Raw genomic sequence first — 72,089 nt, 5'->3', positions numbered from 1 at the left:
AGAGGCTCTTCTCTGCCCTTCCCTGCTGCTCTGGGGGCTCCCTGCTCCTGCCCCTCCCCTCCTCCCTCACGCTGTCCGCTTCCCATGGGGACTAGAGGGAGGGGCTGGAGCAGCAAGCAGGGCACTTTCCAATAGAGTCCAGGCCTGGGCTCAGGGGGAGGATCGTGCTGAGGCTGCCAGCCAGCACTGCCTCACAGGAACAACTTTCCAAAGGCACATCTATTGAGAAGAAGTACTGATTTAGACTGCCACTTTTGACAGTTTCCCCCGTCCCCAAAAGCTGTTGTCTAAAAATGAAATTCTTTAGATTTTTCAATGGTGACCCAGTTTTTAGTCCTGATCCACAGTCTGTAACCACAGCTCTGTTTAATTAAGGATCTGGTGCATAAATACCTGACTTTATGATTATGAACTGTAATTGTTTCTGAAATATGGATTCCATAATGTAAGTTTGACAGATATAGATTGCATACTGTAGACTATCACACAGATTCTACACTGTATGTATAGCCATAGTATACAGATGCTAAACTGTAGGTTTATCTGAAACATATAGATCCTACATTGCAAGAATAGATATAATGTATCATTTTTTTTAATACACTATTATTTTATTTGGAGTAGCCTAGTAAGAGCAGCAGGCAGTGAACCAGAGAAGTCAGAGCTCAACTCCTGCTGCCAGTGCCCCTTGTGCTATAAGCAAGTCATTTAACTCTCCATTGTCTCAAGTACAAACTTAGGAGCCGATGTAATGAGGCATGCAGTAAAACTGTGCGTTGAAATTCAGCACAGTTTTTTAACCCAAACGATAAAAAAAAAAAAATGTGACTTCCAATGCACTAAGCCAAAGTTATGCTAATGCATCAGAATTTAAAAATAGTATGCAAACCCAAGATAAAATGTGTGCTCGGCCTTTTGCTGAGGGGAAAGGTTAGGAAGGAGTTATATGCAGAAACACAAATCATGCTTTGTATGCAGTCTTTTATGCGCACAAAACATGTGATTCATGCTCGTTGGTGCGCATAAATCATGAGGCAGAGAAGGAAGAGCTGAGCCCGGGGTAGCCAGTGAGAGATGTGGCTTTAACAACTGAGGGACATGACCATGGTGGAGTTCCCCAGACCCCCCCCCCCCCCCCCCAAGCCCTCGGACCTGCATGACTGGGGCAAGGTTGACTCCTCACTGTCACCAGAATCCCCTGCCCAGGGAGGCAGCAAGGTAAAGCCTTACAGAATGCAATTAATCAGACAGAAGCGTGCACAATATTAATCATTTGAAGAGATAGAAAAAAAAACAAAGGGTGCCTTCAGAGGCTAGGTTTCTGCATCAGTACCGGGAGTCACTGGTTTAAATCTCACTGAATTTTTAACATGTACACCTTAGAGGAAAGGCAGCATAAGAGAGCAGGGCCTGTGCGAGGCAATAGGCGGACTAGGTGGTGCCTAGGCGCCGGAAGTGGGCAGAGTGCTGTCGCTGGACGTGAGGGCGGTATTCTTTTTTTAACGTGAAGGAGTTGGGCGGCAGGTTTGAAATTGTAGGACTCTCACGTTGAGATGCATCAGTCGGCAAGGTGACTCGGGGGGGGGGGGAATATGACATCATCATGATGTAACCACCTAGGGTAGTTGGACACCCTCTCACTGTCACCTCCAAAGTATTAATGTACAGTAGGCGGCCTTCTTCCAAGGGAAAGCAAGCTCTGAAAGGAGGGGTCATGGGATGAAGGTGAAAGGGTGTAGACTCGGGAGAAAGGTAAGGGTGGTGGATGCATGCAACAACTTCCTCACAGAGATGGTAGAAAGAAAGACAATATCTGAATTCAAGAAAGCATGGGAGAAGAACAAAGGATCTCTGAGGGAGTGATAGGTCTTGTAGAGTTGAGTAGTTGTTTTGGATGCGCAGACAAGATAGAAACGTGATCCATACAGCCTATATTTCTATGAGAAATATAAGGGGAAAAAAAAGTGTCACTTCAAAGAATAAGGTTTCCATTAACAATTCATTTTATGTTTGCTCAGGCATTCTGGTGCAACAGTTAAAAGGGTTTGTTCACTTATTTGTGACTGCTAATGGACTTATAACTGGATCAAACAGCAGTTAATATATGGGCAAAGGCAGCAGTGGTGTGACTTGCAGTCATTAAAGCACGTGATTGGCTCCTCATTAGAATGTAAAATATGACCTGCAGCGTGGCTCCTACCAGGATGTGGTCAGCACCAGGTCATTTTCAGCTGTCAACGAGCTTTTTTTTTTTTTTTTTTTTTTTTTTTAATGAAACACTGTTTCCCGGCTCAGCCTAGATCATGGATTGATCGAAGTGCAACCTGTACACCTTAAAATAATGAATTATTAATCCTAAGAAATTTTCCTTCCTGATATTAGAAGCCTAATAGATAATTACAGCACTCTAAAAAAAAAAAAAGGACTTTTTCTTGTAATAATTTTTGGTTTAATTTATTTTATTATTTTAGTCTAGAAATGAAAGAAGCAGGTTTACAGGTTGAATAGCTGTAAAAAAAATTAAAAAGAAAGAAAGAAAAAATAGTAATAGGACAAATGGGGTGAAAATCAAGTATCCTGGAATCCCAATTTGACAAAAAGTGAACAGTATAAGACAAATAAAAAAAAAACTGGATTGCCCCTGTCTTGTTTATCAAAAAATTAAAATATCTGTATAATCAGTTAAGCCTATTACACATTTATTACAGTTCTGACACCTGAATTACATAACTATTTTCTGTGCAACACTAAATTACTTACATTAAGAAAACATTTTCAAAGATACAGTAAAATTTATATACAAGATTTTTATACAAACAAGTTTTAAATAAAAATACACACTTTTAAAAATAATCTCACAAATGTAAACAAAGGAAATAGCAAAAATATGTATATTATTTGACTGTGAATGTCCAACGGAACAGTGACAAAGGGTCTTATTTACTAAGCATTTTCCCCATAGACACTCAATGAGCGAAATCCTTTAGCAAATAAGCCCCAAAGCTTTCTAAGAAATGGCCAATTTATTATGGAAGATACTTGATACAAACTTTGTTGATAAGAAGTGCCATGTTGGCTCAGACCAAGCTCCATCAGGTACAGCATCCTGCTTCTGACAGTGGCCAGTCCGGGTCACAAGTACCCAGCAGATCCCCAATGGTTGATCTATTTCTTGTATTTCACTCCCAGGGATAAGTGCTGGCTTTCCCAAGTCCACACGGATAATTACTGTTTATTGTGATGCCACCTCATAACAATTCAAACTAGGATCCCTTATTGAGCATTTATAAAACATTTTTTCCTTCTTACATATTAATTGGGACAAGCTCATGTGGGGAAACACATCTACTGCCGATGGATACATCTGTTTTTTTGTTTTTTTTATTTGCCTTTCTACTGATGTGTTCAAGGCAAGGAACAACATGATCAGCAGCATCACCAAAATGCAATACAACAATCAAACAATAAACAAAACACTAAAACACAGTAAAGTATTTTTTAAAAACCCAAATAAAATAAAACATGCCAGAAGTCTACCTGACAGGATCAGCACTCCAACCTCCAACTTTTCTGGGCTTCTGAACCCCTTCTAATTCTGGCAGCCCTTGTGGTTTCATGGAAGGATTTCAATTTCCAGCCCTGTCATCCTGGAACGTTTTAGAAAAGTACTATTTATTTATAGTAAGTTGATTCTCTTTTAAAAAAAAGTTTGAAGACAGAGAAAAGGCTAGTGGAGCAGGATAGCAGAATGTCAGCTGACCCAAAGAACAATAAACCTATGAAGGTCCATTGCTTTTTTTCTGATTTATGATTCACTCCTAGCAGAAAGTGACACTGATTCTCAAAAAGATTGACTCTTAAATACAAGGAGATAAGACAGATGAGAAAGAGAAAAAGAGAGTAGCAAAGAGGAAAGAAACCTGGCCTAGAAAAATATGCCTTTTGGGTCCAGCAGCAAGTGTAATATTTCTCTTGGGACTTACTTGATCTACTACTTATACATCCTTATTTTTTCACATCTCTCATCCTATCCCCATCTCAATATCTATGTGAACAACAACTCACTCAACCCAGAGATAGGTAATTTTGATCCTCAAAGGCCACAAATTGTTAAGTTTTTCAGGATATCCCTAATGAATATGTATGAAATAGATTTGCATACAACTGGTAATGTACATGCAAATCTCTATCATGAATATTCATTAGGGATATCCTGGAAGCACAGATGGTTTGTGGCCCTTGGGGACTGGAGTTACCCACCACTGCTCTATATGGAACTAAATTAAATACAGCCAATAGGGAGGGCAGATGATGAGCGGTATATGCTAGTGGTGAATAACCATAAACAGAAATGGTATAGCGCTGGGAATTCATGGATCCTTGTGTTAAATTGATCAAAAAAGTGAAGACTTAAAGCAAGTGTTTCCACCTTTTATTCATGAATTCTTAGAGAGAGATAACAGTCCCCCGACACGGACTGTGTTTCGCCACATGGGCTGCGTCGGGAGGGACAGAGGCCCAGAAGAACTGATATTAGTGTCAATTGTGTCTGACGCATAAATCAAAAAACTTTTAACCAAATATTCTATCAGGTGAGAACACCAAAGTTGGAAACAGGCGCTTTGCGGAGAGTTATCCAAAGAGTGAGAACTTCTGAATGCAACAAAAAATAGCTCACAAGGGTTCCCAATCAATTTCAAAATATGCACGGCTTTCTCTACTAGCCCTATGCAGTGTTCATCTCCATGTACCATGCTTATGTTTTCCTGCTGCAATTCAACTGCTGTTCCACTTCACAGTATAATGGAATGCTGTTGATGCTGCTTCTCCATTTGTAGTTTGATTTTAATTAAGTATAGTATAACTCACTATAACAAAGACTACATGTTATGTTAATAAGTGTTCATTTTCAAGAGACTTCAATCTTCTTTCCCTATGCCATCAGCATGAGCTGTTCAGATTTGGCAGCATGCACACAGATTGGTTTGTCTGCAGGAATATAAAAAACAACCCTAAATATTGCAAATGTAACTATATTTTAGAAAATGATGGTTAGCTTCTAACACTAGGGCATGCGATAACAGACAAATATTTTAAACTAGTTCTATATAATGAGTGGACAATTTTGGTTATAGTATGAAATGTGTACAACCTGTCCCTTTAGCCCAGGGATGGCAAACTCCGGTCCTCGAGGGCCACAAACAGGCCTAGTTTTCAGGATAACCACAATGAATATGCATGAGATAGTTTTGCATGCTCTGCCTCCAATGTATGCAAAACTACCTCAAGCATATACATTGTGGTTATCCTGAAAACCTGGCCTATTTGTGGCCCTCGAGGATGAGTTTGCCACCTCTGCTTTAGTCGGTCCCATAGCAAGTCCCATGAGACTGATAACCTCTATAGGTCCCTATGTTTAGATTTCTTTGTCTCATGTCTAAACTCTAGGTCTGGCCGGTGATCGTCTCCTTTCATCTGTGGGTATCAATCATATATATCCTCTATTCGCCCATAACTCCAATGCTCAGCATCACAGCCCTTAGCATCACAATTATTCTGAAGCCTCTCTTTTTGATCCTCCACACTGAACTATGGATCATGAGATTTACCTTGTCTTTCCAAGTAGCTTGCCAAAGGACACAAGGTGCTTCAGTGGGAGAAGCAAAATTTGAACCCTGCTTCCCTGGTTCTTAGCTCACTACTCTAATCAGTAGGCTAGTCCTCCATATACCAGACTTTCTCACTGCATGACAATTCATCTGGAAACATTCTGTCATTACTACATCACCCTTTGAGTTCTCTTGCCACCCAAGGACTAGGCCCTGTACACAATGATCCATCCCCAGAGCCTGCACTCCCATCCTGGAGTTCAGCACTGGTCCATGCAAGAGTCTCATCCCTACTGCTAGCTGGTGCTGTCACAAACTTCCTAATCCTCTGCTCAAACCAGCATCTTAGTCCCCATGTTTAGCCTTATGTGCTACACCAGCCACTACTGTTTTCCCAGGCTGTGTTCATGCTAAACCTCCTCATGTCCTCGCTGGGACTACTGTGGTTTAAATCTGTTGCTACTGAGGCATTCAAATGGCCCATCAATTCACCAATCCCAGTGCCTACAGCAGAGAGCTTCTTTGGTCTATTCAAAAGTGTTCAGTCTCAAGAGCACAATTTCTTCCATCGGGGCCGGTAATGAGTAGCCCACTACCTACTATGGTTCACTGGATTAAAAGCTGACTGCCAATCAGCCTTCAACAACCACACACTTCCTGCTGGAATCTATAGGAAGCAGGTAGTAAGCATTATGAAGTTTACAGAGAAATGTATTTTCTTGCCTGATAGTTTTCTTTCCCCGATTCCTGCTAGATCAGTGTTTGCTTGTGGGATATCTCTTCCCCTTGGCTGATGAAGACACTCTGGGCTTTAAGGGAGGTGCGGTCCTAGGCAGTTGCCAGTAGCCTTCTTTCAAAGTACTGTAATCAAGTAAAGAACCCCCTCCCCCCCCCCTAAAATAGACTGTCCTGACAAAAAAAAACAAAACATGGTCCACATGGGAACCTGCTGCAGATAGGAGTGAAGATCCATATTGGCCCTGTATTCCTGGGCAGGCTCTAGCAGGAGACAAAGAAAGAAAATTACCAAGCAAGAACAAATTTCTTCTTCCATTTCTTCCTGCTAGACCAGTCCTTACTTGTGGGAGTTACCTAAGCTATCGCTCATCAGGGCTGTTCTACAGATATCTGCCCCAAAGGAAGCCTTGGATTAAATGAAGACCAAGTGGCTGCCCTACACACTTCTTCCAGGGAGGCTGACGACACATCTGCCCATGAAAACGCTTATTCCCTTGTGGAACGTACACATAGTGCAGTTGGCATTTGCCAGAGAGAAGCTAAGCTGAAGCAATCATTTCTCTAATTCATCTAGCTATGATCTTAGAGGCTGCTTTCCTTTTCCAGGGGCCCATAAAAATATAAATAGCTTGTCTGTTCTTCTAAAGGCATTTTTCACCTTTAAGTATCTCAAGAGTATATATGCTGTACATCTAGCAGATGTAGACTCTTGTCATTCTCTTTGTAATCACTGCTGTTGAACACTAGAAGTGATACCAACTGATTTACATTGAACGGAGATACTACTTTTAATAAGGATGGCACCGGTCAAAAGGTGATCGAATCCAGGGAGAAAACCAGGTAAGATTCCATGCACGATAGAGCCTGTAATTCTGAGATGTGCCTAGCAGAACAAATAGCTACCAAGAAGACGATTTTCAAGGACAGATCCTTCAGGGATACCTGCCTCATTGGTTCGAAGGAAGGCTTCTGGCAACAGATTCACTACACTGAGCGACTACTGGACTGAAGGGTGGCTACATTAGTTTAAATTTATCTAAAACCAAAATAATGATTCTGAGTAACCACCCCTTTGATAACACACCAAATCATATCTCTTTAGATAATATAACATAAACATCTCTAATAATGTCTGTAATTTAGGAATCTACTGTGATTCTAAACTAAACTTGCATTCTCACATTCAATCTGTAGTCAAATCATCATTGCTTCTCAGGGTGCACCCACTATTTCAACTCCAGTGCCTGCATCCACTCCGAAGGCTATAGAGAAGGAATTACAAAAGAAATCTGTGATCTGAAGCCACTTTAAAGTGATGGAGGACCGGCGTTTTGCTCAGTGTAATTACTGTGCCAGGGCTATTAGCAGAGGCAAGCAAATGGGACAACTATCTAATTTTGGCATGATGCATCATATGAAGAAGCAACACCCAACAGTACTGCCATCTGGGGATGGTGGCAGTACCAGTCAGGGGACCCCTTTTTCCAGGCAGCATAAAGTGATTGAAAAGGAGCAGAGTCACCCCACGCCCTCAGCCCCTTCTAGCAGTCAGGTGGCAGGCCAGCAGCCCCCTGCCATGTGTGAGAAGTGATAACCCACCATGGAGGAAATGAGGTGGTTTCGGTAACACTATCCTGGGGAAGGAGGCAGGCAGCCTTAAAAATTGTAACCAGGAGCATTGGGGAAATGATTGCCCTTGGTGACCAGCCCTTGCAGGTAGTGAAGAATGTGGATTTCAAGCATTTGCTGAAGGTCTTAGTTCCAAATTACAAAGTCCCCTCCAGAACCACATTTAGCAGAAAGGTCATCACCAGCCTGTACAACCAGTGTTGCAGTCACATCCAAGCTCTGCTAGCTAAGGCACAGGGGAGTTTGCATTTCACCTGCAATATCTGGACCTCCATGAATGCTGCACACTCTTACCTCTTCCTGACAGCACACTGGTGGGACCTGGCTGAGGCAGGGGCAGGCAGCAGCTCTATTAGTGAACAAGTATCAGGGTGGAGGTGGGCTTTACTGCTCACCCACCTGATGGACGAGGCTCATACCTCAGCCAATATTCTATCATGCATCAGACAGATGCTACTGGGCTGGCAGCTACACCAGCAAGATAGGAATCTTCAGGCAGGGTTCTTTGTCACAGACAATGGTGCAAACATGGTAAAGGCAATATGCGACGGGCGCTTTCAGAACATCTGATGTTTTGCACACACTCTGCACCTTGTAGTGAAGTCAGCTCTGGGGTTGGAGTCCAATCACCAAGAGAATGAACACCTGCATACATTAATACACAAGTGCAGGAACATAGCAGTGCACTTCCACATAAGTGTGAAGGCGGGGCAGGTTCTCCGACAAAAGCAAACTGATTTGGAGATGCCTCACAAGCGTCTCATTCAAGACATTGCCACCCGGTGGAATTCCACCTATATGATGCTGCAGAGGTTAGTGGAACAGCAGACACATGAACTTTCTGCGGCAATGGACATAGGTGTGCAGAGTCCTCTAGGGCATCATGATTGGTTAGTCATGAGTCAGCTAGTAAAATTCCTGCAGCCCTTCAAGCATGCCAAGGAGGAGCTGAGTTCCAGAAGTGCCACCTTGGCTGACATCATCCCTATAGTTAATTTTCTGGAGGAAAATTTGGAGGGCTTTGAACAGGAAGAGGGAATGACAGCAGAGGTTCTGCATTGTCTCTACTTTTTGCAGAAGTAGGTGCAAGAGAGATTAAAACCTTTTACAAATGACCACACACATGCTCGCCACAGTCTGTGATCCCCGTGTGAAAGGGAAACTCGCCCTACAGTCCAATTGTCTCACATTTGTGAAGGACCTCCTGTTAGTAAAAGTCCGTGAACAGGAGCACCATAGGCAGAGACAGATTAGGCATGAAGCAGAGGAGGAAACAGCGGGCACTTCAGAGAGTAGTGCAAGCCCAAGCAGGAGCAGCGCTCTGTCAGTGACAGCTAGTACTTCCTCCTCCACTTCAGTACACCAAAGCCATGTTTCCTCTAAAAAAGCATCTGTTCTGGAACGGGCTAGAGCAAAAGCAGTTGGCAAGAAGGACTCTCAGCCCACCCAAGCAAAGGAGACGCCACCACAAATATCAGTAACACGGTATCTCACAGAGCCCATAGAGGACATGAGGACAGATCTGCTGGCATATTGGGCACACAAGTCCACTGTCTGGCCACACCTAGCCAAAGTGGCTCAGCGATATCTGTTATGTCCACCAACCAGTGTGCCCAGAGAGCATGTATTTTCAATGACAGGGGATATCATGAGCCCTTACCGCTCAAGGCTGGCACCAGAGTTGATGGAAATGCTAGTGTTTTTGAAAATAAACATACCTTTGCTTGGGTTTCCAAGTTTTCTTTGTGAATGGCAAGATAAATAAAAGCAATTTAAAGCCTTGCAGCAACTCCAACTGCCTCATATGCTCCAGATAATATCAGCACATGTACCTGACCTCAACCGCTGTGCCTGTCTGTCCACTGTCCAGCCCTTACATCACTACAAGGGCCTGACCTCAAACGCTGTGCCTGCCGTCCAGCCCTTACATAACTATAAGGGCCTGATCTGAAATGCTGTGCCTGTCTGTTCACTGTCCAACCCTTACGTCACTACAAGGGCCTGATCTCAAATGCTGTGCCTGCCCGTCCAGCCCTTATATCACTACAAAGGCCTGATCTCAAATACTGTGCCTGCCCATCCAGCCCTTACAACACTACAAGGGCCTGATCTCAAACGCTGTGCCTGCCCGTCCAACCCTTACGTCACTACAATGGCCTGATCTCAAACGCTGTGCCTGTCTGTCCAGCCCTTATATCACTACAAGGGCCTGAACTCAAATGCTGTGCCTGTCTGTCCACTGTCCAGCCCTTACGACACTACAAGGGCCTGCCCTCAATTGCTGTGCCTGCCCATCCAGCCCTTATGACACTACAAGGGCCTGACCTCAAACGCTGTGCCTGTCCATCCAGCTCTTACGTCACTGCAAGGGTCTGACCTCAAACGCTGTGCCTATCTGTCCACTGTCCAGCCCTTACGTCACTATAAGGGCCTTACCTCAACCGCTGTGCCTGCCCATCCTGCCCTTACGACACTACAAGGGCCTGACCTCAAACGCTGTGCCTGCCCATCCAGCCCTTATATCACTACAAGGGCCTGACCTCAAACGCTGTGCCTGTCTGAGTTTAGTTCTAGTATTTCTAATTTCAGTTTCATGTATTTGTGCATCACTTCTTTACAGAATATTATTTTTCCTGTTTTGCAACATTTGGAATGTAAGAACATAAAAAGCTGTCTTAAGATGTTTTTTGGAGCTTGCATATTTCATATGCTCAATAGTTTTCATGACCTTCATAATATGGGTCATTTTCCCTAAATCTTTTTTAGGTGCCAACATTAATGTTTCTAGTACTATAGAAAACTGGTAGTAGTTGCACTCTAGTTCATCCTCTGTGTTCCCATAGTTTACAGAGGCACTGTTAAGGGTACAAAGTCAACATAGGTTGATATTGTAGATTTGGACTTGAGTAGCAGTTTTCTTTCTGAGAGCTCTTCAAGTTCCTTTGTCATCAGCTGAAGTGCATAAGCAGTTAATAGCTTCTGGGTATTCACTAGACACCAATGAAACCACCACACTTTTGGGGCCAACCCATTTCAGGGAGCCCTTTCCTGCACAAAGAAAAGGGAACTCTCCCTGGGTGTAGCCAGCCTCTCTCTTAATACCCGTTAACCTATTTTGAACCAGAACTGCTATTCACATGGAAACCTCCTCCACGTCGACTCACCATACTTTGAAGGCTCGTGCTCCACTCTAGGGGCCAACCCATTCTAGGGAGCCCTTTCCTGTGCAAAGGAAAGGGAACTCTCCCCGGGTGTAGGCAGCCTATCTCTTAACACCCGCCGACTCATGTTAAACCGCTGTTCACATGGAAACCTCCTCCATGTCGACTTGCCACACTCTGAAGGCTCGTGCTCCACTCTAGGGGGCAAACCCATTCTAGGGAGCCCTTTCCTACACAAAGGATAGAGAACTCTCCCCCGAGCCAGCCTATTTTGCCCCTATCAAAACCACAGGAACCTGACTACCTCAGCTCTGCCAGCCTGTCTTGCCCCTATCAACGTTCTGCCACTCTAACTTGCTGCCATACACCAGATGACTCACTCTACTCCTTGTGGTGTTCTTGCCACTATCATGGTTCCTCAGTGTGTTGGTGCTAGTTTTTCTGCTGCTTTGTCCCTTTATCGGTGCCTCTTTCTTTTTTTTTTTTTATTTATCAGCTTTTAAATGAATATACAACAAAATATATTGTATCAGAATATACAGAAATTATAATCTTAATATTGGGCAATTCTGCCCTTAACATTGAAACAAAAACAATAGATTCTTATTACAAACATCGTTTTCTTATTACATAGGAAACACGGGGGGGGGGGGGGGGAGATGAAACTAGGTGGTCTCCTACCAGATAAAAAATCCTTCAATTGGGCCGGTAGAAAGAAAACATATGTATTCCTGGCCAGTTGTATTATACATTTACAGGGGTAGCGTAATTTAAAACTACCCCCTGCTGCTATGGTCTCAGGTCTCATTGATAAAAACTCTTTCCTACGCTGCTGCGTAGATTTAGCTAAATCGGGGTATACCCGAACAAGACCTCCACAAAAAGAAACATTTATATTTTTGAAGTAATTCTTCATAATCAAAGATACAGCCGTTTCTTCAAAAAAGGTCACAAAGAGCACTGCATGGTCTAATATTTCAACGTTAGAATTTTCTAGGTAATCAGTCAGATTATGAGATTCTGACATTTGAGGGGAAAAAGTGATCGTGTGCTACTTTTCTTTGGAAGAAAAAAAAGCTTTTTAGTAGCTGGTATCTCAATTTGAGGGATCTTCAAAACCTCCATTGCAAATTTTTAAAAAATTAACAAGGGTATTTCCCCTGCAATTATAGGAAAGTTCAAAAGTCTCAGGTTTAAATGTCTCATATAATTCTCTATCGATTCTATTCTTCTCAAAGATGAGATCCTTTCTGAGACCATTGTAGCATTAATGCTTTGGAGGTTTTTTATATCACCACTTATTTTCTTTATAGAATTATCTTGCTCCAAAAACTTTTGATTTGTGTCCTGTTCAAGTACACCAACCTTTACCGCAATCTCGTCCAATTTCAGGGTTTGAGTATCTAGTTTGGTAGACATTTTCACCATTAATTCCCAGATGTTATCCAGGGTAACAACCGCCGGTTTATTCAATTGCTGAGAGAGGGTTCTTACTAGGGATGTGCAGATAAAAAGTTTGTGTTGATAAGTTGAAGGTGAGGGTCGATTTCGTTCAATATGGACATATGGAGAATCCCATAAGTTGAGGGTCTGTCCATACGTTCACCGGTTCCCTAAATAAAAATTTAAACCCCCTCACCCTCCTTAATCCCCCCCCCCCCAAGACTTACCAAAACTCCCTGGTGGTTCAGCGGGGAGTCAGGAAGCCATCGCTGTTTTCCTTTGCGAGGAGCACGTGACGTCGGCGTCACGTCGGAGTGACGCGGACGTCACGTGTTTCTCCGCGCCTCCGCTCTGGGACCCCCGTTGGACCCAACCGGAACTTTTGGCCAGCTTGGGGGGGTCAGGAGGCCCTGACCCCCCCAAGGTGGTCGGGTGGGAAGACCCGAATCTTGCCTTTCCTCTTGTGAGGCATTAGATACAGAAAAATAGCGCTGTTTAGCTTGAAAAAACTAGCATGGGTCCGGAGCGATGCGAATTCACTTCCTCTCAGGGCGCCATCTTGGTTCCCCCCGGCACCTCTTTCTGCTTGCTATGTTCCCCTTTCATTGTGCTATAGGATGTTGATGCCACTCGTGTTGCCACTTTGCCTGTCATGATGCATTCGAGGGTTCATACAATTGTTATTGGTGCTCTCTTTTGAAGCTGTGGTGTGTTTTTGACACTCTTGCTGCTGCTTTGCACCTCAAAGCACTTTTGCCACTCCTGGTACTCCTTTGCTGCTTTACAGTGCCTTAGGCTATTCATGCCACTTTGGTGCCACTTTGCCACACTCTAAGTACCTTGGAGCTCTTTTCTCATTCTGATGATTGCTCCCCAGAAGTTTCATCAGAATTGATAAGAAAACCCCAATTCTGCAGCCAAAAATAGGCTGCAAATACTTTCCCCATTGACTTTAATGGGAAAACGAAAAATAAATAAAACTAAACATCAAATTGTTTTTTCTCCCTATGAAACTAATACAACGAATTTGGGTCCCGGTGAAACGAAACGAATCGAAATGAATTTTTTCCTTCTGCACATCCCTAGAAAATGGAGACAGGTCCTCCATTGAAGCTGGCCCTTGTTACAGCAGTCCCCACTCCCTGAATAGGGGCAGGGGAGATCTGCTCTGCAGTCTCACTAGGTCTGCATACCTGGGTCTCCTTGACCAGTCTGAGATCACAAGTTGACTATGGAGAAGTAGTCCTCTATCTTCCTTATTACTTTGCTTATCATACCATAATCGGACACTTCATGGTAGTGACTCCCCCACTTTGGTGACTGAGTGAAAAATTTCATCTAATAGGGTTTCAGATGTTAATAAGTGGGTCACTATCAGATGTTATCAAAATACCGACAGAGAGGAAAAATCTGACTGCTCTTCTTCCTGCTGGGTATTATCCAAGGAAATATGTGGGAGAAACCACCAAGATAGTCTTCCAGGGTAGAGAGGGAAGACAGAGACTTAAAGAGAAATATATTCATATGGATTCAATATGAATGTTAAATTGATAATTTTGATAATTAAGTTTATTTAAACAATGCAGGTTAGAGAAAATGGCAATTTGTGAATGCTTTGCACTTACACTATGAATTAGCTCAGAAAATTATTTTAATTAATATGCACAGCACTAGATACTAAAAACTTCAGCTTATCTTGAGAATGCAGTAATCATGCTTCAGAGCGTTTCTACCCTGATGATGCACAATCCAAACTTCCTCTTATTTTTCATGTACAAATTCATATGCAGAAAGGTGCTTTATAATAAGGGAAAGCATGCTGCTGCCGGAACCTCTTAACCTATAGCACAATTCCCAGATTTGGACAGCAACTTCGGGACAGATTCTATGGCAAGAATTAGAAAATTCTGCTGCAAGCTTTCTGAAATTCTGTGGCACCTTTCAAGCACAAGAATGTGTGAATGAAAAATGAACTGCCTTTTTTACCCCACTTCGAGAGGCAGCTTGAATTGTGGATCATTAGGGCAAAAACGGCTGTTCTCTGAAGCATGATTACTACAGTCTCAAGATAAGCTGAGGTTTCCAGTATCTATGCTGTCCATATGCTACCTATCATGAGCGCGGAGTTTGTTCAAAATGTTTTTGTAGGGAAATCCCCCTAAAACACTAATTTCATCCATGGAGCGAGAGTTCAAAAAAGAAGATTGATATTGTGTGAAAAATAGAACATTAATCTGTGGAAATAGGATCCATGATTTAATGTAAAGGCTAGCAAAAATTCCAAGGTAAAGTATTCTAGTTAAAACTAAAGCTCCTCCTGTGCTATTATTATTTTCATTACTTTAAAACAACTCATATCATGGCTATATTTTCTGTTATTAAAAAAATGCACTTATGAAGCTTTGCTTCCCTATTAAAGCAGTATATTATTGAGCCATTGCACCAGATAAAGACATACATCTTTTAATTTATATATCTTTCACTGATTTGACTGATCTGCCATGAAATAGCTCATACTTAAATTTAAAAAGTAATATATAATAACCAGCTCTACAAGAATTGTGTCAACCAATTGGCACCCAATCTTTCTGTGCTCATGAATAATCATCACAGGACAAGGGAGCAAAATCTAGAATCATTGTCACAAAGCTTACATGATATTGTTTCTTTGATTTTTCAAGTACAGAAATGTGTTTTAATCATCACACACAGTACCACCTTCAGAGCCTGACTTGATCCAGCTGGCATACCAATTCTGGTGACATTTTATATCCCAATGTGAGCATTATTGTAGCTGGTAAATGAACACTTCATTAGGTTTTCATTGTTAAACCACAGGAACCTGATCCCATAAGCTCTACACATTAGTGAAGGATGCACACACAAACACATTTCATTGTGGATGTGGATCCTTAATTCCCCAAGCTAGAATGGGCCAGGGCTTTCTGGAAGCTTTTACTTTTGTCAGTTCCCTAGAGAAGATGATGCATGTGTTGATATTCCACTGGTATATACTGATGGCCAGATGTGAACGAATTCAGATACTCACCATGCGAAAAAAAAAAAAAAGGGTAGACATTAAAAGGACCCAATATAGGTTTATGGAAGAGACTATTAAAGGGAGTTGGGCATAGGAGGACTTTGAGGCTAAAGTTGAGTCTAAATAACAATAGAGCTAAAAAAAAACAACTTTGGGTGAGAGAGAACTATTGTAACCCTTTTTAAGAGAATAGTGATGATTCCAAAGGGCCATTGTGGGCTAGCCCTTCTGTTTTTCCCCCAACTCTTCCTTCTCTCCGAGAGGGATTCTTTCTGTGGGGGTTGAAGGCTAACCTTCGTGGCCCAGGCAATGGAAAGTGTGCTCTTTGGGACAGGTACCTGGACAAAACAGGCAGGACTCGCTGATGGGTGTTCAAAAAATATTTATTTTTTATTTTATTTTTATTTAAAAACTTTTCTATACCGTCGCTAAGTTATATACCATCACAACGGTTTACAAATAGGCACATAGACTAAGGTAAGTAAATGTAGGATATCTTACATTCTAACAGGTGCCAATAAAGTTCGGTTACAATTTCATAAATAAAATCATTATTTGAGTAATGTTGGTCAAGTTCAGGTATATTATTGAGTTACTATCGCTTTGAAATATTACTTCTTAAAAGTAGGATTGATTAAATTCATTCTCATCTGCATTACCTTGTACTTTCATTCTCTACCCTCCACACTCTTTAGTGAAGGCTTTTTTAAAGAGCCATGTTTTTAGATTTTTCTTAAAAGTTTTGAGATTATTCTGTAATCTCAGTTCGGGTGGCATCGTGTTCCATAGTATGGGCCCTGTTGCGATCCCCCCTGTTGCTGCGCTACAGGAGGCATCTTACCTTCCTCCAGAGGCCGCTCTGAAGCCAGGGCCTCGCCTACGCATCGTCCGGGACTTGCTCCAGGGCCTGAGAGGCCTAGCTGTTCCTGTGGCTTCGTGCCTGTGTTTGGACTTCCTGTTTCCAGCCACGCCCGTTTCTCTAGGGGCTGGCCCGCAGCTCTCTTCCCCAGTTATAGGGCCAGCAAGGGGCGGTCCTGTCTAACTCCTCCCAGGGAGTTGCCTACAACCTCCAGTATATAAGGACTTGCTTGTTAGTTCCTGTTTGCCTTCGGATTGGGTTACACAGTTGTCTGTGGCCTCTCCCGATCCTCCGTGGTCTGCCGTGTCTAGATGGTACCTTGTCTCGATGTCTGTTTCTGACCGTGCCTAGATGTCTGTTCCTGTTCCTGCCAGCCGTAAGGGCTTCGGATGTCAGTATCCCAGCATCGGAGTTCCTGTTTGCCTGGAGTTTCCCTGCACCCTCCTTTCCTCAGCGTGGTCCGCGACCAGCCTTCCTGGGCTGTGTAGGGTGCGTCTGGGACGGGGTGGTCCGTGACCAGTCTAGCTGTGCTGGCTGAGTAGGGCGCCCTGTTGGACAGTGCCATGTTTCCGTCCAGCCTTGTCTGCAATGTCTGCACCTGCCTTGTCTACGATTGTCTTGCTTCAGCCCTTGCCCTGATGTCTTCGTGTCTCTGCCTTGACCTACGTCCTCGTCTGGTTCCTGAGCCTTCTGTCCTGTTGGGCCCTGGAGTGGCCAACGGGAGGGATTCGTCCCACGGGCTCTTGAGCTTCTGTTCCTGACAGCCGAAGGGGCTTCGGATGTCAGTATCCCAGCATCGGAGTTCCTGCTCACCTGGATCTTTCCTATGTCTCGCTTCAGCCCTTGCCCTGATGTCTCCAACGTCTTGCTTTAGCCTGTCTTGGATGTCTGCTTCAGCCCCCGTCTGATGTCTTCTGTAAAGGACTCTGTCTGCCCTCGCCTCTGTCCGGCCTGCTGCCCATTGCCGTTCCCAGCGGCAGGTCCGAAAGGGCCGGGAACAGTCGGAGGACCGTTCATTAGTCAACTTCCCCGTGTTGGCTACCATGGGCATGCAGGTCCGGCTGAGGGTCGGACTCCCTGCTTCTGTTCCATGCCTGCTCAGCTCACCTCCCACGGTGTGGCTTGGGGCTCCTCCTTGAGTCCTGCCATGGCCCAAGGGCTCACCACCCTCTTACGACGACCGCGCCCACGCGCGCTCGTAACAGGCCCAGCCAATGATAAAGCCCTTTCTCTCACTTGGGTTAATTTTGCTGACTTTACTGAAGGGATTGTTAGTAGTGCTTTGTTTGCTGAGCGGAGGTTTCTTTGTGGAACGTGTACTCGTAAGGCTGTGTTTAGCCAGTCTGCTTCTTTATCATATATTAGTTTGTGTATGGTGCATAAGGCTTTGCATTTTATCCTGTATTCGATGGGTAACCAATGTAAGTCTGCTAGAGTTTCAGTTATATGGTTCCTCCTCTTTTTTCCCGTTAGTATTCTGGCTGCAGTATTTTGAAGTATCTGGAGTGGTCTTGTCGATGTGCTTGGGAGTCCTAGTAAGAGCGCGTTGCAGTAGTCGGTGCTAGAAAAGATAAGTGTTTGCAATACTGTTCTGAAGTGGGCAGGTGTGAGTAATGGTTTTAATCTTCTGAGGACCATAAGTTTTGCGTAGCCTTCTCTTACTTTTATAGATTTGTGTTGCTTCAGGTTGATTTCTGGGTCCATTATTACTCCCAGATTCCTTACTTTTTCGGCTAGCTCAATTTTTTGGTTATTTCTTAGGGTTATCTGTGTTTGAATGATTTTAGTATGTTTTCTCTCAAGGTGAAGGAATTCAGTTTTGTCAATGTTGATAACCAGTTCCATCTGGTTTAGTAGTTTAATTATGTCTAGGTACATGTTAGCTAGACTTAATGTTTTTTCAATTGTGTCGTCTATTGGTAGAATTAATTGAATGTCGTTTGCGTAAATGTAATGTATTATCCCTAGGCCAGCCAGCAGATGACATAAGGGTAGCATATATATGTTAAAGAGGGCAGCAGACAGCGCTGAACCCTGAGGTACTCCTATTTCAAGTTTAAATTTTTCTGATAATGTGTTTTTTATCTGGACTTGAAAGAACCTGTTGTTTAGGTAGGATCTGAACCAGTTTATTGTTTTGTCACATAATCCAATTTCTTCAAGTCTTTTTAGTAGTATTTTGTGGTTTACTGTATCAAAGGCTGCAGATAAGTCGAGCATTATAAGGATATAATGTTTACTGATATTGGTTGGGAGTCTTCCTTTTTAAAGAATAGGTCACTGACCCTTCTGATTCCGGAACTGATATTACAATCCAGATCTGGGCAAGGAAGAAGGCAGTAAAAATACTTCCTGCTGAAAGATGGAAATTCAATCTGGCAAAATACTTAATCTAGTTCACAGGTCTCTGCAACCTCCTCTTGAAAGGAACGAAAATGTGTACAGATTCCCTCCTGAACCTCTGGAGAGGGGGTTATAGCCTCCCAGAAGTTGCAGATTAAATAAAAAATTCTAAAAAATAAGAAAAAATGGAAGCACTCTTCCAATTTCCTTCTTCCCTCATCTATCACCAAGAACTGGCACGGGAGTGTCTCTCTCTTCCTTTGCTGGACTGAGGGCCTTACTATGGAGAGCACACCAAAACACATCCTTCTCTCTCAAAACCAAAACTATACTGCCTCCTAGTCACATGGTCTAAACCCCCCCCTTGTGCCTCCTAGTCACATGGTCTAACCCCCCACCCCCTTGTTCCTAATGGACTGCTTATTCCTGCAAGCTTCTGGGGGAGGAGCAGAGTTGAATGGCATAGCCTGCAATACAGATGGACTCAAATTAAATGCCGGGGACTAGGGCCACTTGGAGGAGACCTCAGAGACTTTACACTGTTCCAGTGTTTTATCAGGCCTAATACAATATATTTCATAGAAGTTCTGAAAAATAAGCTAGAAATTTTTAGCAGCTAAAAATATAAATGCCCACAAGAACCGCTAAAGAGGAAAGCAAGAGTCCAAGACACTGATAAAAAGTAGAACCTAATGGACAAAGTCCTTGTTGAATCTAAAAGTTACACAGTAATGTAACCAGACAACAATAGGAACTTGGAGTCTTGTAAAGAGGTATGGGGGTGGCGTACTGAGGGGCGAGGCTAAAACAGTGGCTCTCAATGTCAGACCTTCAGGACGCCCTAATGGTTGTGGCTTTGAGGACAGCCCTAACGCACGCTCAGGAGATGCAATGGCCCGCATTCGGGCTAGTAATGAGGTCAATTAGCATATTTTGGTTACCCTGCAAACCAGAGCTGTTTGGGTACTGGCAAAGAACTGCTAAAGTGGGAACAGCTATAAAAATAAGGGCACAGCTTTACACCTGGCTAGAATTCGTCACGGGTACCTGAATCCTGTCTAATGAATCCACTGTGCAAAAAATTCACAGCAGAGGTGAAAAACCTAGGATCTGAGTAAAATGTTCCAAAAGAGATGAACTGTGTGTATGTACATATATAAATGTGTTTTGATTTGAAATTTGTAAAAAGTGAGCTACAGCATTAGGCTTGTGGTGTTGCTAAAAATAGGGGTATGCAGTAACCCTGCCAACACCAAAGCCTTTGCTTTGAGCTGGTTTGCTTTAATTAATGTTGTACATAGTTCCAACATGTGCTGTTCTGTGAGAAACAGAAACAACCACACAGTTCAGGCCAGTCAGCTACATTTATGCATCCAAAGCTGACCTTTGGTACGTTTTTTTTTTTTGTTTGTTTATTTTTTAAACTACTCCAACCTCCTTCCTATGTTGCAAAATTCCAAATGGAAAACATGTAATCACAAACATTCTAAAAAAGGGATGGAAAAGCTGCCTTGTGTTTCTGTTCGCAATTGCAAAACACATGAGGAAATAAACACTATATAAAGTGAAACATAACATTAAGCACCTGTCAGAGGAGCAAACAAGTTTCTTTCCTGTGCTTAATGATTACTTCAGCTTGGTGTTTTCAGTCACTCCCCCCCCCCCTCTTCAAGGCATTGGGCATCAAACATTGGGGGTCATTCACTAAAGCTTTATCGCGTGCGTTAGGGCCATATCGCATGCGAAAAGGGCCTTTTCACACGCGATATAATGCAAATTAGGGGGAGGGGAGGAGTTGGGGCGGCGGGAGGGAGGAGTCGGCGGTGTCTTCGCTGCCGGCGATAACGTTACCAACGTTATCGTCGGCAGTAGCACACCGAATAGCACCACCTTTCACGGTGGCGCTATTCGGTGCGAAAGCCGGCAGCGAAGACACCGCAGTGGTGCGAACGCTGCAGGCTTTCGCAGGCCCGCGCTCCCCTGTTTTCGCTGGATTCATCATTCTGCGATGAATGATGAATCCAATCCAGGCCATTGTCTGGTAATGTCATGAATGGCGAGAAGAGAGTATAATCTGGATAAACTAATTCCATAAGGCAGTAACAGAATCTCTGTATTTAAACACAGCTAACATTTTTCAAACAAAGCTGAGCATAGGAAAACTGGAGTGGACACATGCATGGAACATTCATGTCCACTTCAAGACATGTTTAATAACTTGAAGCTCTCTCTACAGACTGCAAAGTTCAATGGTAACTTTATTCCTCCAAAATTACAAACCTTGAAAAAAAAAAAAATCTTCATCCTTCTTCTCATCCTTTCTGCCAACAACCACTTTATCTCTGCAAAATCACCCCACCCTGAGAAAAAAAGCCAAGTCTTTTTCGATATGACAAATAATTCTGCACTAAGCTGATTTCCACAGGTAACTTTTCATAAAACAGGCACAGCTACTGAAAAAGTCACAGCTGCAGAGAAACTCGCCCCGTTTCCTTAAAAGATGGAACGAGTAGGGCACTTTGGCTAGATCTTAACTGACATCTTGGGGAGTACCAAACCAATTTTTTCTTATGCTAATCAGGACTATTTCCCTTCAATGACTGAAACACCAAAACAAGAAACTTTAATTACGAATGGGCCTTAATGGAAGCCAGCGCAAAGAGTGTGAAAACTATGGCAATTTGGACAATTTGCAGCCTGTCATGGTGTGCCTGGCTGGGGTTAGGATATACCCTCACAGGTGTGGTACAGGACTGCAAGTCTGGACAAGGGCTGATCTGCCTAGCCTGCCCTTCCCCCAGAGGTTGAGCCTTTGGGTTCTCGGGACCGATAGGGCTTAACTGGATGAGACTGGACAAGGCAGGGCAGACACAAGCTGGAACTTGAGGTCAGAGACAGGCTAGATGTTGCAGGCAGCGAGACTGGAAGCAGAGGTCTGGGAAATGGAACAGGGAAGGACTGGATACTAGAACAGGCAAGAACAGGGCTAAACAAGGTAGACAAGGGCAGGACTAGACAAGGGTAGGAGCAGACATGGACAAAGAATACTGAGGCCCAAAGGCAGCAAAACAGAAGGCCTGGAGGCCACTAGGCGAGGAGTGGCCTGAGTAAGCTACAGAGCAAGGCCTAAGGCAGTGATGACTAACCTATGACACGCGTGTCAGAGGTGACACGCCGAGACGTTTTTGCTGACACGCGCAGCATTTCATGGACTATCGGGAATTTTTTTTTTTTTTTTTTTTTAATCGGCTGCACCAACCCTTTAAAATTAGGTTTTTAGTATCCCCCCACCCTCCGGACCCCTCCACCCCCCCTCCCCAATGCCCCCGGGCGCAGGGAGGCTCATTCGGCGCAGCGATAGGCAGGGCCGTGGTGAGGCTCACGTCACCACGGCCCGAAGAAACAGATCGCATTTAAACGCGCTGATGCTCCTCCTCCTTCCTGCCTGTGCGGCCCCGGAAGTAAACGTTGCCGGAGCCGCGTGGGCAGGAAGGAGGTGAAGCATCAGCGTGTGCAGAAGAGGAGCAGCACTTGTGCTTACAGGCCGCTGCGAATTCCAAGTTGCAGTGGCCCGAGAAGAGGAAGAGGCCCGGTAGCAGGGCCACCGTGGCCCGAGAAGATCAGGGCCGCTGCAGGGCCCATCCTGCGGCGACCCGCGAAGAGGAGGCCCAGAGGTGAGAGAGAGGCTGAGGGTCTGTAGAGAGTGTGTGTGTGCGTGTATGAGATGAATTGATAGATTGTGTGCGTGTATGAGTTGAGAGATTGTGTTTGAGAGTGAGGACCTGAATGTTTGCAGAGACAGCATGTGCTTGAGCAAGACAGCATGTGGGAGAGAGAGAGAGAGCCTGTGTGTGAGAGTCAGACAGCATGTGCCAGTGAGAGACTGTGTGTATGAATGATTGTATGAGAGAGAGCGAGTGCGAGCCTGTGCTTGAGCATGTGTGAGTGAGAGAGAGCCTGGGTGTGTAAGTCAGACAGCATGTGCCAGTGAGAGATTGTGTGCATGAATGATTGTATGAGAGAGCATGTGACAGTGAGAGTCTGTGTGTGTGTGTGTGAGAGAGAGAAATGCATGTGAGAATGTGTGTTTGAGGGAAGAAGATGGAGAGAAAAGAAACAGAAAAAAAGACAATATAAAAGGAACTGGCAAAAAAAAAAAATAAGAAAGGGAAGGTGGAAAAAAAAAAGCCTGTGACCAACCAATTAGAAAACTAAGATCAGACAGCAAAGGCAAAAAAAAAATATAGATTACTTTTAGTGATTGGCACATGTAATCTTTGGGAATGTGCAAGAATAGCACTTTCTCTATGGATCTCACAATGTACGAGATCAGCATGGAGAAAGTGGAAGCCCACAGGGCCTGCACAGACGAGGCAGCAGAATGGACTTCAGTGTCAGTAGCAGCAATCGGCGCCTCCCCAATAGCCATGTGGCAGCAGTGACAGTGGCAGCAGAGGAATGAGAGAGGTTCAGAGGTTGCTGGCAAAAGAGAGGGGGGTCTGCATTTAGTGTGTGGCATGTGTATGAATGGGACTCTGCCTGGGGGGTGTATGTGTGTGAATGCATGGGTGCCTGCCTGGGGGTCTGTGTTTGTGAGAATAAATGTGTGCATGCCTGGGGGATGGGGAGGGAGTGGTGTGAAAATGAATAGGAGCCAATAAAAGAAACCTACTGACAGATGAAGTTTGTAACGCTTGCTTGGACTTGTACGAAATACCAACCTTCAATTGAAGATTTAGCCAATGAAATTCAGCAACAAAAAAGTCACTAAGCAGGTAAGGTAAAAAATTATTTGTTTTTGCTTTATTAATAAATACAGTACATATATTAAAATTATAACTTAATAATTAGAGCTACAAATATCACAAAATTATGGATTTTTCTAGAAGTGACATACCACCCGAGTTATGCTCAGGTTTTTTATGAATTTTGACACACTGAGCTCAAAAGGTTGGCCATCACTGGCCTAAGGTAACAGCAGGCCTGGAGGTCATTAGGTAAGATAAGGCCTCAGTAGGCCTCAGAGCAAGGTACAAGGAGACAGAAGGCGCAGAGGCCACAAGGCATGAAGCAAGGTAAAAGCGGCCAGGTCAGACAGCCAAGAGTGACTCCATGAAGAGGCATCTAGGTTATGGCAAGGTAGGGTTAAATGGGGCTGGAGCTTTGGTGTGGTGTGAGCAGCGAGGTGGAGCTTGGCAAGGCTGGAGATAAAGCTTGCTGAGGACCCATGAAGGAGAAGAGGCTGCACCATAGGCTGAGTCAGATAGCCAGCGAGGATATAGCTTGGGTAGCTAGGAGCAGAGCTCACTGGAGACCTCTGCTGGTGGGGAAGTCTCATATTGGACAGGATCAGGGCACAGTGAGGCTGCACAGCAGGTGAAACCGTGACACAGGCTTTCATCTGATTTTTCAGAAAAGTTGGAACAGGCCCTTGTTTTCCCAAAAACAAAATGTTGAGAAGCGACTGCCAGGATTTGTCCATTATGTTCTATCTTCTTCCAGGAGCATTTTCAATGTGCAGACCAAGTAACATGCTTGAATGAAGCACAATGCTACTTTAATAGAGGGGCACACACTGGACATTTTCTTCATCACATTTTGGTTTTTCTTATTAAATCTAAAAGTCTCTCCAAAGCCATACTGATACCTCCTCATGCACTATACATCTCATTGGCAATATAATGCAAATGTGTCATTTTTCTGTCAATTGCCCTGCCGCAGCACTGATTGTTGTGTTGCTGTATATCATGTGGCACACTGCCATTGTCACTCAATGAGCCACTTTAACAATAAGCCAAGTCTCTAAGGGAGTAACAAATAATGTATTTTCTTTGGGCTAAAAAATATCAAGATTGGAAAAGGTGTATGCCACAGAGCACACAACAGTACCAAAGGTATTCTTTACATTTATAATAATTTCCAAAATGTGTTTCTGTGTGTCCATGTCTGTTTTCACCTTACATACATAACACTCAGGTGTCTAACTCACAAAGCTAGGGGCATACAGACCGGCACTTAAGGGGCTCATACAGTACTTTACTGTAAAGAGTGCCTAAACATGTGGGAATTTGTTATCCTCCATTATATTGCCTCACATCCATAAGACGCACAAATCTGCATAATTGAGTCATATCAAATATTTTAAAAATCTTTGGAAAGAGATCTTAAATTGGCTCCAAAACAGAACAACTTCTTGCTGCTTTTAAATACTAATTATGGCATACTCCTCAACAATTATATAACCCTTCCCCTTGTTTAGGGGAACTGCGTACAAACTCTTCCCACTCTCCATTGCAACAGATCGAAATAAACTCAGTGAATATAAATTCCACTCTCTTCAAATACAGTTTCTCCCTTTACTCAGTAAACCACAGATTGAAGATAAAATATATCACATTAGATGCTTCAGCACTCACTCACTGAACACATAGTAATTTTTTCCATTCTCAATAGAAATTTTGAAATCCTTCAGATGTCCCTTCTTGATGCTCATCCAAGTAACAACCCTAGATATCACTCTTAGGCTTCCTCACTCCAATTCTTTCCCACCGGCTACAGAATCTCTGGATACTATGCCACTGCAGGTACTCAGGTCGGGTTCCCTGGTTGTTTCTCCTTGAGGAGAAACACCTCTCTGCCTTGAGCCTTTCTCCTTAAGGGGGAAAGCCCCTGCAGACAGTGCAGAGTCTTTTCAGAAGACAGGCCACCAGGTCAAACACACTCCTGGACAGGTTCCCTCCAACTCCTCCCACCAAATCCTAAACCCAGCATTTTATACTCTCTCTAAAAGACTTCTCTCCCCATCTTTGTTAAAGAACATCATATCCCATTAGGTTTGCTAGCCACTCTTCCCACATTTATACAGTACAAATGTATAGCGTAATTTGACCAGAAAGGATGCTTTCTATTGGCTACACGTTCCATGATACTATCTGCTGACAGCTTCTGTTCTGTTGGTGAATCCACACCCCATTATTCCACATATTTAAACCATCATCCAAATGGAGGTCAAGTAGTCTTCCCCACCAAGAATTTTCTCCTACAATGATGAAAAGGGCTCTTTCTTGAAAGACCCATCAAACCAGAAATAGTTATCAGGATAATTTTGTCTGGACATTTGGCAAAACACCTATCTAGACAAAGATATCTAGGTAAAGTTATCCAGTTATCTAATCTCCTTAGCTGGGTTTTGACTGTGGGGTTCATAGCTACATCCTTAACTTTACCCTCTTGATGTTCCACTATGAAAAGTTTTTCTTATTTTAACTGGACAAGTTTCTTTTCTCTTTTCTATTTGATCATTTTGAGAGAGAGATTTTAACAACATCCTAGTTTTATATTTTTTTTAAGCTATCATTTAACTGAGATTAAACTTGATGGAATTTCAACTTCATACACAGTGCTGCCCGGGCAATGAGCAACTCTTGCAACTGTCAGCATCACCCACTATAAGAATTTAATGGATCATTCGCTTTCCCAATCCTTTTGGCCTTCTAACAGATCCAAGCAAAATCCAACCCACAGCAGCTTTGCATTATATGATGGATTAAGCATTGGCTCGTTTTAGGGCATACAAATGGCTTATATAAACCTTTAGCTCAGAATGCGTTAATGATTACGTCAACTCAATGCTTGCCAGCAATCTTAATTCAACCACACTAGTCGTACTGCAGCATTTGCCAGTTTCTGTAGTGATCATGCCCCCTCCTTTGCTCCTGCTCAAATGCTGGTTGCCTTATCCAAATAATGTACGTCAAGATTCTGTCCCTCAGACACAGTATATATAGTTCCATTCAAAGCATAAGTTCTCCTCTATAACAATAAAAAGCCATATATTCCATCCATTTGCAAAGCTGCCACCCACTTTTATATTATTATTTTCATTGTTCTATAACATACACATCACAGAAAGATTATGAAACACAATTACGATATATGTCAGATAAACTTGTACAAGTTTGATCCACTTAGCTTTATCTACAATGTTATTCTTGTTAGTCCAGGGGATTGCAGCTCTTTTTATCTCGTTTACATATTTTCAGATCAGAGCCAAGATGGTTACAGGACATAATGCCACTCCAGCAATTGGGGGGGGGGGGCAGGGGGAAAACACCCCTCCTATGATGCAGCTAGCCCTCTGCTCAGAGCAGCTGAACAGGACATTATATCTCTGCTGCTGGCAATGGTGTGGTGCAATTCCCTCCCCCTTACACCACAGATGGGCTTCTTTCTTGTCCATCCCTTGAAACAGCTCTGTTTATAGGATGGGACAATGAATATGTAAAGTAGTAGTGTCATATTTCTGTCTTGTGGATACAAGTATACCAGAGTTGCTTACCTGTAACAGGTGTTCTCCAAGGACAACAGGATGTTAGTATTCACACATGGGTGACATCTTCATCAGTTTCTAGAAACTATGACTAGGCACACTGAGCATGCCCAGCATGCCCTATGCCATGCATCTTCATGGGGTCCCTCTTCAGTCTTGTAACATAGAATTATGATAAAATAAAAAATAGGAGAAACCTAACTCCTCAAGGTGGTGAGCAAGTTTCTTGAGGGCTAACATCCTGCTGTCCTCGAAAATTACCTGTTACAGGTAAGCAACTCTGCTTTCTCCGAGGACAAGCAGGATGATAGTCTTCACACATGGATGAAGCTCTAGCTATAGGCTGCTTCCCAGCACAAAAAGGGACCAAAGGACACGTAACCAGGGTCCAACAGGCACAATACTGGTGCTGTTGGTAACAGAGGAGGAAACAGCCTGAACCCAAACAACAGGCCCTAAAAGTTGGGAGAGTTGGGTTCTACACCTCAAACAGGTTCCAGAGGACAGACTGACTGAACCTACTGTGGCATTGGCCATTCCTATCCAGACAGTAATGTGATGTGAATATGTGGAGAGAACTCACATCAAAGATATCCCCAACAGGAACAGCTAGTAAGTGGGCCACTGACACTGCCATGGCTCTGACAGAATGAGCCTTGACATGACCCCTAAGATATAGTCCTGCCTGGGCAAAACAGAAAGATGTTGCTCTCTGCAGTTATTCACATTGTTAATTGTAAACCGGGTTGATGTGATTCATATCATGAAACTCGGTATAATAAAAATAATAAATAAATAAATAAATAAATTTGCTAGCCAACTGGATATTGTCTGTTTAGCAATGGCAACGCCCATATTCTGTTGCGGTCGCGGCCGCCACGGGGGCGTCCGAGCCCTTACCTTCCCTCCAGGTCCCGGGTCTGGGCCGCGGTCCGCGGGCTCGGAGCTCGTGCGGGCAGCATGGGCCTAGTTCCTCCTCGTGGGAGACACCGCCGGCCGTCGCGGGGGACTCCTCCCCTTCGGGGGAACGCGCGCGCGCGACGGGAGGGTTTTTCTGCTGTCAGCACCCGGATGTGCTGACACGCCCCCCGTGATGTCAGACGCCGGGTAGGGATTTAAACCGGGACCCGGGGCTTTTCGAATTGCCTTGCAACGAGGTTCCTTCCTTGAAGTACTAGTTGCCTTGCTGCTACCCGGTTCCTGATTCCTGTTGCCTGCACTTGGATTCCAGCTTGTCTTCTGCCTGCCTTGATCCCGGTTCGTGACTCCGATTCCAGTTTGTCTTCTGCCTGCCTTGATCCCGGTTCGTGACTCCGATTCCAGCTTGTCTTCTGCCTGCCTTGACCCCGGTTCGTGACTCCGATTCCAGCTTGTCTTCTGCCTGCCTTGATCCCGGTTCGTGACTCCGATTCCAGCTTGTCTTCTGCCTGCCTTGACCCCGGTTCGTGACTCTGATTCCAGCTTGTCTTCTGCCTGCCATCCGCCTAGACTCCGGTCCGTACTTCACTCCTGGGCTTCTTCACCCTCGCCTAAGTCCCAGCGGTCCGGGTCCCTACGGGCTTCTCCTGGGGGGACCTCGGACTTCCAGGGCGAAGACTCCTAAGACCTTGCGACCCGGGCTCTCACAGCTCCTCTGGAGGAGTCGCGGGTTTCCAGGTGAAGCTCCAGTTGCCCAGTGGGAGTTCTGCCTCCCGACTGTTCCCGCCGGGCAGTCGGCCTAAGGATCCACTTCCGGATTTTGTCTATCACAACATATTCTTATCAAAAGAAAAAGTTGAGCAGTCTGTCTATGGGCATCTGTCCAAGGCGTGCCGAGGGTTTTTAAACCAATGTTACGTGCGCTTTGCCCTTTTGCCTAACCAGTTCCCTACTGACGGCGCCAAGGTGGCGTACATTTTTTCCCTTTTGGATGGACGGGCCTTGAACTGGGCTTCACCCATGTGGGAGAATAGTGATCCGGCTCTGGGCGATTTGAACCGTTTTGTTGAAGAGTTTAAAGCGGCTTTTGATGAGCCAGCACGACAAGCTTCCGCTACTACTGAGTTGCTCCAGCTTCGGCAAGGAACACGGTCTCTTGCGGACTATGCATTGGATTTCCGCACACTCGCCCACGAGGTAGGCTGGCAGGATGAAGCTCTACGGGGCGTTTTTCTGGAGGGCTTAGCAGGCCGTATAAAGGATGAGCTAGCGGCTCGCGATCTGCCAGAAAACCTCAACTCTCTTATTGACCTTGCGGGTCGAATCGATCGGCGTTTACAGCAGAGGGCGAGAGAGGCTCGCCCTTTCGACGCCTGACATCTGTGGCACCAAAGACCCTGAATTCTGGCTCTCGAGGTACTACCGCCTCTTCAGCAACTTCTTCGGAGGAGCCCATGCAATTGGGTCGTTCTTCTTTGTCGCCCGAGGAAAGGCAGCGTCGCCGCGACCTGAGGTTGTGTCTGTACTGTGGCGGTAAGGGTCACTACCTTGCGCAATGCAAGGAACGAGCGGAAAACTCCCGCGCCTAGAGGTAAGAGAGGAGTGTCCCCTAGGCTGCCTTAGCACTGCTCCTCCATGTACCATACCAGTAACTTTGGAATACCCGGGTGGTTCTTTTTCCACGCAAGCCTTGGTCGACTCCGGGGCTGGAGGCAACTTCATTTCTAAGGAGCTCGTGCAACAGTTGTCTCTTTCTACACGAACTAGGACTCCTGCCTTGAGGGTAACCTCTATTCAGGGTACTCCTCTATCTGGGTGCATTTCCACAGAGACCTTCCCGCTTATTCTGCAGACGGGGTTATTGCACACTGAAGAAATTTCATTTCTGATTCTGGAGAAAGCTGTACATCCGATGGTCCTTGGTCTACCCTGGCTCCAAAAGCACTCTCCAGTAATCCGGTGGAAGGACTTTCAGATCACCCAGTGGAGCCCCGACTGTTTCCAGTCCTGTCTCCAAGCTAAGAAAGTCCACCGGATTCCATTGGCACTCATCGAACCGGAGTTACCGGCCCCGTACGCGGATTTTATGGATGTCTTCTCCAAAGAGAAAGCGGAACTGTTACCACACCACCAACCTTTTGACTGTGCTATTGAACTGCTCCCGGGTTCTACTCCTCCTCGGGGACGCGTATACCCTTTGTCTCAGCCTGAGACTCGGGCTATGTCGGAATACATTACCGAAAATCTGGCGAAGGGCTTCATCCGCCCTTCAAAGTCTCCCGCAGGAGCTGGTTTCTTTTTTGTTGCAAAGAAGGACGGAGCCTTACGGCCGTGCATAGACTACCGTGGGCTCAACGCCATCACCAAGAAGAATCGCTACCCGCTGCCTCTTATCCCAGAGTTGTTGGACAGACTCCAGGGGGCTCAAGTTTTCACCAAATTGGATCTGCGCGGTGCATACAACTTGGTCCGGATCCGTCCCGGGGATGAATGGAAGACGGCGTTCAATACCCGGGACGGCCATTACGAATACTTAGTAATGCCCTTTGGGCTGTGTAATGCCCCTGCCGTCTTCCAGCACTTAATGAACGAGATTCTACGAGAGTTACTACATTCCTGTGTAATAGTCTATTTGGACGACGTGCTAATACATTCTCCAGACCTTTCCTCCCATCGACAACACGTGAGACAAGTCCTCCAGATCCTACGGGACCATCACCTGTATGCGAAATTTGAGAAATGTCTCTTTGAGCGGGAGTCGTTACCCTTCTTAGGGTATATAGTGTCCTCTACCGGTTTCCGGATGGATCCCAGCAAGGTGTCCGCCATCAAGAAGTGGCCCCGCCCTGAAGGGCTTAAAGCGTTGCAGCGGTTTTTGGGGTTTGCTAACTTCTATAGACACTTCATTCCCCAGTACTCTCATTTGGTGGCACCTTTAACTGCTTTGACTCGGAAGGGGGCTAACACCCGTCTATGGCCTGAAGAAGCTTGCGAGGCTTTTGATCAGTTAAAGAAGGCGTTTCTCCAGGATACTTGTCTACGTCACCCGGATCCCACTCAGCCATTCTTTGTTGAAGTAGACGCTTCGAATATTGCGGTGGGAGCGGTCCTTTCGCAAGTTTCTACTACCGGACATCTCCTACCCTGCTCCTATTTCTCCAGAAAGTTTTCTTCAGCTGAGTGTAATTACGGCATAGGAGATAAGGAGTTGCTGGCCGTCAAACTTGCACTGGAAGAATGGAGACAGTGGTTGGAGGGCTCTCTCCATCCGGTCACGATTTACACTGATCATAGGAATCTGGAGTTCTTAAACCAGGCCCAACGATTGAATCCCACAACTCGACCTAGAGTAGAAACAGTGGAATTGGCCACCTGGATCTTAGCCGGGTCAATGATGTGTTGGGGACAATTTTCCTTTTCCTCCTGAATTTCATAACGGGAGAGTGCATCTGCCCGAACGTTCTTCGCGGCTGGCCGATATTTTAATATGAAATCAAAACGGTTAAAGAAGAAAGGCGTTAGCCTGGGCCCACGATTCCCTTTCAGGAGGTCATGCTGGCAGAGCGAGGACTCTCGATCTACTAAATCGCTATTACTGGTGGCCTCAAATCCGTCAGGATGTACGGTTGTATGTGGATTCGTGTCCAGTATGTGCTCGGCAAAAACCCTTGAATGGCAGGTCCTGGGGCCTGCTGCACCCACTACCTATTCCCGCGGAACCGTGGTCCCACATTGCCACGGATTTTGTGGTGGATCTGCCATCCTCAGAAGGTAATACGGTCATTTGGGTAACCGTAGACCGTTTCTCTAAAATGATCCATTTGGTGCCTCTGCCTAAACTACCCTCTGCACCTGAGCTCGCGCTTTTGTTTACTCAACACATCTTCCGGGCTCATGGACTACCTCAGAGTATCGTATCTGACAGAGGACCACAGTTTACGGCCCGTTTCTGGCGTGCCCTTTGTAAGAAATTTGGGGTACAGCTGAATTTGTCTACGGCTTTCCACCCACAGACCAATGGTCAAACGGAGCGCACTAATCGTACTCTTAAGACTTTCCTCCGAAGTTTTGTTTCTGAGAAGGGGACTAACTGGGTTTCTCTTCTGCCTTGGGCTGAGTTCGCCTACAACAACCACACCCATGCCATCACGGGACGAACGCCTTTTCAGATTGTGTTTGGTCGCCACCCGCGGCCCCCAATACCAGTACCTGTTTTCCGTTCCTTCCCCTGCTGCACTAACCCACAGCAAGTCAAGTGCATCGTCTCTGGAGGAGTATTCAGCACAGACTAACCAGCGCAGCGAAGAAGTCTCAGCAGTTTGCTAATCGCCACCGACGTCCTGCACCAGTCTTCCTGCCAGGCACCAAGGTTTGGCTCAGCACCCGGAATCTTCACCTACCCAATCGTTCTCGCAAATTGGTTCCCCGTTACTGCGGTCCTTTCCAAGTTGCGGAACGTATAGGAGCGGTATCTTATAGACTTCGTCTTCCCACTACCCTGCGCATACATAACGTTTTTCACGTCTCCTTGCTGAAACCGGTTGTTTTTTCACGCTTCCATCACCCCTCCTCGGATGCACTTTCTTCTGCTTCTTCAGGTGAGAATACGTATCAAGTACGGGAGGTTCTGGACGTCCGCTTCCACGCCCGTCGCTGGGAGTACCTGCTGGCATGGGAGGGGTGCGGTCCCGAGGAGGACTCGTGGGAACCAGCTCGGAACATCTTGGACAAATCACTGCTAACTCAGTTCCATTTGGACAATCCTGGGAAACTTGGCCCTCGGCGGAGAGGGCGTAAGGGAGGGGGTACTGTTGCGGTCGCGGCCGCCATGGGGGCGTCCGAGCCCTTACCTTCCCTCCAGGTCCCGGGTCTGGGCCGCGGTCCGCGGGCTCGGAGCTCGTGCGGGCAGCATGGGCCTAGTTCCTCCTCGTGGGAGACGCCGCCGGCCGTCGCGGGGGACTCCTCCCCTTCGGGGGAACAAACGCGCGCGACGGGAGGGTTTTTCTGCTGTCAGCACCCGGATGTGCTGACACGCCCCCCGTGATGTCAGACGCCGGGTAGGGATTTAAACCGGGACCCGGGGCTTTTCGAATTGCCTTGCAACGAGGTTCCTTCCTTGAAGTACTAGTTGCCTTGCTGCTACCCGGTTCCTGATTCCTGTTGCCTGCACTTGGATTCCAGCTTGTCTTCTGCCTGCCTTGATCCCGGTTCGTGACTCCGATTCCAGTTTGTCTTCTGCCTGCCTTGATCCCGGTTCGTGACTCCGATTCCAGCTTGTCTTCTGCCTGCCTTGACCCCGGTTCGTGACTCCGATTCCAGCTTGTCTTCTGCCTGCCTTGATCCCGGTTCGTGACTCCGATTCCAGCTTGTCTTCTGCCTGCCTTGACCCCGGTTCGTGACTCTGATTCCAGCTTGTCTTCTGCCTGCCATCCGCCTAGACTCCGGTCCGTACTTCACTCCTGGGCTTCTTCACCCTCGCCTAAGTCCCAGCGGTCCGGGTCCCTACGGGCTTCTCCTGGGGGGACCTCGGACTTCCAGGGCGAAGACTCCTAAGACCTTGCGACCCGGGCTCTCACAGCTCCTCTGGAGGAGTCGCGGGTTTCCAGGTGAAGCTCCAGTTGCCCAGTGGGAGTTCTGCCTCCCGACTGTTCCCGCCGGGCAGTCGGCCTAAGGATCCACTTCCGGATTTTGTCTATCACAACATATTCTTATCAAAAGAAAAAGTTGAGCAGTCTGTCTATGGGCATCTGTCCTCTCCAGATAGAAGGCTAAGGCTCGCTTGCAGTCCAAACTGTGCAGTGCTTGTTCGCTTTGGTGTGAATGGAGCCTGGGAAAGAATATTGGCAGGATGATTGGTTAAGATGGAAATCCATCACCACCTTAGTCAGGAACTTAGGGTGCATATGCAAGACCACCCATGATAAAACTTAGTATAGGGTGGATAAGCCACTAAGGCCTGGAGCTCACTGACCCTGTGCACTGAAGTGACCGCCACCAAGAACATGACCTTCCAGATAAGGTACTTCAGGTCACAGGTGCGCAGCAGCACAAAAGAAACTTTCATCAGCTGAGCTAGCACCATGCTGAGGCCTTAATGGAGGCTTCAAATGAAGCAGGCCATGCATGAAACATACAACTATAGGTTGTACAGAACTGAGCATACCATCTACACCATGGCAGTATGATCCAATTGCACTAAGATGAACTCTGACAGAGTTGGTTTTTAAGGCAGCCTCCAAAAGGTGTAGAAGGTAATCAAGCAATTTTTGTGTAGGGCAGGAGAACGGATTTAGGACCTTCTGCTCATGCCACAAGGAAAACCTCCTCCAATTCCATCCATAGGACTTTCTAGAAGCTACCAGGACCTGAAACACATCCTCAGAAAGATCAAGCAGCTGTAAGATTAACCTCTCAACATCCAGGCTGTGAGTGACAGAGCCTGGAGATTGGGTTGCCACAGCCTGCCCTGATCTTTCATGATGAGATCTGGGGAAGTCCCCAGACTGATCGGTTTCTGGTTGGACAACTCCAGCAGGAGTAGAAACCAGACCTGTCTCAACCAATGAGGAGGTAAGAGAATCATAGTCCCTCTGTCCTTGCAAAGCTTCAAGAGAGTCTTCACCACTAAGGGAATCAGAGGATATGCATACAGAAGACCTTTGCCCCAATGATGGGCCAGGGCATCTGAGGCTAGTTTGCCATCTGACCTGGACAGGAAGTAGAATTGAGGTACTTTCCAGTTTCAGGGGGACATGACCAGATCTACATCCGGGCTCCCCAGAGGCATAATATCCGATTTGCTACCTCCTGGTCCAGGGACCACTCATGGGGTCTGAAGGCATGATTCAGCCTTTTCGCTACCACGTTCTCTGTTCCAGCCAGGATCATGGCCCTGAGTGACATCCCATGAAACACGGCCCATAAGCAGATCTGAACCACTTCCTGACACAGGAAATACGATCCCTTGCCTCCCTGCTTGTTGACAAAGCACATGGCTACCTGGTTGTTGGTCTGGATCAGGACAACTTTGTTTGACAGCGATCTAAAAAAGCCCATAGAATGTACCTGATCACCCGAGCTCCAGGATGTTTCAAAAATGTTCTTGAGCAGACCACAGACCCTGGGAGCCAAGCCCATCCACATGAACTCTGCACCCCAGGATAGAGGCATCTGTGGTTAGCACAATTTGAGTAGGGAGACTCCGAAAAGAAATCACCCGTTCCAGAAGGAAAGTACCCACCACCAGGACAACCAGTCCCTGAGAGATGGGGTGACTCGGATGCAATCCTGGAGGCTCTTAGTGGCTTGGCACCACTGTGACCTCAAGGTCCATTGGGCTCTGCACATGTGTAAGTGTGCCAAAGGAGTGACAAGGACGGTTGTGGCCATGTGGCACAACAGTCTCAACATGTGCCAGGCTGATACCTGCTCGCTCTGTTGAATTTCGGCCACAATGATCACCAAGGCTATGGCCCTCTGGCGCAGCAGAAAGGCCTTGACCTGAGTTGTGTCCAGCAGGGCTCTGATAAAATCCAATTGAGGTAACAGACTGAGATGGGGCTTTGGGTAGTTGAGAATGAACCCTAGTGACTCCAACATGTGAATGATGAAGTGCATGGACCTGGTAACCCCTGCCTGAGATGTGCTCTTGACCAGCCAATCATGGAGAAACTTGCACTCCCAGCCAATCATGGGGAAACTTGCACTCCCAGTCTGTGGAGGTGTGCCACTACCATGGCCAGACATTTTGTGAAGACCCATGGGGTGGACATGAGCCCAAATGGCAACACCCAGTACTGGAAGCGCTGTTTTTCTACTACAAATTGGAGATACTTCCTCTCACCGGGGAAGATCTCAATATGGATATATGCGTTCTTTAGGTTGAGGGAGCATAGCCAGTCCCCTTTTTGCAAAAGAGGGATCAAGGTGCCCAGGGAAACCATCTTCAACTTATCTTTTTTTTTTAGAAACTTGTTCAAGGCCCTCAGGTTTAGGATGGGATAGAGACCTCCTGTTCTCTTTGGAACCCTGGTGGTATAGGCTTGACCACTCTGGCCATTGAGAGGAAAGCTCCATTCATAGTACCTCCTGATGAGCTACTGGCCCCCAATATGGGCATGGAGGGCAATTTGGCAGGACAACCAATATATTTAATTGGTACCCTTGGCAGACAATGGACAAAACTCATTGGTCTATGGTTACACACTGGGCCACTGGTTCACAAAGAACTGCAACCTGCCCCCAACTGGAGGGTCATCATCCCGGGTACAGGCGACTTGTTTACACTCCCTACAGCCCAGTCAAAACCCCATCCCTGGAGTTGGCTGAGTAGCTGGCTGGGGGTTTGGGAGCTCTCTGCTGCCTAGGACAGCTACAGGGGCTTTGATGGTGTTGATGGGATTGAGGAGGCAGAGGATAGTATTTTCTTTGGTGAAAGAAAAACTTCCTTGGCCCCAGCCTCAAAGGCCTTCTGGAGGAGGAGGATGGGTCCAGAGTACTGATGGATCATTGTTGGAGGGTTTCATGATGGTCCCAGAGTTGAGCCACAGCATCCCTCACCCTATCTCTGAAGAGATTCTCTCAAGTACATGGCATGTCAGCGAGTCGTTCCTGTATCTCTGTTCATAGATCTGAAGCCTGTAGCCATGCCATTTTATGGGCATCAATTCCCACTGCAAAGGCCCTCGATGTTGTCTCGAAAACATTGTAGTTTGCATGGACCTCATGTTTCTCACACACCAGAGGATATATTGCTGCTGTTGAAGCAGCTGTTCAGCCACCTCCTGTACCTGCTTCCAGATGTCCCATGAGTACTGGCTCATGTAATGCTCGTAGGCAGTAATGTGGGCAATAAGCATGGCGCCTTGGAACACCTTCTTCCCAAGAGTGTCCATCGCTCTGTGGTCTTTCCCATGGTGCACCGAGGAATGGGTCCGAGAGCACTTGGCCCTCTTGAGGGTGGATTTGACCACCGCCGACTGGTGAGTCAGCTGACGCTTATAAAATACGGGAGCCTTCTGGATAAGGTAAACCCCATATGCCTTCTTGTTAACGGGAGGCACTGTGATGGGGTGTTCCCAAATCCTCAGCAGCAATTCCTTAAGGATCTTGTGCACTGGGACTGCCATGATCTCCTTAGGAGGCTCCAAAAACTGAAGGATCTCAAACATTTTGTGCCTGGCATCCTCCTCGGTCAAAAGTTGGAATGGGATGGCCTCCACCATCACCCTCACAAATCCTGAGAAAGTTAAGTCCTCAGGTGGAGACTTCCTTCGCTCATCTGGAGGAGAAAGCTCTGACAGGAGACCATCAGAGTCCTCAGAGGAGGACTCTGATTATCCTCCCAGGGCTCATAGGGATACTCTTCCTCACTATATGTCACAGGGGTTGGGGCCCTTGGTGCCCAGCCTACATTCCAAGATGCAGGCACCAATGGAACTGGATGGCAGACTGTAGGCCTCTGTGTCTCCACTGGCCTCGGCAGAGCTTCTTTCTTGGAGGAACCAACAACAACAACCACCATAGCAGTAGGGGGAGGCCTCGGTGCCCCACTGGGCACTGAAGCTGTCCCAGGAACTGCCACAGCTGGGTCGGTAACACACTGATGAGCACATTGAGCTTATTCAGAAACTGTGTGAAGATGGGTGGCACAGACTCTGGTGCAGTCTGTACCATAGGACTGAATCCCTGCAGTGCCCGCTCCACCACCAACTGGACTCTGTGCTTCAGCTCCTCCTTGAACATTGCCAATGCCAACACTGACTGGGAGGAAGGTGGGGTGGCCAGATGTTCCTTGAACCTGCAAGTGGTATTGGCGACTGGCACTAGGACTGGTGGAGACCATCGCGGACCCCAGACATCGATAGAGGATGGACGCTCCTTGCCACAGGTCACTTCGGGGGCATCGTGGCAAAAACCGGTGCATACTTGTGCCCAGCACCGTGCATCAAAGGGGACCGGTGCTGATGCTTCTTAGGCTTCCCGATACTCAGCCTGGTCTTTCCATGGTGCCGAGGTCAAGGATGGTGAACCTGGCGTCTTCAGACCAGAGAAGATCAATAGCAGTAGGTCTCTGGCGCCCCTATCCACCAGCGACCTCGACAGAACTGATGGTCCTGCTGATGTCGATGGTATGGTGTCCATCAGTGTGGCTCTGAGGTCCTTCGATGCCGATGGCTTGTACTTCTTTGACCTGAAGAGCTGATCCATTTTGTCGAGTTGAAGGCCCTTCAGGGTCATCTGGGTGCACAAGCGGCTACCCCAGACATCATGTGATGCCCCCAGGTAGAGGATGCAAACATCATGAGGATCAGTGATCGACATGGTTCTCAGGCATTGAAGGCATCAGTGAAAACCAGACATGGACATGAGAGGGTGAAACAAAAGAGTAGAATGACAGAACGGTGGTGGTGGGCATAGATGGCCAGCGGGTACCAAGGCACCGTCACCATGGGGTGACCTGATCGCGAAAAGAAACTTACCCAAAATGCCAAAAACCTCGACTGGGGACACTATGGAGAAGCACCACGCAGGACCCAGTGACAAACTGGAAGAAAATGATCACAAAATAATGACATTTTCCACAAGGCAAAAGCCAAGTTTTTAGAGCTCAATCAAACCGCAAGGTTCACAGCTCCATGGAAAAAAAGAGACTGAAGAGGGACCGCAAGGACGCTTGGTATAGGGCATGCTGGGCATGCTCATTTTGCCTAGACAAAGTTTCTAGGAACTTTGATATAAGTTTTCTGCATTGGTCTCCATCTGATAATGTCACCCATTTGTGAGGACTACCATCCTGCTTGTCCTGGCTTACTCTAGCTGCGCCACAGGGCTGGTCTAATGTTAGCCGGATACACCTATCTGGCTAACTTTAAGATATCTGGGTATATTCAGCGGCGCTGCTGCATCGCTGAACGTCCCACTTAATTAACCGGATAGGTGTATCTGGCTAACTTAACTAGCCTTTCAGCGGCTGTATATGGACCCCTGTATGTTTATGAGGTGTGTGTTTGGATGCGATAAACAGCTTGTAAATATAAAAACCAGTAAAAGTGATTATTCCATGTACTCTCTATTCATAAGAACATAAGAAAATGCCAAACTGGGTCAAACCAAGGGTTCATCAAACCCAGCATCCTGTTTCCAAGTGGCCAATCCAGGCCATAAGAACCTGGCAAGTACCCAAAAACTAAGTCTATTCCATGTTACCATTGCTAATGGCAGTGGCTATTCTCTAAGGGGTGGATTTTCAGAGCCCTGCTCGCCTAAATCCGCCCAAAACCGGGCGGATTAAGGCGAGCAGGGCCCTGCGCGCCGGTAAGCCTATTTTACATAGGCCTACCGGCGCGCGCAGAGCCCCGGGACTCGCGTAAGTCCCAGGGTTTTCGGATGGGGCGTGTCGGGGGCGGGCCCGAACCGCGCGGTGTTTTGGGGCGTGTCGGGAGCGTTCCGGGGGCGGGCCCGGGGGCGTGGCTACGGCCCGGGGCGGCCCGGGGGCGTGGCCGCGCCCTCCGGACCCGCCCCCAGGTCGCGTCCCGGCGCGCAGGAGGCCCGCTGACGCGCGGGGATTTACGCCTCCCAGAGGGAGGCGTAAATCCCCCGACAAAGGTAAGGGGGGGGGGCTTAGACAGGGCCGGGTGGGTGGGTTAGGTAGGGGAAGGGAGGGGAAGGTGAGGGGAGGGCAAAAGGAAGTTCCCTCCGAGGCCGCTCCAATTTCGGAGCGGCCTCGGAGGGAACGGGGGTAGGCTGCGCGGCTCGGCGCGCGCCGGCTATACAAAATCGATAGCCTTGCGCGCGCCGATCCAGGTTTTTAGCAGATACGCGCGGCTCCGCGCGTATCTACTAAAATCCAGTGTACTTTTGTTTGCGCCTGGAGCGCAAACAAAAGTAGGCCTATTCGTGGAGTATGAAAATCCGCCCCTAAGTGAACTTAATAGCAGGTAATGGACTTCTCGTCCAAGAACTTATCCAATCCTTTTTTAAACACAGTTATACTAACTGCACTAACCACATCCTCTGGCAACAAATTCCAGAGTTTAATTGTGCACTGAGTAAAAAAGAACTTTCTCCGATTAGTTTTAAATGCGCCCCATGCTAACTTCATGGAGTGCCCCCTAGTCTTTCTACTATCTGAAAGAGTAAATAACCGATTCACATCTACCCGTTCTAGACCTCTCATGATTTTAAACATCTCTATCATATCCCCCCTCAGTCGTCTCTTCTCCAAGCTGAAAAGTCCTAACCTCTTTAGTCTTTCCTCATAGGGGAGCTGTTCCATTCCCCTTATCATTTTGGTAGCCCTTCTCTGTACCTTCTCCATCGCAATTATTCTGTGAACTCGAGCATGCCTTTTGCAGAAAATACCTATAACTCTCTGTTCACCTACATCAATTGCAGAGGTATCAACAAGTGGACATTTTAATGTCTTTCAACCTGAAAATAAAAAGTAGCTTAGCCTGTATACAAAGTCTAATCAGTCTCTTCAGGCTAAGGTAATTCTTCAAATATTAAATGAAGGTGCACCAGCATCACTTAAAGCAAATGTGCAAAAATCAAATTTATTGTATCAACGTAACCTAATAAACCAAAAATAATGAATTCAATATCACAAAATAGTCATCTAATCATAAACCTCTAGCCACTATAACACAAAAACACAAGCATACACTAGTGAGGACACCCCCCCCCACACACACACACACACACACAACACATTCATATATTTAACACCATATACATATAAAATCAACATTAAAAAACACTCCCCCACGCTATCTAATAACAACCCACCCCATGGATCACATAAGATATACAATCAGTATATAATGCATTACTTAATATTGTGCCCTTGTAATTTAATTTACATGCAGAAAACTATGTGGGCTATCAAGATAAGTATAATGGAACACTGCAGTGGGATTTGAAATAATCTCAAGAGCCCCATTAATGGGCACATTGGTTAGAGTAGGGCAATAGCATGGCAGATATACAGTTTTGTGTGTTGCAACATGTTCCAAGTAGAAAAGGAGGAGACATTAACTGCATGTTAATCCAAAGGGAACAAAGATGATTTTTTGAGATGGGCTCCCTATCTTCAAATGGTCTAAATAGTAAGAATGAATGAGGGATTTGTTTGTGAGATTGTCCCTTTAAAGGTTAATTTTTTACAGACTCCAGATTGGATGCACTTTATAAGTGACTGTGGACTGACTGCTGTTTGATCACTGTTTGAATGCTCGTTGGTTCAAGATGGTTGTGGTGAACGGATCATTTGAATGCATGGGTTTTCCATGACAGTAGGAATGTTCAAGGATTGAGAGATAGTTTTGAGGTATGTTTTTCAAAGTTTATGTTCGTTTGTTTTTAATAAATATACTGGTGGGGGTCAGACTGTAAAAAATTGCATTGTGGTGATCTTCATGAAGCCATATTTTGGCAAAATGGATGATAGTAAAACTCACATTCTTGGTTAACAGTGCCTCTTTCAAGCTATCATACCTATTTGTGGATATTTTTGATTGTGCTTCAGGAGTTAATCTTTGAGTCCAGTTAAACTGTTACATATAGTTGATGGGATGCTTTGAACCACTGAAAATTTGTTGAAAATACAGCCATTATTTCATATACTGACAGTTCAATTTTAATTTTAATACTGATTAGATAATTTATATACTGACTGTATACCTTGTGTGATCCATGGGGTGGGTTTTTTGTTATAGCTTGGGGGGAATGATTTTCATGTATATTTTATATATGGTATTTTGTGTGTGGTAGCCCTCACCAGTGTCTGTTTGTATTTTTATGTTATGGGGGCTAGAGATTTATGATTACATTAATATTTTATGACATTGAATTAATTATATTTGGTTTGCTGCTTTAAGATGATTTTTGTATATTTGCTTTAAGTGATATTGGTGCACCTTTGTTTGATATGATAGGGGTTGTATGTTGCGCGTACCAGCACCCAGGCCTGCTCACCTCACTAACTCCTCCAGGGGTCCCGGGTCGTCCTCCCCTGCAGCAGCAGCGAGCACAGCCAGGCCTTGGCGTCTCACGGCTGCGGTCGCTGGGCTTCGGCGACCTCACGGCAGGGTTTGGCGTCCTCTGTGGTGTCGGCCCCACCCCTAGACGCGTGCGCATGGATCGCCCGGTCCCTTAAAGGGCCAGGGGCGGATCCCAGCTCCGCGGCGCGCCCTGATTGAACACTGCTTAAGAGGAAGTGCCTGCCTTCACTTCCTCGCCTTGGCAATCGGATCGATCACACTGTGATATCAAGTTTGCCTCTGCATTTCCAGTCTGTTCCAGTCTCGTTCCAGCCTTGTTCCAGCATCCTTCTTTCTGTTCCTGCGTCTCCCCAGGTAGTACCTCTTGGACTATCTTCTCGGTACTGACCTCTGCCTGATCTTGACTACGTTGATCGCCACCTGGATTTGACCTTTGCCTGTTTCCTCGACCAATTCTGCACGCTGCCTGGAACCGACCTCTGCTTGACCATTGACCACGTCTGATTGCTGTTTGGAACCTGACCTCTGCTTTGACTGACTACTCATGGACTGATCACTGGAACCTGACATCTGCTTTGGCTGATTATCCACGGACTGACCACTGGTATTGACCCCTGCTTTGGCTGACTACACTATTTTGACTCTGGCTCTGATCCTTGCCATACATTCAGAGAGACTCTTTTTTGGCCTTCTCTGGCACCCCGGACTCATAGCCTGAACATCGACCGCACACCCTTGATCATGGTGGGCACACCCCTGAACTTTCTCTCAAGGAGATCCTGCGAGGCCCACCTAAGACCAGGCGGCCAGGTTGCTAGTGGTGAAGTTCCTGCTAGCCTCTGTCTCCTGTGCTCCACCTCCTGGAGGCAGGCACTCTCTAGGTCCGACCAGGGAGCCTACCAATCCTGCACTAGGCCAAGGGTCCATCTCCCGGCGCAACATTTTACCTATTAAACCTTTATGATTATGGTTCTGCTGACCTGCAGGGGTGTCTCTAGACAGAATCAATGTATTTCTTATGACAGCGTCACTGCAAGAAGAAAAGTGTGCACAAGCTCCATGGAATCTCCGGCAAAATGTAAATAAGCAATCTGTAAATCACGAACCACTATGGAACACATCTGGGTGATCATTGTCAATCCCTCCACAGCAGTTCTTTCCTGCTACAGTAAACTGTGCGGTGGCTATGGATTGCAATGTTGTACTCTATCCTACAATCTAGTTTATATAGCAAGGTAATATCATCCTTAATTCATTTTGCACTGAGGTGCTAGAGCATAGCTCTTGGCCTAGTGCAGGGGTGTGCCCACCACGATCAAGTGTGCGCGGTCAATGTTCAGGCTATGAGTCCGGGGTGCCAGTACGAAGGGATTGCCTAGAACTTATTTATTAAGCCTAATACTGTCATAAATTTCTATTCATTCAAATTATGTCACCCTATTGTGAAAGACAGAAGGGCCAGATTTAAGATTTTGGCACCCATTTGGCAGACTATCTCAATGGTGCCCCTTTAAATCTGTGCCAGCACAAGGCCCTAAGGCAAGTGGGATCAGGCTTCTCTTTGGCCTGGATATTTGGTGCCTGCAAAATGTGGCAACTTAGGTAATCGTCTATGCCTAAATCCAGGCCTGAAAGAGAGACCACTGTTCCAGAGGCATCAGAGACTGTCGTCTTTTTTTTCTTTTTTAAATTAGCAGACCAAACAATAAACTCTCTCAGAGAGCAGGAGCTAGCCTGGCAAATTTCTAAATCAGCACAGGAGATGCTTAATTTTATGACTGTTTTGGTTTATACAGGGTGAGTACTCCTCTTCATCAAGTGAAATTCTGAAGTGCCACTGCTGGCTTATACACAGTGAGTGGCTGCCTCTGTGTAGAGAAGAAATGCAGGACTTGGTAAAGAAGAGTACCCTAAACTAATGCTACAATCATACCAAGCAGTCTGGAAGCAAGCTCGGATGTTCAGAGACAATTCTTTGTTTCAATGTTTTGAAAATAGGGCTTGCCATAATAGGATCTACCTACCTACCTGGAAATTATTTTTATCACACTGATAATCGTAAAAACAACTGAAAAGTCTAGAATGAATCACATGTGCTTCACCATGAGTCATGAATCAATGGGTAATATATAATCATTATTCAACTAGTTTTTAACATTTCTATGTTACTGAATACTACTGGCACCTTTTTTGTAAAGTACTAACTATACCCTGCTATATGTGCCTTCTTTGTAAACCGTTATGATGGTAAATAACTTAATGACGGTATAGAAAAAAAATTGTAAATAAAACAAATAAATAAATAAATAGGAGCTTTCTTTGCTTGAACTTACATTATATTAAATTTTAGACCTAATACAAACAGCAGTACTTACTACATCCAACAGGAACATCCCAGAAAAAGAAAAAAAATAAGAAGAGAAAGTCATCTGGCTTCAGGGCACATTTCTGCACTGTACTAGTGAGTCTACCTGACAAAATATGACCATGGATGATGAGCAGGCAGCCTTGCTGGTATTCCTCAATACCTCTGCAGCATTTGAGACTAACACTACTCTAGTTAGGGGCAAATTTAGGGGTCCCATTACGTCATCAAATCTTCAAGAAAGCACTATGATAAACTGTATAGAGTGTCTGTTACAGCCCTGTAAGGCAGAAGTAGTACTTTGAAAGACTGGATGAGGGACATGAGAGAAAGGGAAATTGATGTCTGGTTCCATATGGGAATTTGAATATTCATCTATTCAAAGTAGACAAATTGCTCCTGGGAAGGCTGGTTGGGCAATATTGGTCTTTATCTACCGTAATATGTTGATGTATACTTTATATATCTTTCATTGTTATATGCTGAGAATGGAACATCCTAATCACCCATTTAAAAGATCTGGGGGATGAGCAGGCCCAGCACTTGTTACGTGCCCCGCCCGCGGCCGTCCCATGCATGGGCTCACCTTCATGGTTCCACAGCAGGGTTCTGGGACGACCTCCCTCGCAGTAGTTGCCAGGCCTGCCAGGCCCTGGCATCCCACGGCGTTGGTCATTGGGCATTCCACTGTGCGCCAGGCCTCACGCCAAGGCTCAGCGTCCTCTGCATTGTTAGCCACGCCCCTACGCACGCGCGCGGACCGCTTGGACTCATGTAGGGCCAAGGGCGGGTCTTAGCTCCGTGGCGCACCCTGATTGATCCCTCGATATAAGGAAGTTCCTGTCTATGCTTCCTTGCCTTGGCAATTGGGTCGGTTTGCTCTAAGATTGCCTCTGCATTTGTTCCTGCTCTTGCCTGTTCCTAGTCTCATTCCAGGATCCTTCTGTTCCAGTTCCTGACTTGTTCCTGCATCCTAGTTCCTGCATCCTGCTTGTTCCTGTGTTCGTCTGTCTGTCTACCCAGGTAGTACCCTCGGAGTGTCTTATTGGTACTGACCTCAGCTTGCTCCTGACCTGCCTGCCTGCCTGCCGCCTGCCTCAAAGACCTCAGCTTGTTCCTGACCTGCCTGCCTCAAAGACCTCAGCTTGCTCCTGACCTGCCTGCCTGCCGCCTGCCTCAAGACCTCAGCCTGCCTTTGACCTCGTTTGGTACCTGACCCCTGCTTTACTGACCATTCCACGGACTGACCTCTGACTCTTGACCTTTGCCTGCCTGACCTTGTCTCCAGATTCTGGCTCTGTTCCATGCCTTGTCATCAACAACTCTGTTCTGGTTCTCCTTGTTCCAACCAGCCTCCAACTTCGAACCCGATCGTGCTCCCCCTGTGTCCGTGGGCACGCTGGACTTTCATTCTCTCAGGAGACCCTGCGAGGCCCACCTAAGTCCAAACGTCCCGGGCCCTTACGGGCTCCTCCTGGGGGGACCTCAGGCTTCCAGTGGTGAAGCTCTTCACAGCCTCTGTCTCCTCCAGTGCTCTGCCCCCTGGGGGCAGTTACCTCCTGTTCCCTTTCAGGAGACGTTCCATCACTGTCCGAGGACAAGGGTCCACCCCTGAGAACAACAGCACTAGCCTAGTTCAACATCTTCCTCCACAATCGATCACAGACTATGTCACCAGGATCAGCATCGTCTGATGACTAGATCCCTGTGGAGTGCCACAGGGATCTAGTCATCAGAGCCTAGCAGATCATCTACTACTCATAGGCTGAAGACATTCAGCTATTGGTGCCTTTCAGCCCAGACATGACAAAGCGATTTGCAACCTGAGCACGTGCCTGAGAAAGACTTCCAGCTGGCTATGCCAAAATAAACAGACTATATCCAAAAAAAAAAGACAGCACTGAGGATAGGATAAAAAGACCCTGGTCAACTGATCTGTGAGGTGATCCTGGAAGAGACGGTTCTCTCTTTCACATTCTGGGATTTGTGCCGAACTGAATGGTCACCAAAGCTCAAATCTTGGCCAGCACACAAGCATTATTTTCAGCAATGCCAATTCTGTCACCTTCGCCTCTTTTCAGTGGCCTGGCATTTACCAAAACCATACAAGCCTGGGTAATTTCCCTTCTATACTACTGCAACTCATCCTATGTTGGGAGTCCAAAAACAGACCCCTGCAACTTATATAGAACGCTGCAGCCCCACCGCTGCTAATTGCAAATGAACTCAAGAGGGATTATTCCTATTCCACAATCCCTGTACTGGCTCCTGATTACAGGGGCCAAATCAGAATCTTGGTTCTAACTTTCAAGAACGGTTATGCACAGTCTTCTCGCATTTGCCAACTAATCCCACATGTTTAATGCAAATATTTGCATGGGTTGTTTTAGCTTTAAACAAAGAGCTTTGGTTTATATGTCCACTACTGAAAAATTTATATTGTGTTTCTCTCAAAAGAATACTTACTTATTTAATAATTTAAAAAGCATAAACTGTTTTTCTGTCTAATTTATATTTGTCTCAACCCTCCATTTATTTAATAAACAGTTAAGTTTGCACTCTGAGTCCATATTCTTTAAAACTGAACAGAGAAAAAGAGTAATTTTAACCCCTGTATTTTAAATAAAGACATCTGGGCAGACTGGAAGGGCCATTTCTGGGTTTTTTCTTCTGCCATGATTTGCTATGATACTATGCTTCTGGTCAGAGGCCTACCTACGAGTGCCTCACAACTATGACATGGAAAGCTTTATCTGGTTCTGTCCAAACCTTTTGGAATGTCTTGCCACCCGGCCTCAGACTAGCCCTTAATCTGCTAGTTTTCAGAGAACTACTAAAAATATGGCAATTTGATTCAGTTTTTGGGCCACAAACTTAATATGGCCTATTTCTCAAGCCAAGTTCCCTGATCATTACAATATCTGTAAAGAGCCTTCTGGACATGCACAGTATTTACATACTTAAGAGTTATATCCCGCTTGATAATCCATTCTCAGCGGGTAACAATAAAACATACTTAAAGAATAAAACATCAACATATGATGGTAGATAAAGACCAATATGGCCCAACCAGCATTCCCAGCAGCAATTTGTCTACTTGGAATAGATGAATAGACAAATTATCAAATGGAACCAGACATCAGTCACCCTCTCTCTCATGTGCCTCATCCAATCTTTCAAAGTACTGCTTCTGCCTTACAGGGCTGAAACAGACACACTACAGTTTATCCCAGTGCTTTTGTGAAGTTTTGATGATATAGTAGGACCCTTAAATTTGCCCCTAACTAGAGTAGTTGCCCCTTGTTAGTGTATAGTTAGTAGCCTCAGACCATGCTCCATGAGTGATGTCAGAATACAGTAAGTGTGCTTAGGGAGGTTTATCACTCCCCAGTGCGAGGCGTCTTAAGTTTAACAAAATTCCTGTGCCCTCCGAGTGCAGAAGTGTTGTGAGCGTATCTTTCCAACAAGAAGGTGCTAGTAGTGGTCAGTGATTTCCCCACGGACAGAGGTTCTGGGGGATCTTTCATCCCCAGGGAAAGAACCCAGGAGTAGGCCCTCAACAGAGAAGCGTTCCTGTCCCAAGAAGGTGATTGAGGCCCAAGGTCAGGGAAATGTTTCAAGGAAGGGGGAGGAGGTAGTAGTGGTGTGTCCCTAAGGGATCGGTCCTTGGACCAGTTCTTTTCAACATGAGTGACATAGCGGAAAGATTGTCAAGAAAGGTTTCTCTTTTTGCTGACGATATCAAAATCTGCAACAGGGTAGACAACCAGAGAGGTGTGGCAAACATGAGGAGGGATTGGAAGAGAAATGGACATTAAACAAAGGGAGGAGATATCACACCTCTATAGGTCCATATAAGTGAGAATGCATTTGGAATTATGTATACAATTCTGGAGCCCGCACCTTCAAAAGGATATACACAGGAAGGAGTCGGTCTAGAGGGTGGCTACTAAAATAGTCAGCAGTCTTTATTCTCCAGGATCTAAACATTTATACCTAGAGCAGCATTTCTCAACCAGTGTCTTGGGACACACTTGTGCGTCACCAAAATTTGAAACAGACAGCAAGCCTAAACTTTCTATTTCAGCCACATGTGCCCGCTGGCTGAGCAGAATGTGGGTGAAGCAGGGTATAGAAAGGCAGGATGGGGTGAAGAGATGGTGTGAAACTGTGAAGGACCCGCAAGGGCTAGAAAGGGGGTGAGACAAAGTGAAAATAGGGCTTCCGAGGATCTTTTTTGCAGGGTTTTGTGTTACTTCACTAAGTGTCTGGCAGTGGAGGGTTTTTGAGTTGCTTTTATGAAGGTGATTCCAGAATCTGAATATATATTTTTGTGTAGTGACTGGAAAGGGGGCACACCCAAATTTAGTTCTGTATACACTTCAGAAGAAGTCAAAATATTTTGATGTTGACAGTAAGATGCAGAAGAATTTTTTCTAATTTTTCAACCTCGTACTGAGAAACCGTGTGCAGCACATCAGTCCCCGATGAAGTGAGGCATGATTAAAACTTGTGTAACCCCCACCCCGGTGTGCGTGTCCTGCACAGGTGGGGCCATAAACGTTGTTTCGGGGCTGAATTCTCACCTGGCTGGCTCTAACATGTCACCCTGTCCCCCAGGGTCGGGATCCTTTGCTGGTGGGGGGGGGGGGGGGGAAGTTCCACTTTCATGGCCCAGAGTAGCAGGGGTGTGCTTGATACACACAGCTCTGTCCCCCTTGGGGAGGGGGGCTGGTTCTCCTACTCAGGAGCCACTGTGTAAGTGTCCACATTAAAGTCTTGACTGCTGAAAATGGAGGAATTAACAAAGTAATCCACAGCACCACAGGGTCTTTTGCTCTTGCAATCTCCTCCTCAATCTGTGCAGGAATGTCCGATGCCAGAGCCAGGGGAACTTCTACCCTCCAGGACTTGGAAAAAGAGAGTTCCCCAGATGGGCAGGGCATGCTCTAGATGTGCAGATCACCCTATAGAGCTGGCCAAAAGATACAAGCCTCTGCAGAGAGAGATTAATTCTCTCTCTCTATCCCAGGGTTTTGCAGACACTGGATGGGTGTCCTCCTAGATCCCGAAATAAAATTATTTTCCAATAACTGTATGTTAACACCGGAGTGTATCCTTGCAGCAGGTCCCTGGCACCTCTTCCCTCGTGGAGGGTATGGAGGACAGGTTTTCCCTAACCTGCACAGCCCCAGACCCAGGTGGTGTACAGGCTCTCAAAAGGCTCCTGCCACTTAAAACCTTAAACCCAAAAAAAATACAGACCCAGAGGGGAAAATCCTAACCAGCCAGTAGGTGCACTGGAGGGGGAAAACCCCTCCCAACCTGGTCAGGACCACCAAAGCAGGGCTTGCCTGGCTCCTTGACTGGGCCTCAAAACAACTGAAGCTAATTTCCTAACTACCTCTTAATTTTGAGCAAACCAAAAGGGAGTGCCTCCCTAGATCTAGCCAGAGCACTGCCACATAGACTCACCAGGGGGACAGCCAAGCCAGACCCTGCGAAGGGAGGAGCTGCATTTGAATGGAATCCTCCCCCATCAACCATCCTACACTAACCTGAGAACCCAGGACTTAATGGTAGCAGGTCTGTAGAGTCCGTTACACTTGTGAAAAAAAATGCAACTTTAATTTCAATAACAACTTGTAAAAAATACATTGTTAAAAATATTTTATCTTTCTTTTGTGCCATTTTTAACAGTAAAATAATATGTTGCAGCCCCTCCTGGCCACCAGATGTCACTGCCCCTGTCTTTAGAACCCTCTAGTAAGGAGCCATCCATACCCCTCAGTCCCTCCCACCAGGAGAGTCTGGATTGGATGCCTGAGCACTTTAGCCCAGCTGACAGGCCCTTGGACACGCGTTTTCCCTTACTCCTTATATGAAGTTTGTGGAAACCACTATTAAAAGTGGTTTCCACAAACTTCATACATTGAAAAGGATAAAACCTCTACTACACCCAAATGACTTCCGGACTGTACTACAGGCTACGATATTACCTAAATTGGACTACTGTAACTCCTTACTACTAGGTCTACCAAATGTCTCAATACAGCCACTACAGATGCTACAAAATGCAGCTGCACGCTTGATTACTAACACTCACCGCCATGAACACATTACTCCAGCACTACAACTACTACACTGGCTTCTGATTGCATTTAGGATAATATTCAAGGTACTTACTCATACACAAAACATTATATAACCAAGATATGCATTGGTCTTCTGAATTCTTTACATTCCATACTTCGGACAGACCAATTAGAAAAATGCACCTGGCTAAGCTAAATACACCGACGCTTAAACAAATAAAATATGTCACAACAAGAGAACGAACATTTACGATAGCTGGTATTAACATATGGAACAAATTACCTACTGATCTGCGCTTGGAGCCCTGCCACAAGAAATTTAAACAGAATTTAAAAACATACCTGTTTAAACGAGCTTACAATTTATGAACCTTACTCTTCATAAATTATTTTATGAAATGTATATAATACTTTCTTCCCATTCCAATCAGTTACTTTCAATTACGCTAAACATCTTTCAGTGTCCTATCTTCCTGCAATATGACTAATATGGACCTAAAAAAATTTCTGTACTGTTAATAATGTTCCTTTAAGTTAATCCCCAGTACTATACGCCCTAGCTAAGTCTAGTTTGGTTTTATTATACTATAATTTGAATGTTATCAGCTATTGTATCCTTTCTTAAATATGTTGGATTGTAAAGCCTGTTGCTCACTTAATGTTCATTGTAAACCGAGGTGATGTTTGCCAATGAGCCGCGGTATATAAAAGTAAATAAATAAATATATATATATATATATATATATATAAGGGGAGGAAAACGCGCGTCCAACCTGCGGCACCTAATAGCGCCCTTGCCCGCGCGATACAGTAAGTAAAATGTGCAGCCAAGCCGCACATTTTACTTTAAGAAATTAGCGCCTACCCAAAGGTAGGCGCTAGTTTCTGCCGGCACCAGGAAAGTGCACAGAAAAGCAGTAAAAACTACTTTTCTGTGCACCCTCCGACTTAATATCATAGTGATATTAAGTCGGAGGTCCCAAAGTGTAAAAAAAGTTAGAAAAAAAAATTTTAAATGGGCCGGTGGCTGTTGGGCCGAAAACCGGACGCTCAATTTTGCCGGGGTCCGGTTTCCGAGCCCGTGGCTGTCAGCGGGCTTGAGAACCGACGCCGGCAAAATTGAGCGTCGGCTGTTAAACCCGCTGACAGCCGCCGCTCCTGTCAAAAAGGAGGCACTAGGGACGCGCTAGTGTCCCTAGCTCCTCCTTTTGCCCATTTCTACCGCATCACCTAATTTGCATACTGAATCGCGCGCACCGGCGAATGGCTGGTGCGTGCGCCCGCTCTCCCGCGGACTTTACTGAATCGGCCTGTGTGTTAATACACCGTGGGGTTCAGTTTGAGGAAGCAGTCAAGGAGTAAAGATGTATTTTTTCCACACTCTGGTGGGGCCTCCCAGCTTCACCCAGAGGAGTTTATTTTGAAGTGACACCCCCCAATGTACTTCCTGCCTGAGGATCCTTCTTATAATTTACAGAGAGATAGACTTTTACGCCTGATACCCTTTAGGGCTGAAAGGGCTCTCACCAGGCGACCAAAGATCTGTGAGCCCACTCTAAACTCTAGGTGGGTAAGCACCAGTGATGGATCCTGCTGTGAGAGACAGTGAGGGCAGAAGAGAAAACCAGTTTAAGGTTTAAGGTAATTTTTGGACTTAAGAGGTTTTCGGATGCCCCTTCCCCACTGGGATTTTAGAGTGGAGAACTTTCCTGATCCCATAGACTTTTCCCCCAGGAGAAGTTCCCTGGAAAGATCAGAGTATAAGGATAAATGACTCTTTAAAGAAGGAAGAATAAGAGCAGGAGGCCCCATTCAGATCTCTACCATCAAATGACAAGGACGGGCTGGGTGTCTGAGACGATGTTTAAAGGTAGGAGTTTTTCAGTAAAGTGGGGGATATCTCCGCTAGGATTCCTGCACAGCCACTGGGAGAGTTTGTACAATTAAAATCACCATGGGTTCTACCCAGAAGCCTGGTAAAAGGATACCTACTTATCCAGAATTATGCCAGTACCATCAATCAGATGTAAATTCACATTTCTGGATAATGGACTTCAATTTATGAGTATTAATCAGTAAAACTTTATTTTAACACCCAGACCTGGATCTGTCTGAGTTATTACAGCCTCTCACCTCATAAGAAGCACCTATAGTTCTGACACACACTGGCAACCTTTTCTCACGATCTGGGCCATAAGCGAGAACTTCTCCCCATAAAAAGAGTCTCCCCCCACCCCCCAGGGATTAAGACTCAGAGTGCGATGGAATGATTAGGTGGAGCAGCCCCAAAGAAATACATTAGTTGTGTGCCCTAAGGAGGAACAATCCTCCAAAAAAGGGGTTACAAATAATTAGGATTTTCTTTCTTAGTTCAGCTGTGGCACGTACTGTACAGTGTGTTATGCATGTGAGCATCCTCTGTCAGGTGTGTCACAATGGAAAAAAAGATTGAGAACCACTGCCCTAGAAGAAAGGATAGGTAGGGGAGATATGATAGAGCCATCTAAATACCTCAAAGGTTTCCATGCACAGGAGGGAGGCATCTTTTAATGGAAAGGAGGCCATAGACTGAGAGGTCATGGGATGAGGGTAAAAGAGAGGTAGACTCAGGAGTAATCTTAGGAACAAATTTTTACAGAGAAGGGACTGGATGAATGGAATCACCTCCCAGTGGAGGTGGTGGAGCAAAAATGGTATCTGAATTCAAGAAAGCATGAGACAAATACAGGGAATCTCTGAGGGAGCGCTGGGAAATTGTAAAGCTAAGTTAATTGGGTGGATGGGGCAGACTGGATAGGCCATCACGTTTCTATGAGAGGCTCCATGGGGTCTTGGAGGGATTCCTGAGAAGTGTTCTTGAGAAAGTGCTAAGTTCTGGAGGTCCAAGGAAGGGAGATTGTTTCAGAAGAAGGCAGCACTTGGAGTAATGTGGAGAAATATGGGATTGTCCCTGGTAGTTCAGAGAAGAAACTGCCCAGCTGAGGAAGGCCTTAGAAGAGTTGCTGACTAAAAAAATAAATCAGCCAGAGACTCATTTGCTATGAGAAGTAAGAGAGCTTACAGAGATAGATAGAGAGGAGCATCCCAAACAGGTACCAAAGGAGATCTCAACCTAGAGGGTTCCTTCCAAAGAGAGCTTACCTGCCTAAGGTGTGCATTAATTTGCTATTGAGAGACTGAGATCCTTTTTGTGCTTTGGAACTTCATTTGCTGAACTTGGACACTCAGGGGCCGATTTTCAAACATACGCGCGATTTTATAGTCAGGTACCATCCAGCAAGGCCAGAGGCAGGTGTAACTTGCACACACCGGCTGAGTGCCGGTGCGCAATCCCCCAGCACAGCAACCATCCAGGCTCCTTGGCCATGCCTCCCGGACTGCCCCCAGACCGCCCAGCCACACCCCCGGACCATCTGCCCCACCCCCCGTCATGCCCCCTGCCCGCCCATTCAGAAAAGCCCCGGGACATATGCGCATCCCGGAACTTTACACGCGTCACCGGGCCTTTTGAAAATAGGCCTTACGCGCATAGGGCTTTGAAAATCTGCCCCTCAGTGTACTGTTTAGATTTGGTTTGCCTGCCATCATAGACGAGTAAAGAATTTTATTGTTGAAGAACAGTAGGCAAGGTGGAGTTTGCTGACAGTGACTGGGACTCATAAGCAGAAGAGCTCAGAGAGGAAAAAAAACCCTAAGGACCTTGAAAAACTGCATTTTTCCACTGTGTTTGAGATGGCCCGTGGCCCTCCCGTGAGCTCCTGTGTCCAGGTCCAGATCACAGCAGGACTCCAATGGAATCATAACACTGCTGCTTCCTGCAGGTTACTCCCATGCCTTATAGGAAGCACAATACAATCATATCACTGCTGCCGAGGAACTAAAACCTGTAGCACAATATTTTCTTCACTATCTTAACTTACAGTGCCTTACTCTGAAGTACCTCTCTGCTATATTTTTTTCTGTACTTTTATTATATCTCTTTAGTCTTTCTGTTTATCTTACCGTGCCTTTACTTATTTGCTATATTAAGGGCCTGATGTAATAGGATGTGAGTACCCACGCACTAAAAAAATAATTAACTTCTGATGCAGTAAGCTATACTGTAAAATTATTTTCCCAAGCACCATGTTTTTTGGTGGGTTTTTTTTTTGTTTGTTGGGTTTTTTTGTTTTTTTTAATTTTTGAGCATTTGGAATTTTTCTTTTCAGTTCTCAAGTTTGATTTGACCCAAATGTTAGTAACAACTTGGGAGATATAAAGGCAAAATGATAACTCTTCTAACTGGTGAGATACAGGGTGGCCCTTGGAAAAGTAGCCCACCTTCAATACCAGTGCCATGCAGGCAGGCTACTTTTACATGGACCACCCTGTATAAGGATCGTATTAACTATTATCTTTTACAAGTATGCAAAAAAATTTTTTTCAAATGATTTAGTGACAGTGCAAGCCAAGGGGTAACTAAGTTGAAAACAACAGACTACAGTTCCCCAGAAATCATCTAAATCAATGTCAGCAGATTGATGGTGGTCAGGTACCATCCAGCGAGGCCACAGGGATATAGAAGGCCAGATGTTCCACCCTGCTGCACTGAACCCTTGGAATAGCCTTCCTGAACACATGTCAGGGTTCCTGTCTTATCAGATTCCAATCCAGCCGAAAAGTTCACCTCTTTGAGGCCACTTTTAAAATTTGAATATAAATCCAGTGTGCTACAACCCAGGGAAACCAGGGTTCAAATCCCGTTGTCACACCTTGTGACCTTGGGCAAGTCACTTTACTCTCCATTGCCTCAGGTACAAAATTAGATTGTAAGCCCTGTGGGGATAGGGAAATACCTACAGTACTTGAATGCAATCCGCTTTGATGCACACTCTGAAGTGCAAAAAAGCGGAATATAAAAATCTAAATAAATAAATAAATAAATAAATAAATAAATAAATAAATAAATAAATGATTCCTGCACATAGCTTTCTTAACTTTAATCACTTTTTAGACAACGAAAGATCCCAGAACCTATTATTTGTCTGTATGTTTGTTTTGTCTAGATTATAATGCCATGGACCAGGAACTGTCTCTATATGGTCTGCACAGTGCTGGATATGCCTTCTGGTGCCATATAAATTAATAATAATAATAATAATAATGTTCAGGTAACAGCCTCACTAGCAGGCCGATACAGTAAAGTTCGCGGGAGAGCGGGCGAGTGCCCGCTCTCCTGGCGCGTGCACAGGCCAGTGTCCTGTGCGCGTGATACAGTAAAACAAAATAATTAAATTAGGGCCCGCGGTAAAAAGAGGTGCTAGATTTACTAGCACGTCCCTATCGCCTCTTTTTGGACAGGAGCGGCGGCTGTCAGCGGGTTTGACAACAGACGCTCAATTTTGCCGGCGTCAGTTCTCGAGCCCGCTGACAGCCATGGGTTCAGAAACCGGATGCCAGCAAAATTGAGCATCCGGTTTTCAACCTGCAAGCCATGGGCTGATTTTTAAATTTTTTTATTTTTTTTTATTTTTAACTTTTTTTTTTAACTTTTGGGAACTCTGACAACATCGCCATGATATTAAATCGGAGGGTGACAGAAAAGCAGTTTTTACTGCTTTTCTGTACACTTCCCCAACACCGGCAAAAATTAACGCCTACCTTTGGCTAGGCGCTAATTTCTTAAAGTAAAATGTGCAGCTTGGCTGCACATTTTACTTACTGTATTGCGCGGGAATGACTAATAGGGCCATCAACATGCATTTGTATGTTGCGGGCGCTATTACCCCTTACTAAGAAGTAAAGCTAGCGCGTTGAAAACGCGCGTCCAAACGCGGGTTAACAGTGAGCTCCGTCGGAGCACACTGTACTGTATCGGCCTGTAGTTTTGGTAATTGCTTAGATTATTATAAAGCTTGCTGTTCAGATATGGGGAGTATGGGACTTGGTAATGGATTAATAGGCAAACTTTAGGCTCATCATCCTAAGAACCGACTAAGACACAACAAAACTGCTTGAAACAGAATAACCTCAAGCAGACCATCTTCTATGGCTTGTAGAAAGAATATAGCCTTAGCAATGTGGACCAGAATAACTGGACATACTGGATGGGCCAATTGGTCTTTGTCATCAGCAGCTATGGCACTGTCATGCCGATACAGTAAGGACGCGTAAGAAACAGTGCGGCAATGCTGGGCGCACCCTCGTTTGCTGGGCGCACATCTTGGTTCACAAGCCGCTCGAGTCAGTATTCAAATTAGACGCAAATCCAAGCGGCGTCCAAAGCGCGTCAATGAAACCGCGACCTTGGACATCCGAGGTTGTGGCTTCCATTCATGGACCTTCCTGCCTGTAGGCCCCGCTGCCTTGAGCGCCCGGCCAGACGTCCAAGCCGCGACCTCGGATGTCCGGCCAGGCGCTCAAGGCAGTGCGGCCTCCGATCATGGATGCCTGGTTACAGGCAGGAAGATCCATGAACGAACGCCACGACCTTGGACATCTGAGGTCGCGGCTTCCGTTCATGGACTTTCCTGTCTCTTTCCGGTCATCCATTTCGAGCGTTTCTGATTCGAGCATTTCTCATTCTGCTTCTCAACCGAATGAAAAATAGTGCCAGAGCAATAACATACATGTTGTCCATGGCGCTGTCCAGTACGAAGCTGACTGAACACCACCAGGGTCAGGGTAGGTGGTAAATATGCAGGTTAAAGATGTGGCAAATAAGCTGGTTAAAAAGGCAATAATCTGGGCGGACGTTACTGTATCAGAGGGAATAGCTAAATCGATCATTAACATATATACATGCGGCAGGCGGAGACGGATACGCGTCCATTTCGGCAAGCGGTAAGGACGCGTAAAACCAGAAACTGAATCGCGGGTTAGCCTTACGCATCCAAAATGTGCATCCAAAGTGGGTTAAAAACAGGGTAACCGCGGCCACACTTTACTGTATTGGCACGTATGTTACAAAATGTAGGAAGGTTTAGCACAAGAGTCAACTTCCATGTCTCTAGTTTTACACTTTATCAAAAGAACATGTTAAGCTTGAGTTTCTACCAAATAAACTAATGACGAAAGTATCCTCCTATCTCACAGCCTCTCTTAGGCACACAAATAAGGGCTTTAAGAGGTTACTTATAGACAGTTACAAAGCTGTTAAGAAAAATAAAGATTGCTTGTTCTCGCTGCACAAGAAACTGGAGATGTTTTTAATAGTTCATTTCCTCTGTTCCCCTATTTCATCCTTTATTGAGATCCTTTATATGAGAGAAAATATGTGTGAAGCTTGCTGGGCAGACTAGATGGGCCATTTGGTCTTCTTCTGCCGTCATTTCTATGTTTCTATTCTATTGATTATCAATGCCCTTCTATGTCATTGTCGGCTCCCAAACACGGAGCTCTACACTTTGCTGTGCCGTGCGCTTTGAACAACCTTCCTGTGCTGGTGAACTATACCCCATTGCTAGCCTTGTCCGTCCTGCTTAAAAATCTAGTATTTTGTGGTTATTTTTAACTCAAACCCTGATTCTCACTAATCATAGTCTTGTTGATTTTAACCATGTTTACTGTGATAATTGTATACATTTCCTAAAACCTCCTATATGTCTTACCTATGTATCGTTATTAGATTCTAAGCACCACAGAGCAGGGACTTTATTTAGTGCAAGTCTGTACAGCACTCAACATATCTAGTGGCACACTATTAATCATTAGCAGTGAGAAGTAATTAGGAGGTTGATATTCAAAAGGGTTTGTCTTGGAAACTTTTGAGTTACCTGGTCAAATCTCGAGGTTTAAGTTTCCCAGCTCTCTAACCTGCCAGATTTTACTAGGTTAAAAATATAACTGGATAACTTTGCCCTGCCCCCAAGGGCATTTGGGGGCAGGGCAAAGTTATCCAGACAACTTACCCTGAGATAAATGATATTCAGTTAACCAGGTATGTCTGGTCATAGCACAGGGCTCTCCTAAGGTTATCCAGATGAACTCACCTGGATAACTTTGGGATTGTCTGGGTATATTCAGTGAGACGGCTGTGCCACTGAACAAACAGTTTGTTACCCCAGTAAGTTTATTCAGATAACTTACGCAGAGAGCCCACAGCTGAATATGGACTTCTGTGATTTTAAATAACCAAAAAAAACCCTCTCTTCCATTCTCACTAAGTTTCTTTTGCAACACATAGACAATTTTCTTTTCAAAAGACAGTGCTATATGCCCTTATGTTTATAAACAATAGATATTAAGTTGAGAAATTATCTATCTTATCCCGAAGATGGCACCTCCAGTAGTAGACCAACTTTCTACCTGCAGGGGCAGAGGGCCAGTGCTGAAAGATAGGAAAGCATGCAGTGGGCACCAACTCCAATTCTGAAAGCACAAGGTGGGTCTTCTGATGTTTCCTTTCTAAATACTGGATGCCTGCCTTCCAACAGTCTGATCTACAAGTGGTTTAGCCCACTGCCTTTCCCACCACACACAGAAGTTTATGCCATTACATTTCTTTCAAGTATGTATGAAAATAAGCTCGCTTGTACTTTCTGTCAGGAAAAGGAAGTCCCGGTAACGTCTGAGGCATGTACGCATGGTAAGTGACTACCAGCCACATCAGAAGGCTGCGGGAGTGCAACTCATTGCAAGCCTTTTCAAGAAGACCACTCCTAGGAAGGAGGCAATATCGGCCAGTTGACAGAGACGCAACTGTAACAGTAAAAACTACCCCAAATTGCAAGTATCACGGCAGCAAGACATGGACTCATCAAGTGCTCTTGCTATCATTTTCCATTTTATAAGAAATTCGAAAATACCAAGGCATTCGTATCCTACATATTTTTTTACCTTTCAGTTTTCTCCTGCTATTTTGGGCTTCCAGGTCAAGTGAAACCAGGGCTGGGACCTGGGGCTATGAGCCTTCTTTCGTATAATCCCTTCCACCTTATTTTAGTTCGGTCAGTGCAGAGACAGACCTTTGTCATGAGTCATGGGTCAGGGATTCCTTATGGCCCCTGCAAGCATGGCCCATGAATCAGGGCACTGCGGGTCACTATGAATCTCTCTTGCTGCCCCCACCCCCGGAGCTGTGAATGCTGACTTCACAGCATCCCCCAGACCCACCCAAGCCAGGCAGTGGAATAATACTTAATAACCTCACCTTGCTCTTTAAGTGGCTACAGCCCTAGCTTAGCAATTGATTGTGCTGGGAAGCTCCTCATCTGGTTTTCATTTACGGTTTGCGTAAAAAATAAAAATACAACTTTTGGCCTGTGGAACAAATCTGCTGGATATGATTTGATATGAGGACCTTATTGGGAATTGAGAAGGAAGACAACATCTACAGGATAGGATATTGTGTGTGTGTGGGGGGGGGGGGGCGGGGGGAAATGGAGAAGAAATATAGTCGGGGAAATGTTTGTTTACTGTATAATGTACTATTAATATTTATGTTTTTTTGTGACTGTAATGTGTGTTTCCAACTGTCATTCTTGTCATTCTTGTCTTGAGCGGAGACGGCACACGCTGACCAGCGGCATAAACGTATGAGGCACCATTAAGTGCATGGAGCCATCAAGAGTTTATGAGCTACTTGTTCTTTGTTAAGATACGTCCGTGCTGCGGGTCATGTTTGATCACCCATAGAATAATTTGAAATTTGTTTCAAATTCGACAAGTTACTTTTAAGCCCCTGAGGCAGCCACTAGGATGTGGCGAAACTTGGCCTGAGTCGGGCGGTTTTATTGTTTTCATACGTCTCCAGCCATTAAAGATATTGAAAGAGACATTCTTTGGCATCTACTTTCCTGCGTTTGCTCACGGCTTTTTTTGATTGCCTACCTTGTTGCTTTTTGGGCCAATGCTACACTGGCATACCTGGCTCCTGTGAGAGGACTGGAGAACAGAGTCGTGTATATCTGCTGGTGAACAGAAGAGTCCCACACGTCTGGACTGGTCTGGTGAATACCAAGGAAAACAGAGTCAGAGGACAGCAAACCTCCTCCAACCCAGTTCAAATCCAGATTCTTGCTCTTGTGGATTTGGGGGTTCCATGAAATGACTGTCAGCAGGAAAGGGATGGGAAACAGTAAAGATCCAAATCCAGGATCACTTCAGAATTTAAGGGGGAATCCTGCACAGTGTAGTCCACAAAACAGCTGTCTCCCACCCTGCCATAGCCTCTCACAGTCACAAGCCACTAAAGTTCACTGCCTCTACCAAATAAAGACAAGAAAATCTCTTTAGTGACAAACATTAGCTAACATTACAGCCTTTCAGATGTCTACGTAAGGGAATGACCTCTTGTCCATTTAAGTGTGGCAGATGGCAGAACATGCTGCTGTTTTTCCACTTAAGTCTCCCCCCACCCCTTCATATCCCATGAAAGTTTATAATCATTCTCTATGACAAAACCCAGCATTCTTACAATTACTTAGAGCCAAAAAAATTTTTTTTTTAATTGCAAATGACAGTTTTTAACAATATAGTCCCCACCCCTCCCCTCCAGATCCCCCACCTGGTTTGGGCACTGGGGTGAGAGGCACTGGATAGTGGCACAGCCCTGTTCGTTCCTTCTCCTTCTAGGTCCCTGGACCTGCGTAAGCACTTTCTCCGAAATAATGATATTAAGCATGCTCAGTGTCTGCCTGGCTAAGGGCTGGTGCAGCAGCGGTTAATTATCATATGGCTTTTTTTAAAGATTTTACATCTCTATATGGTGCATGCACATTTTGACTTGTTTTAAAAATGTGTGTGTAATAATGGACATGCTGCTCTGGGTAACATATTTCTCCTCCCTTCCCCCATCTCCTTGAAGTCAGCAATCCAAACTTGGGCTGTCTGGATACTGTACTTGGTTACTGTCCCATGTTTTGTTTTTGTTGCTAGAATACTTTTATTATTGCTGGGTTCACTTCTGCTACGTTACATACGCAGGCATATACAGTGGGAACTTTACATCCTCTGAATTATGCGATCATTAACTGAGATGAGATTCCTACTTACCACTCGGTTGATGAAGTAAGGAGGCAATATACTGAAGTTAAATGTAATCATACTTTCTGGCATCTCTGCTGAAAGAAACCAAACTGCTTATACGAATTCAGCATTGTGACTTTGTAGTTTCATCTCTATGAACTATTTCTGCTATTCTCAATTCCCAAACCAGTTCTGGGAACCCCCCAGCCAGTCAGGTTTTCAGAATATCAACAAAGAATATACATGCAGGGCCGGATTTTTGGGGAGTGCTCTGGGCATAGCCAGCGTCGCCCATACCACGGCAGCGTGGCCGTGGCAGATGCCATCATGTTGCGGCCAAAAAGAGGCACTTATCCCATCCCACCACGGCCGAAGATATGCCCGAGGGATGGGATGCCATCAGGTGGAGGAGATTTTTGCCCAGAGTGCCAGTTGCCCAAAATACAACCCTGTGTACATGAGATACATTTGCATGCATTGGAGACCCAGCACATGCAAATTTGTCTCTTGCATAATCCATCGTCGACATCCTGAAAACCCAACTGCCTGTGGGGTCCCCCAGGACAGGTTTGGGAAGTCCTGCTGTAGGGGGTGAATGACACCGGGAAGAGATGATGCTTGCCTTTTAAGAAGACTGACAGCCTCAAGATGAAGGTGATGTGAGAGGTACTTGAGACCAGAGACAGCAGAAAGAGTCACAACATGGTCTACAAGTCACTGAATGCTCTTGAAGCCCACACTATACTCCATCCTTCTTCTATTCCTCCTTTCTGGGGCTCCTCTGTGGTTGGGGGGGGGGGGGGTGCTAATGTTAAACCACAGAGGAATATAAAATAAAAGCCAGGTTTATTATTAAAAAAAAAAAAAAGAGAAAAGCTGACGAGCAACTACTTTTTTTTTTTTTTAAGATGAAAAAAAAAAATCTAATTCATGGAACCCTAAAGAAAGAATGGCTTGTGTCTGTCTACCAAACTCGCTTTCAGAAGTTTTGGTACCTATACGGCACCTTGCTAATAACAAATCTGGCATAGCTCATGAGGGATAAGATCTGAGCTACTGTTTTTAATTAGTGGGGGGAAAAAAGAACTCTATATTTCAACGGCATTATTAGATAGGTAAAATAAGCATAGCTACCCTTTAAAATAGGGCTGTTGCCATAATTCAACTCTTCCAACTACTGCACATATTAGGCGATATCAAAGGCTGACTGCACTGCACTGAAAATTAGAACAGAAAGTAGAAAAAGCAAACATTGCCATAAACTGTAAGAAGCTGGTAAAATTGTTTTTATGCAAGCTCATGAAAATCCTTTAAAAAAAAAATCTGTCTAAATTCTTTTCGCATCACTTGGAAAGGGACATTCCGTAATGACTTTGTTTACATTGCATTTGCATCTGCCATGAGTCAGGCACGCTCATACCCGGCTGTCATGTTATCTAAGCTCTTACTCTTATTTTTCCACTGCTAGAACCTATATGGATACAGACATTAGAAAAAGCAAGTGTAACACTGCAGAAACCTCTGGGATCCTGTTGAAAGCTAGGTGTTTGCTTTAATCGGGTTGTAAAGGTTACCCAATTAAGAAAAAACAGTAAAAGTAAATAAAATAAATAAAACCTATCATAACAGTGTGTTCTGCCAGAATACATATGTTAGGGATGCTGGATCCTTTCCTAATCCAGGTAAGGATCTTTTCATTGTAGTTTACCCAGATAATCACATTCACTTTCAGTTCAAGTTTAATCTTATACTTTTTTTTTTTTTTACTTTCCCAGCTTGGCTCTGTCAGAATATTTGAGCTGCTCTGTGCAAAGACTTGGTGAAAATATTCTAGTACTTTAAATAAAAGAAGAAATCTGCCTTTTAACCTGGTCAGTCAGATCTGAATTTAGCAATTTCGTTAATTCAAGTGAAACTAACTGGATTTTACTGAAGTTGAGCTATGAATGGTACATATACATACTAAACTGCTTCAAAGTCTGTGCTTACTCCAATCTCATTAATGCCACCCCCCTCCCCATTCTCTTCCTCCCCTTAAATTCAAAAAACTACCATCTAGGCTCTTAGTAGGGGAAGGATGCAGGGAAGATTATTTATGATTGATTTGATCAACAAGTAACAATGTAATTCTAGCTCAGGCCATGAAATGTTTCTTTCCTACTGTAACCCTCAGTACCAAGGGAAGGATATTCCCAGTTGATTTGTAGGGTTCTTTAATAATCAGTGATCTAGCAGTTGGTGTAGTTGACTGAAGGTGAAACAACCTCACTGTAAAGGTAGAAACACGATGGCCAGCACAAAACCCCTGACCCTGAATTCAAGTAAGGGCAGGCAAACTTGGCAGATTTGGTTTTCATACTGGTCTGACATGAAATTAATTGAACAGATTGCTCTTCCACAGGAAGCGGTTATGTAATTGTTCTGGGTTTCTGTATAGATCAATTAATTATGATACAACAATTTTAAGGTGAACACGTCTCATTCAGATCTTTACAAACTTCTACTTTATGCCTTAGCTTTCAATAGCAATTTTAAAGTTATGTCTCTTAAAGCTCCGTTAGTTTTATATTCCTTCTGTATGTGTGCACTCGGTGCAAAGAGCTCCTGGCTCTCAGGGAACAAGTCCGATCTCTGGAGGCTAGAGTAGCAGACTTGGAAGAGCTGAGGGAGACAGAGAGGTACATTGACGAGACCTTCAGGGACATAGTAGCCAAGTCCCAAATCCATTCTGGCAGCCCCAGTGCTGCCTTGGATCAGAAAGGTCTCCCAGTAGGAGAACATCACCCTGGTGTAGCAGGAAGTGATCCTGTAGCAAGGACCTGCTCTCCAGGTGATGTGTTGTCCTCTCGCACTGAGGACAAATCTCCCAGGGCTACTGCCCAGGAGGGAAGGGTTAGGCCGGCCATCATAGTTGGTGATTCAATTATTAGAAATGTAGATAGCAGGGTGGCTGGTGGACGTGAGGACCGCCTGGTAACTTGCCTGCCTGGTGCAAAGGTGGCAGACCTCACGCGTCACCTAGATAGGATTATAGACAGTGCTGGGGAGGAGCCGGCTGTCGTGGTACAAGTGGGCACCAACGACATAGGAAAATGAGGGAGAGAGGTTCTGGAAGCCAAATTTAGGATTTTAGGTAGGAAGCTGAAATCCAGAACCTCCAGGGTGGCATTCTCTGAAATGCTTCCTGTTCCACGTGCAGGTCCCCAAAGGCAGGCAGAGCTCCAGAGTTTCAATGCGTGGATGAGACGATGGTGCAGGGAAGAGGGATTCATCTTTGTAAGGAACTGGGGAAACTTTTGGGGAAAGGGGAGACTTTTCCAAAAGGACGGGCTCCACCTTAACCAGAGTGGAACCAAGCTGCTGGCACTAACTTTCAAAAAGGAGATAGAGCAGCTTTTAAACTAGAACAAGGGGGAAAGCCGACAGTCACTCAGCAGTGCATGGTTCGGAGAAATGTATCCTTGAAGGATACTAATGAAACAGGAGAGTTAGGGCATCCCAACAGAGAGGTTCCATCAAAAGCAAACATAGTTCATATGCCTATATGTAAAAAATCACCAAAGCTAATGATTACCGAATTATCCCAAACAACTGAAAAGCAGGTTGTTAAAACAAGCAAAAACCACACTTTGAAATGTCTGTATGCCAATGCCAGAAGTCTAAGAAGTAAGATGGGAGAGTTAGAGTGTTTAGCAGCAAATGATGAGATTGACATAATTGGCATCACAGAGACTTGGTGGAAGGAGGATAACCAATGGGACAATGCTATATCAGGGTACAAATTATATCGCAATGATAGGGAGGATCAACTTGGTGGGGGTGTGGCACTTTATGTCTGGGAGGGTATAGAGTCCAACAGGATAAAGATCATACAAGAGAGTAAATGCTGAGTAGAATCTATATGGGTAGAAATCCCATGTGTGTTGGGTAAGAGTATAGTGATAGGAGTATACTACCGTCCACCTGGACAAAATGGTCAGACAGATGATGAAATGCTAAGAGAAATCAGGGAAGCAAACCAATTCGGCAGTGCAATAATAATGGGAGATTTCAATTACCCCAATATTGACTGGGTAAATGTAACATCAGGACTTGCTAGAGACATAAAGTTCCTGGATGTAATAAATGACTGCTTCATGGAGCAATTGGTTCAGGAACCTACAAGAGAGAGAGCTATTTTAGATTTAATTCTTAGTGGAATGCAAGATTTGGTGAAAGAAGTAACGGTGGTGGGGCCACTTGGCAACAGTGATCATAACATGATCAAATTTAAACTAATAACTGGAAGGGGGACAATAAGTAAATCTGCAGCTCTAACACTAAATTTTAAAAAGGGAAACTTTGATAAAATGAGGAAAATAGTTAGAAAAAAACTGAAAGGTGCAGCTGCAAAGATTAAAAGTGTTTAACAGGCTTGGACATTGTTTAAAAATACAATCCTAAAGGCGCAGTCCATATGTATTCCGCGCATTAATAAAGGTGGAAGGAAGGCAAAACGATTACCGTCATGGTTAAAAGGTGAGGTGAAAGAGGCTATTTTAGCCAAAAAAAACATCCTTCAAAAATTGGAAGAAGGATCCATCTGAAGAAAATAGGATAAAACATAAGCATTGTCAAGGTAAGTGTAAAACATTGATAAGACAGGCGAAGAGAGAATTTGAAATGAAGTTGGCCATAGAGGCAAAAACTCATAATAAAAACTTTTTAAATATATCCAAAGCAAGAAACCTGTGAGGGAGTCGGTTGGACCATTAGATGACAGAGGGGTTAAAGGGGCTCTTAGGGAAGATAAGGCCATTGCAGAAAGACTAAATTAATTCTTTGCCTCCGTGTTTACTAATGAGGATGTTGGGGAGATACCAGTTCCGGAGATGGTTTTCAGGGGTGATGACTCAGACGAACTGAACGAAATCACTGTGAACCTGGATGATGTAGTAGGCCAGATTGACAAACTAAAGAGTAGCAAATCACCTGGACCGGATGGTATGCATCCTAGGGTTCTGAAGGAACTCAAAAATGAAATTTCTGATCTATTAGTTAAAATTTGTAACCTATCATTAAAATCATCCATTGTACCTGAAGACTGGAGGGTGGCCAATGTAACCCCAATATTTAAAAAAGGCTCCAGGGGCGATCCGGGTAATTATAGACCAGTGAGCCTGACTTCAGTGCCGGGAAAAATAGTGGAAACTATTCTCAAGATCAAAATTGTAGAGCATATAGAAAGACATGATTTAATGGGACACAGTCAACATGGATTTACCCAAGGGAAGTCTTGCCTAACAAATCTGCTTCATTTTTTTGAAGGGGTTAATAAACATGTGGATAAAGGTGAACCGGTAGATGTAGTGTATTTGGATTTTCAGAAGGCATTTGACAAAGTCCCTCATGAGAGGCTTCTATGAAAACTAAAAAGTCATGGGATAGGAGGCGATGTCCTTTCGTGGATTACAAACTGGTTAAAAGACAGGAAACAGAGAGTAGGATTAAATGGTCAATATTCTCAGTGGAAAAGGGTAAACAGTGGAGTACCTCAGGGATCTGTATTGGGACCGGTGCTTTTCAATATATGTATAAATGATCTGGAAAGGAATACGACGAGTGAGGTTATCAAATTTTATTTATTTATTTATTTAAAATTTGTATATACCGACATTCATCCAGGATATCACATCGGTTCACAGTGTAACGCAAACAGACGCCAGGCATGGCGCTTTACATTGAACAAATAAAACATGTTAACATGTTAACATTTGCGGATGATACAAATTATTCAGAGTAGTTTAATCACAGGCAGACTGTGATACATTACAGGAGGACTTTACAAGACTGGGAGATTGGGCATCCAAATGGCAGATGAAATTTAATTTGGACAAGTGCAAGGTGTTGCACATAGGGAAAAATAACCCTTGCTGTAGTTACACGATGTTAGGTTCCATATTAGGAGCAACCACCCAGGAAAAAGATCTAGGCATCATAGTGGATAATACTTTAAAATCGTCGGCTCAGTGTGCTGCAGCAGTCAAAAAAGCAAATAGAATGTTAGGAATTATTAGGAAGGGAATGGTTAATAGAATGGAAAATGTCATAATGCCTCTGTATCGCTCCATGGTGAGATCGCACCTTGCATACTGTGTACAATTCTGGTCGCCGTATCTCAAAAAAGATATAGTTGCGATGGAGAAGGTACAGAGAAGGGCAACCAAAATGATAAAGGGGATGGAACAGCTCCCCTATGAGGAAAGGCTGAAGAGGTTAGGGCTGTTCAGCTTGGAGAAGAGACGGCTGAGGGGGGATATGATAGAGGTCTTTAAGATCATGAGAGGTCTTGAATGAGTAGATGTGACTCGGTTATTTACACTTTCGAATAATAGAAGGACCAGGGGCATTCCATGAAGTTAGCAAGTAACACATTTAAGACTAATCGGAGAAAATTCTTTTTCACTCAACGCACAATAAAGCTCTGGAATTTGTTGCCAGAGAAGGTAGTTAGTACAGTTAGTGTAGCTGGGTTCAAAAAATGTTTGGATAAGTTCTTGGAGGAGAAGTCCATTAATGGCTATTAATCAATTATACTTAGGGAATAGCCACTGCTATTAATTGCATCAGTAGCATGGGTTCTTCTTAGTGTTTGGGTAATTGCCAGGTTCTTGTGGCCTGGTTTTTGGCCTCTGTTGGAAACAGGATGCTGGGCTTGATGGACCCTTGGTCTGTCCCAGCATGGCAATTTCTTATGTTCTTATGTTCTGGTCCACAAGCACCACCTTAGGGCACTGTTTTCCAACTTTTTCAAGCCCAAGGCACACCTACATTAACAAAAATTTTGACTGGCATTTTTAAAAAGTAGTTATCAAACCAATCTTGAAGAAACCAGGCTCTGATCTAAAAAACAATTTGACAACTATTGTCCACTCACCAGTCTTCCTTTCTTATCCAGGATAGTGGAAAAAAAAGTTATCTTCAACTCTTAGATTTCCAAGAAGAGGGAAAACATCCTGCACCACTTCCAGACTGGCTTCAGAAAATAGGGATGTGACTCGGGCTTCGGACAATTGAAAATATCGTATGCATCATTCCATGATGTTTTCTCCAAAGAAGCTGCTACCATCCTTCCGCCACATAGAACTTACGACTGCGCCATAAGACTGAAACCTAATGCTGAACCTCCTAAGGGACATGTCTACCCATTGTCGGTGGTGGAGAACAAAGCCATGTCTGAGTACATTGAGGAAAATTTGCAAAAGGGTTTCATTAGACCATCTAAGTCTCCTGCGGGTGCAGGCTTCTTCTTCGTGGGGAAGGACGGCATACTGTGTCCTTGTATTGACTATCGAGGTCTGAACGAGATCAGGATTAAAGACCGATACCCCTTACCTCTGATCTCGGAGCTTTTTGATAGACTTCAAGGAGCCAAGATATTCTCAAAACTTGACCTGAAGGGAGCCTATAACTTAGCTCGCATTTGTGAAGGCGACAAGTGGAAAACAGCTTTCAATACTCGAGATGGCCATTTTGAATATTTGGTGATGCCCTTCGACCTGTGCAACGACCCTGCCGTTTTTCAGAACATGATGAATGACATTCTGCGGGACCTTCTGTACAAATGTGCCGTTGTCTACCTAGATGACATCTTGATCTTTTCATAAGATATGTCTACTCATCTAGCAGATGTCAAACAAGTATTACTGAGACTTTGAGAACACCGTCTCTACGCCAAATTGTTGAAATGCGAGTTTCACAAAGAATCTGTGCCTTTTCTTGGCTATATTATATCGAAACAAGGCTTCCAGATGGATCCCCAAAAATTAGAGAGTATCAAGAATTCATCTCAACCTACCAGTCTGAAGGCCTTGAGATGATTTTTGGGGTTTACAAACTACTATAGAAGCTTCATAAACTATTCTTCTTTGACAGTGCCCTTAACTGCTATGATATGGAAAGGGGCTAACGCTTCAAAGTAGTCTGCGGAGGCCATTTCCACGTTCGAGAAATTAAAGACTCCCTTTTCCACTGAGCCATGACTGCGTCACCCAGACCCCAACAGAACCTTCATCATGGAGGTTGATGCTTCAGATGTTGGAGCAGGGGCCATGTTGAGCCAAACTGGAGATTCTAAAGCCTTACATCCCTGCTCCTTTTTCTTGTGGCACTTTTCTCCTGCAGAGAAGAACTATGGGATTGAGATAAAGAGCTCCTGGCTATTAAGATGGCATTCGAGGAATGGCGGCCTTGGCTCGAAGGCGCCCAATATCAAATTACCGTATTCTCGGACCACAAGAATCTAGAGTATCTCCGTCATGCGCAACGTCTTAACCACAGACAAGCCAGATAGTCCTTATTTTTCAATTGCTTTGACTTCGTGCTCAAATACCGTCCTGGAGACAAGAATACCAGAACAGATGCCCTGTCTCGATCTTTCCTCTCTGAGGATGTTCCTGAAGAACCTCAGCATATCATTGACCCGAAGAAAGTCATCTTGGCGGTTACCCATTCTTTGCCTGCCACTAAAACGATTGCAATTGTACCGAAGAACCTCAAAAAGAAACTACTACACTGGGCTCACGATTCCAAGCTGGCTGGCCATCCTGGTCAACACTGTACCCTGCTGAAATTACAGAAGTACTATTGATGCCCTACAATCAAGGAAGACACGTACTCCTATGTAGCATCATGTTCTAACTGTGCTAAACATTAGCTTGCTTCTGGTCAGCCTTGGGGATTGCTGCAACCGCTGCCGGTTCTGGAAGAGCCATGGACTCACATCGTTACAGACTTTGTAGTTGATCTCCTCTTTCTGGAGGGATGAATACTATCTGGGTGACGATGGCCCATTTCGTGGTGCTGCCTGGCTTACCCTCAGCCTTGGAGTTTGCTAAGCTCTTCTTCTTACACATCTTTCGCCTACATGGCCTACCGAAGCACATTGTCTCAGAGAGGATCTCAATTCATGGCAAAATTCTGGAAGGCTTTGTGCAAGCTATTTGACATCTCTCTGGATTATACATCTGCCTACCATCCTCAATCTAATGGACTCTCTCAGTGTCATCCCCAGCAGCTCAATCCACTGCTGATAATATCCATCTATTATGGACTTAGACTAAAGACATGCTAATCAAAGCGGGTGAACAAGCAAAGAAATCATACGACGCTCATCATTCTAAAGCGCCTGTATTTCAACCTGGTGACAAAGTCTGGCTGTCAACTAAGCACTAAAGTTACCTTCTACTCAATTTGCTCCATGCTACGTTGGACCGTTTCCAATTCTCCAACGTCTTGGCAACATTACATACAGTCTGAAGCTACCACCTGGATTGAAAATCCACAACGCATTCCACGTTTCACTTTTGAAACCACTCATTCTCGGTGAGTTCTCATCCAAGTCTCTAGAACCAACTTCTATTTCCACAGAAGAAGACCTTGAATATAAAGTTGAAGCTATTCTGGATGTAAGAAGACATGGCAAAATGTGGGAATACCTTCTGTCTTGGGAAGGTTACGGCCCCGAGGAAAATTCTTGGGAGCCAATGGCAAATATCCTGGATAAGGAGATGCTTCTTCAGTTTCATCAGATGCATCCACGTAAACCTAAACCTGGTAAAAGGGCCAGAGGCCGTCCTTTGAAGGGGGATACTGTTGTGTCCGTCAGTCTTCGACGGCTTCACCCCGCCTACCTCTCTCTACTTGCGGCTCCTCCCACTCACCTTGGATTGATGGCTGCCACCGCATCTGCTTGCTGTTCTCTCCAGCGTCCCTTGACCGGCTTTGGTGCTGCATCCCGCCATTCTCCTTCAAGGTACCTCTAGGGCGCGCGCACGCACACCACCCTCATCTTTAACTCTACGTAGGCGCAAACCTCAGGGGCATCCCCCTGTTCTGACATCACGACTTCCAGGTATATCTGCCTATAGTATTTGCTTGCTCATTGAGCTAGCAACAGGATTCATACGGATGGGATTCACTCTCCGTTCCTAAGCTACTCTGCCACTCCAGCGCTATCTGGAACTCTTACTACCCTTCGGGGTACCCGCTCCTCGGGGGCCTCTTTGCTTTTTTCAGGTGATATCAGGAAACCGGTACTCGCTCCTCGAGGGCCCGTGTTCCCTGAGTCGCTGCCTGCAACCTCTGCCCTTCTACTTGGAAGAACTAAACTACAACTACCATCAGTGAGTACAGTAACCATCTCTATCCACAGTACTGCTTCACTGGAACCAGGTACTCGCTCCTCGAGGGCCTGCTCTCTGCTCCGGTGCCAGACCTCTCGTCTAGTAGAATCCCTGTTACTGCAAATGAGTACAACACTACCAAGTCTCTCTTCTCTAAGGGATCAAGTTCTCGCTCCTCGAGGGCCTGCTCTCCCTGTCTCAGAGCTCTATTTCACCATTGGGACTCTGAATGTTATGCAAAATTCTAAGAATTTTGGAATGGCTAAATATATACATTTCATAGAGCACATATGTTTCTCCCTTGTCCTTAACACATGTTCATATTCATGGAAATCCTTAAACAATTCTGGTCTCAAAATAGAAATGGCAGTATTTTGCATTTAGTGCCCAGCATGAACTTTTCTATGGAATATAATGTAATATAAGGATTTGTATTCATCACCTGGT

General features: G+C 45.2%; 1 long non-coding RNA gene across 1 annotated transcript; it reads left to right on the top strand.

Moving 5' to 3' along the window:
• Window positions 1-41,306: 41,306 nt before the first annotated feature.
• On the top strand, window positions 41,307-44,331 carry LOC115092925. The gene is made up of 3 exons (XR_003857115.1): window positions 41,307-41,399; window positions 42,427-42,676; window positions 43,869-44,331. It is a non-coding gene; the product is annotated as an uncharacterized LOC115092925 (long non-coding RNA).
• Window positions 44,332-72,089: the final 27,758 nt, after the last annotated feature.

The sequence above is a fragment of the Rhinatrema bivittatum genome, chromosome 5 (assembly GCF_901001135.1).
Source record: "Rhinatrema bivittatum chromosome 5, aRhiBiv1.1, whole genome shotgun sequence".
Classification (NCBI taxonomy): Eukaryota; Metazoa; Chordata; class Amphibia; order Gymnophiona; family Rhinatrematidae; genus Rhinatrema; species Rhinatrema bivittatum.
The sequence above is the reverse complement of the archived record's forward strand: the minus strand, read 5'-3'. Positions and strand labels throughout refer to the sequence as shown.